The 70,712-nt window shown below is 39.7% G+C and overlaps 8 protein-coding genes across 14 annotated transcripts; 4 read left to right on the top strand and 4 right to left on the bottom strand.

Annotated features, from left to right (window-relative positions):
• Positions 1-1,195: 1,195 nt before the first annotated feature.
• Positions 1,196-5,550, bottom strand: LOC127755430 (probable protein phosphatase 2C 74). The gene is made up of 4 exons (XM_052281110.1): positions 4,900-5,550; positions 3,365-3,562; positions 1,908-2,078; positions 1,196-1,802 (listed from the first exon to the last, which is right to left on the bottom strand). The coding sequence occupies exons 1-4, from the start codon at positions 5,491-5,493 to the stop codon at positions 1,455-1,457; spliced, it is 1,311 nt and encodes a 436-aa protein (XP_052137070.1). The 5' UTR covers positions 5,494-5,550; the 3' UTR covers positions 1,196-1,454.
• A 7,475-nt stretch (positions 5,551-13,025) lies between these two features.
• On the bottom strand, positions 13,026-24,609 carry LOC127754515 (uncharacterized). Of its 5 annotated transcripts, XM_052280073.1 has the most exons (20): positions 24,338-24,609; positions 22,612-22,710; positions 22,143-22,247; positions 21,809-21,865; positions 21,618-21,688; positions 21,013-21,112; positions 20,006-20,076; positions 19,773-19,873; positions 19,588-19,691; positions 19,421-19,474; positions 19,230-19,285; positions 19,096-19,134; positions 18,836-18,980; positions 17,781-17,962; positions 17,624-17,691; positions 16,197-16,269; positions 16,046-16,107; positions 15,038-15,962; positions 13,986-14,276; positions 13,026-13,518 (listed from the first exon to the last, which is right to left on the bottom strand). In XM_052280073.1, exons 2-20 carry the CDS (start codon positions 22,687-22,689, stop codon positions 13,248-13,250), a joined length of 2,853 nt encoding a protein of 950 aa, XP_052136033.1. In that variant the 5' UTR covers positions 22,690-22,710; positions 24,338-24,609; the 3' UTR covers positions 13,026-13,247. The 5 variants fall into 5 exon arrangements, with proteins under 5 accessions (XP_052136033.1, XP_052136034.1, XP_052136037.1 ...); XM_052280074.1 differs by lacking the exon at positions 24,338-24,609 and having other exon boundaries at positions 21,618-21,698; XM_052280077.1 differs by lacking the exons at positions 22,143-22,247; positions 22,612-22,710; positions 24,338-24,609 and having other exon boundaries at positions 19,773-19,856; positions 21,013-21,107; positions 21,809-21,833.
• Positions 24,610-28,641: 4,032 nt separating this feature from the next.
• On the bottom strand, positions 28,642-30,030 carry LOC127755649 (uncharacterized). The gene has a single exon (XM_052281344.1). It carries the CDS (start codon positions 30,028-30,030, stop codon positions 28,642-28,644), a length of 1,389 nt encoding a protein of 462 aa, XP_052137304.1.
• A 1,012-nt stretch (positions 30,031-31,042) lies between these two features.
• On the bottom strand, positions 31,043-32,813 carry LOC127755648 (glutathione S-transferase T3-like). Its single transcript, XM_052281343.1, has 2 exons — positions 32,703-32,813; positions 31,043-31,843 (listed from the first exon to the last, which is right to left on the bottom strand). The coding sequence occupies exons 1-2, from the start codon at positions 32,811-32,813 to the stop codon at positions 31,043-31,045; spliced, it is 912 nt and encodes a 303-aa protein (XP_052137303.1).
• A 5,997-nt stretch (positions 32,814-38,810) lies between these two features.
• LOC127755364 (protein trichome birefringence-like 16) lies at positions 38,811-42,762 on the top strand. 3 transcript variants are annotated; one of them, XM_052281021.1, is made up of 6 exons: positions 38,811-38,937; positions 39,630-39,799; positions 40,544-40,752; positions 40,858-41,022; positions 41,204-41,399; positions 41,519-42,762. In XM_052281021.1, the coding sequence occupies exons 3-6, from the start codon at positions 40,599-40,601 to the stop codon at positions 42,345-42,347; spliced, it is 1,344 nt and encodes a 447-aa protein (XP_052136981.1). In that variant the 5' UTR covers positions 38,811-38,937; positions 39,630-39,799; positions 40,544-40,598; the 3' UTR covers positions 42,348-42,762. The 3 variants fall into 3 exon arrangements, with proteins under 3 accessions (XP_052136981.1, XP_052136980.1, XP_052136982.1); XM_052281020.1 differs by having other exon boundaries at positions 40,840-41,022; positions 41,519-42,760; XM_052281022.1 differs by lacking the exons at positions 38,811-38,937; positions 39,630-39,799 and having other exon boundaries at positions 40,615-40,752; positions 40,863-41,022; positions 41,519-42,761.
• Positions 42,763-47,993: 5,231 nt separating this feature from the next.
• On the top strand, positions 47,994-48,887 carry LOC127755647 (uncharacterized). The gene has a single exon (XM_052281342.1). The coding sequence runs from the start codon at positions 47,994-47,996 to the stop codon at positions 48,885-48,887; it is 894 nt and encodes a 297-aa protein (XP_052137302.1).
• A 4,429-nt stretch (positions 48,888-53,316) lies between these two features.
• On the top strand, positions 53,317-54,209 carry LOC127755130 (uncharacterized). The gene has a single exon (XM_052280769.1). It carries the CDS (start codon positions 53,393-53,395, stop codon positions 53,852-53,854), a length of 462 nt encoding a protein of 153 aa, XP_052136729.1. The 5' UTR covers positions 53,317-53,392; the 3' UTR covers positions 53,855-54,209.
• A 3,818-nt stretch (positions 54,210-58,027) lies between these two features.
• On the top strand, positions 58,028-58,751 carry LOC127755363 (uncharacterized). The gene has a single exon (XM_052281019.1). The coding sequence runs from the start codon at positions 58,052-58,054 to the stop codon at positions 58,586-58,588; it is 537 nt and encodes a 178-aa protein (XP_052136979.1). The 5' UTR covers positions 58,028-58,051; the 3' UTR covers positions 58,589-58,751.
• The last annotated feature ends 11,961 nt before the right edge of the window (positions 58,752-70,712 follow it).

Below are 70,712 nucleotides of genomic sequence, written 5' to 3'. Positions count from 1 at the left end.
GCCGGAGAGAGAAGGAAGAAGAGGATTGGATTTGGTCATTTGAGAATGACATATGGGGCCCACGTTGGCCCCACCATATTTTTTTGTGTAGTTGACATGTGGGACCCACCATTTTTAAATTATTTTTCCCGTGGCTGACATGTGGGCCCACGATTTTTATTATTTTTCTGAGATATAATTGTCATGTCAGCACCACATCAATGCCACGTGGGATGGAAAACTAATCAAACAAGTCATGTAGGTACCACGTCAGCCAAAACCGTCTTCAAAACCGCCGAGGGATCTCGTTTGCCCGGTTTTCGGAAGTTGGGGGATGAGTCGTATCCTTTTTGCGGTCAAGGCACGGAAATCGGACTGGGCGACAAATAGAGGGACACAAAGTGAACTTATTCCTATATTCATTGACCGGTGATCTTTGATGGATCATGTTACAAGATACCAAATGATCAATATCATGGTGGAGAACATGTTAGTGAATAAATCCAACATTAGACACTATTGATTAGCAGTAGTATTGGCGTGTAGTCCTTAAACATATACCTCTTTTTTTAAATGTACATCGCGCTTGATTTTTTTTTATACGTTTAATCATCCATCTTATCTAAACTTATTTATTTTATTGTGACTTTTTAAGCGTGACTTAATTTTTTTTATATTTACATAAAAATTTTAAATAACACAAATAATCCAACATTTATAAAAAAATAAACGATATCATATATTAAAAAACGGAGGTGGTAAATCATGGTTCTCAACCTGTATAGTGTCTTATTACTTGGAGACTTCTAAACATTATTGTAGACGACAGGTGATGAATCTCAATCGGTTGGATCCGGGCGGCGGTAGGGTCAGCGTGGGGAAAGAGCCAGTGGAAGAGTGTAAGAGTTCGAATTCGGGTTGCGCTTCAAGAGTGTGGTTTTTTGTGTGGCAGGGCTCATCTGGTAAGTGGAAATAGAGCTTAGTTTTTCTTTCTGTTTCTTTTTCTTTTTTGTTGTTAATTCCTTTATTATGAGATCTGGAATTTATAATCCAAAAATGTGGTGTCCAACTTCAAGTAAGAAATTTAGTGAAGTCTTGCGGTTGCTGGTAAGGAATTGCCTCAGTGTTCAAAGACTTCAATATACTACATCGATCGAATTTACACAAGTTAATTAATTGGATTTTGACATATCTTACATTTACAAATTGAGGGATACAGTGCTACTAGCCTCTCATTGCCAGCCCCTATATTTCATCCTACAAATATACATGCATAAATACATAGTACATGCATATACAAAAATATTACTGTCAAAAGAATTACCAAACCAAAGAGGCTGCATATCTACAGGCTTATCATGCCATCAGTGCTAATCAGCTACATATCATCTCCCATCCATCATCAGCTTAGTTAATCCATCTAATTAACTCCTAATAATTATGGTTAGTCAGTTGACAATTTTGTCGCTAATTAATCAGCAGTTCAAAAACCTCTTGAGGTCGACGACCATGACGGTGACGTCATCCCTGCTCCCCCTCCGCCGCGCCATGTCCACCAGCCGCCGGCACGAGTCCACGGAATAATGGCCGGCGGCGGCGGCGGCGGCGACGGCGTCCACCGCCTCCTGGTTGGACACCTTGTTCCAGAGGCCGTCGGAGGCGATGACGAGGAACTCGCAGCCGGCGCCGGCGAGCGGCGTCCTGCTCACCTCCGGCTCCGCCACCACCCACCGCTTCAGGCCGCCGTCGCCGAACGACCTCGTCACCGCGAGGCAGTCCTGCACGCGCCACACGCCATTGCTGCCGCAGCTCACGTACCCGCCCTGATAGAGATCGATCAAATTCAATCATAATTAAGTTTAGTTTGGTGATTGATTGATAATTTGATTTGATTTTTTTTGTGTGTTTCTTGGGGCTAGCTTAATTACCGAGGACTCGATGCGGGACCTCTCGTCGTCCCTCGCCGGCGTGTGGTCGGAGGTGAGGGCGGCGGCGGCGCCGTGGCGGCTGATGACGGCGCGGCAGTCGCCGAGGTTGGCGACGTAGAGGTCGCCGTCGATCACCAGCGCCGTCGCAGCGCATGCGCCGCCTCTTGTTCCCTGTACAACAATAATAAACGATCGAGACTTAATTAGTGCACAGCCATTTCTACTCCCTCCGGGTTAATAATACTTATAGTTTCGGACAAGGGTATGGTCTCCAAAAAACAACTTTGACCATTATTTTTCATTATAATATATATAAAATTATTAGCAAATATATGATCTTATTAAAGTACTTTTTAAGACTAATCTATACATGTAGTCACTATATTTGTAAGACAAATATTTTGAAAATGATTCATAATCAAATACCCTTATCCAAAACGACAAGTATTATCAACCCGAGACAAATTAATGAAGATTACTTCTCATCAGTTCTATTATTCATTAATTAGGATATTCTTTTTATCAGACTACATAACATTTGATTTTTTTTAACAATACAAATTATTTACATGTTCATTCTCAGCCAATAAGCACAAGGCCAATAAATTTTAAAAATAAATAAATTAAAAAGCTCGGGATTATGGGACAGATGCCTTAATTCTTCCCTATTTCCCTCCTGATGATATATCAAGCGGAATATCGAATTGAAATCACATAGATCGATTTTGAGGACGACCTTTTATTGGTCGATTCTTAAATATAAAAAGGCTTTGCGCAAATCATCATTATCATTAGTATAAATTCCTAAAGTTTCTGTCATACCACAGGAGCAAATTAAAGCTAACTTTACAGGTCTTTTTTTGATGAGTATATATATATATATATATATATATATATATATATATATATATATATATATATATATATATATATATATATATATATATATATATATGGGGAATCTGACTTTGACACCTAGGGCACGGCAAGGGAAAGAAGCAACTGAGCAGCACAGATTAGCTAGTGTCCCTTTTCGCCGTCAACATCTCGCCTTCACACTCGAACAAAACAAACGAAGATGCAAGCGTCACCATCGCCATGGCAGGGCAGCCAATGATCGATACGCGTGCAGTTCAGACTTCAGACAACAACAAACCACACGCAAATTGCCAAGCACAAAAGGCCATTTATCCTTTTAAGTTTTTTTGACGAGTTCAGAGTGAGCAGATCGAGCAAGACCCGGTAAAACGCACGATGGCTATATGCTCACCCAGGGTTCGATCTTTCATTCTCGGTGTTTGTATCGGAGGGTGCTGATATACCAAAATTTTAATTTTGGTCTAAAATACTACAAAATTCATAAAAAAAATTTAAAATTACGGTGGAAATAATATCATATCGGAATCTGCTAGGGCCGAAATTTTTCAGTTTCGGAATGTGTTGAACACTGTGCTCACCTGGCTGAGGAACTCGCTGTCGGTGGCCAGGTACGCCGCTCGGATCGCCGCCGCGACGTGGTCGGCCGCCGCCGGAGACGATGCTTTTTCTGGTAATCTTTGCTTCTCCGCGGCGGCGACGACGTTGTTGCCGAGGCGGCCGGCGACGAAGTCTACGGCGGCGCGGCCGCCGTGACCATCGTACACACCGTAGAATGCCTGATTGAAGAGAAAAAAAAGATCAGATAATAATGAGAAACAGTACTGAGACGTTACGTACGTACTTGTGCTAATTAATTACGTATACTCTCAGTGACTTGGTGTTTGTTGGCGTACGTCCATCTATCTCTAGCTGATTAACTGAGTCAACAAGCTGGGATAATTAATCTCTAGCTACTTCGGTTGGGATTCGTTTACTTTTTGTCATCTTTGTGAGTAGTAATTATTATTAGTTCGTTGAGATCTGAGAACGGTCTGAATTGTATAAAAATGTGTGGTATACGTCATGCATTCTCCTTCAGGGATTTGCATTGCATTACTAATTGTTTTAACTTGATTGAAATAAGATAAGGTTGGCTGAATTAATAAACCAACTATTTCCAGAACAAATGGTATATGCATATGCAGTTAGTATTCAAGCGAGAACTACTTTTATTTTACCGTATGTCACAATATACTGCGTCTTAAATTAGTTTTTAGATAATAGATAAAATCCACTCTTTGCTTCAATAGAAACTAAAGCCACAAACTTGCATGATTAATTGAGTGCAGAAAATGGATATAAATACCAAAAAGAAAAGGAAAATGTGTATGTCCGGCGTCTCATAATTAAATACAAGACACCCCTTTTCATCTTTTCTACGTCCAATGACATTAATTCAGCAATTTTCACATTTACATGTGGGAATATATTTATATCACAAACTAGCTTTAAATGGTGCACTTTTCATGTATTCTCAAAGAGAATCAATTCAACTTTCACTCTCAAACAATCTCAAATTCTTCTGATTTCAAGCAAATGCGTATTAAAAGTGAGTAAAGTTAAAATTCATATCCTGCCCTTACGTTAAAAAATAAAATAAAATTCATGTTGTTCCAAGCAGGGCCGGATCCAACGTGGGTGCAGGGGGGACTCGAGTCCCCCCTACACCCACAAGACCCATGGATACCCCCTGGAGCACCCCCTTCAATTTTTTCACCATGAATGATAAACTAAAGGTTCCTAAATGGCTGGAGGTTGATGAAACTGTGTAAATTGAGCCCCTCCTAATTTTTTTTTGTTCCTGGATCCGCCCCTGGTTCCAAGCCTATGGCATAGTTAAATATGCCGGCCAATTCTTCTATACTATATGTAATCTTTGTTCTAAAATGTTAAAAACATTTTAAAACTAAAATACATTTGTGAATCTTCTTTTTTTTAGATGTTGTGTGTTCTCGAGTGTCACCACTAGAAATCAAATCCAAGTAATTTATTATATTAATAATACTGTCTTTTTTTATGAAATGATCCAGCCAGACAAATCATTTGTAAGAAGCAAAAAAGATTTATTAATTACCATTTGGGAATGCCCTTCAATTTTGTGAGTGATCACACCATAGCCATCCTCCATTGCATGCCTAAGTCCTCTCCTACTCGCCACCCAAAACCCTTCTCCCTCTACCTCCATGGCCTCCTCCTCCTCCTTCTCCTTCGCCGCCTTCACCGCCGCCGCTGCCGCCATCGCCTCGTCGGCGCCAGCCACCGCCGGCACGACCAGCCTCGGCGGCCTCCACCTCGCCGCCACCGCCTTCTTCTTCATCGCCGGCGCCGCCACACTCATCATCATCGACGGATGTGCCTCCTCCTCTATCACCACGGCACCGCCGCCCTCGTCGCCGCACGCCGCCGGCGACGACGACGACAGGTCGTGATCCTTCACCGCCACCGCCGGGTGCACGTGCGCCGCCTTCCTCCGCGACGACGAGGAGAAGCCAACGACGGCGGCGCCGCCGGTGGCCGGGGACGACAGCGCGGGCAATGGGGAGCAGCAGAGCATGCACGCCATGACGACGACGGCCAGCTTACGGCGGCGAGAAGCTAAGCCGGCGGCGGCGGCGGCCAAGTAGCACTGGAGTACGACGACGATGGTGCACAAGCACAAGAACAGCATATATTGATATACAAATCGATCGCCGCCGGCGACGTACGGATCGCCGGAGAGGCCGCAGGGGAGATCAGTGTGCGTTGGAGACGATCGAGCAAGGAAGCTAGGTTAATTTATATATGCATCACATGTAGGGAATCGGGAAGGGATGACGAAGGCGAGGAGGAGGAGGAAGAAGGAGTCGTTGATGCTGACCGGTCAATGCAGTGACCAAATCATCTACAGAGATAGAAGTAATATACTCCGTATTTGTATACAAATAGATAAGTAATGAATGGTTTAAACGGAAGGTATCTTGGTTTAAACGGCGCAACCAGTATTGAGCCGAGTCCATGTAGCTTTGACAAAGTTACACGTACTGTATCACAATTAATGACACATGTAGCCATGCAGTACTAGTATTTTGTAATACTCCGGTATATTCTGGAGATAGATAGATATAATAATATAATATCTCGATTTAATTTATACCAGGCCTGCTGCATGCGTGTAAATTAATAATAACTCTGCAAGGATCATACGAACATAAAAAATAAATAAACTTTACTTCCTCGTATTACTTCACGGAAATAATAGCCTAGTTCTTTTCTCCAACTACAAACTTCAACTTTCTCGCCTTTCAAACTGTTAAACGATGCATTTTTTTTATAAAAAATTTCTATATACAAGTTGTTTAAAAATTCAAATAAATTTCTTTTTTAATTTTATAATTATTAATACTTAATTAATTATATGCTAATGACCTTTCTTATTTTGCATGCGCTAAAAATTTCAATCCAAACAAGCCAATCGAACGCAGCGTCAGCTTACATTCATTTTATCCTGCGAAGTACTTCAAACAGCTCATTTTACAACCTAAATAAATGGTTTATATTTCTCATTATGTGGAATATGTTTTAATTTCAAATTTTTAAAACCATGTTTGACAATATAAACTGTATTACAGAAATATTTACGATTTTTTTCTTGACAGTTTATTTACTGTTTTAAATCTGCTATTTAAATCAATCATAGATGCGGTGTCCAACACATATATATATGTAAACAGGAGTAATTTCAAAGAAAACTTTGAGACATAAGGTACAACACTAGCTATCATCCCATCACAAAATTCCAATGAAAAATATGACTTGTATACACAGAGGCAAAAAATGTTATTGGGATATAAATTGAACCAATTTACTAGTTAATTTAGGGCCAGAGGATAAAGTGAGCTGAAAAACATATTGGTGTCTATATAAAGTGTTTGATAGAATAGTTCGAGGGACTAAAATAGTTTTTCTTTGAAAAGATTAAATTAAAGCTTTAATACTCTTGTTTGAATTATATGATTACAGTAAGTAAAATGGTTTAATGATGTTAATTGTAGTTCCAATAGTTGATATATGTGCCATTGCTTATTGAGGGCATACATCTATAATTAAATATAGGAATTGCCGTAGCATTATATTGGGATAATATGAATAGAACAAAGTAAAATTCATAAAACTATATATATTTTGAGGAAATTATCATAAAACTACCACATTTAAGATGGTACAAAACTAGAAAATTTTGACTCGATATCATAAAATTACAAATTTAATGAATTTATGAAAAAAATAAAAATTTAGGCACAAAGTTATCACGAAACTACATTTAACGTGAAATATCGTAAACCTACAAATTTACTGAATTTATAAAAAAAAACTACAAATTTAGGCAAAAAGTTATCATGAAACTACATTTAACATGAAATATCGTAAAACTACATAATTAATGAAGTTACAAAAAAAACTACAAAATTTAGGCACAAAGTTATCACAAAACTACATTTAACGTGGAATATGGTAAAACTACAGATTTAATGAAGTTACAAAAAAAACAAATTTATGCACAAAGTTATCACGAAACATTTAGCGTGAAATATCGTAAAACTACATATTTAATGAAGTTACAAAAAAAACTACAAATTCAGGCACAAAGTTATCACAAAACTACTTAACGTGGAATATCGTAAAACTACAGATTTAATGAAGTTATTATCCCAAAACTACTAATTTAATGTTGGTTTAATAAAAAAGTAAAAATGATTATCAATCTATTAGAATGGTAGTGTTGTAGAGATTTAAACTCTACAATATATGTAGTTTTGTGATAAATTTGTTACTAAATCTAGTTTTACAATTCTCCACCCTAAATTTATATTTGTGATAAATTTGATGTCAAATATGTAGTTTCTAATACGCCACTTCAAATTTAAATTTAAATTTAAATTTGTAGTTTACGATAGTAGTTTGATCAAAGTATCTATAGTTGTACAACATTTACTTAATAAATCAAACGATAAAAGTTTGCTCCAGACTAGTTCTGCCATGCATTGAACAGGGTGCGTTTCTATTTGTTCATCTAATTAAGACCATGCATGATAACGTCTAAACTAAAGACAAGTAAAGAAACAATTGGGACGGAATTGAATCAGCTATATCCGGGAAAAGTTGCCAATCTTGGTCAGGATGGAATAGTTCAATTTGGGTTGATCAAGAAGTGGTACTAGCTAATAGCAAAGCAGCAGCAGCAGCTTGGTCGGAGCTGGACAACTTCATGAACAAGTCTCGTCAGCTCGCTACTTGTTTCGGCCTGCAGGGAATTAACTATTAACTCTGCGTTGAACTGTGTTGTATACCAGCAGCACATTGGCTATTACTTACTACGTTCCACCCTCCCAAAATTAATGAATCGTCGTTCTGGATTATTAATTTAGCGGAGATTAAGATTTATAAATAAATTATAATTAGAGTGTTGCCTATTAAATAATGTATGGTGAAGAGTTATAAGATTGTTGGGAAGGCTAGAAAAAAAATTAAATCGAAGATGATTGGTTTGATAGAATAGCGCAAAATGATAGGCTTGATTAGATAAATTTTGAATCTAAAATGATACTACCTCCATTCTAAAATATAGCTACCTGACCCGATTAGATACCGTCAATTGGTTACTAGGCAGTTATATTTTAGCACAGAGAAAGTAACTATTTTGGGATTGGGAGATTAATTAAGATCCCAATCTCGTTTGATGAAATAGACAACGCTGTCTCTTTCGGAGATTAAATTAACAGACAAGTTGAGCAGTTCATTCAGAAAACAGACAAGTTGAGCCGTGCTTTTTCTTCAATGTGGATATGTATATACTTAGGACAGAGATATGAAAGCCTTAATTCGTTAGTTGAACTAGTATAACGTAGCACACCATACACGATTTTTTTTCTCTAGAAGTAAGACCTGCCCTTAATTTTAATCTTATTTGTATAAATTATAATCTTCTTCCTAGAGTGAAGAGCCTTTTGAAATTTAGGAGTTTCTTCTGGAAGTAGTACATTGTTAATTTAAATTAAATGTTTAAGTTTGATACATAATTTGGTCTTGTAGAAACTCCTTTTTCAACATTTCACTTTGAATAAATTATATATGTCTTTATTTTTATCCAAATCTAGTCAATACATGCAGGAAAATGCCCACTTTCTAGAAAATTTAAACGGATATTCAGATTTTACGATTTAAATGGGCCGATCCAAGCACAGCCCTTAGCATAGAAAAACCTTGTCACATAACCACCCATTTCCGGTGTTTATCTACGAAAATGGTGAGGACTTTTACTTGGAAAAAAAACGTTTTGCAATTTAGCGAACATTCATTATTTATTTAACCAGTAAACATTTTCAAACCCCTTGGTTACTATCCCACCAATGCCATTTTCCTGTTAATGTGGGATGCTTTGGTATTTTCTCCTTGGTACTAATTTTTTATTGGGATGCGAGAGATCAAATTTACTTTGGGATAGATTAGGCAATAGTTTATCAGCCGGGAAAAATTCAAAATCTACACACCTTTAAAACCCTTAAGTGGTGGTGGCAGTGAATCTGCCGCCCCACTATTATTTTTGCAGTTTTTATAAATTATCCTCCTAATATTTTTTTAATATTGTGAAATAGTCCAACATATGGTTTAAACAACTGGATAATAGATAATCAAATAAGCAAACAAGTGACATTAAGATATTTAATAAATAAATATTTTTTTGCTATGATATATTATGATATTGTTTTCTTCAGTCGTAGAAAAGCTTGAGCATTTTACTAGTAATATCTAAAATTAGGAAACTCTACCAAGTCCTCCATTAGAGTTAAAATTATCATATTATAGCTATAGAAGGATATTGGTAATTAAGTAACTAAGGAAAAAGTTTGCTCTATCCTCCAAAGTTTTTCGGCTGGTCTACTTAACCCTCTCAAAGCACAAATACTGGTTTAATTTGATGATTGATATGGCTACTAATTATATTGGTGATGTCTTAAGAAATTGGGGTTTTTCTTACTTGGGAGCACTTCATCGGATTTAAGTAAAAACCAAACACAAAATAATTCAGGACAAGATTGACATAATTTGTTATACTTACTTAATACCCCCAATTCCATTCTAGAAAAACCCAAAAATTCTTCAGGGAGGAGAGAACAATATCAATATGCACACTGCAGGCAGGCAGTACCAACTACTACCAAGTAAAATCTAAACAGAGTCTGAAATGATCTTGTCAACGCCCGGCCAGCTTAATTACCTTGTCATCCATCATCGCCTACGTAATAACGTTTTTAATTCTTCAAACAACAACAATCTCGCACGCACGCATCAGATCGACGGAGACGTAGGCAGGTCAGTTTCAGTGACTGCGTGCGCATATATATATATATATAGAAAATCTGCATGCAGATAATTAGTAGATTAATTAGTTGCAGGCCAATTAATACTGTATAAATTAATGTGCAGGCGACAGTGCAGACTTGTCGTCTTACCTGCTGTGTAGAGTACAAGACCGGCCGGCGACGAAGAACAAATAATCTTTTTTTTTTTCAGGAGAACGCTGACGCCGTCTTCATCTCCCTCTTACTTCATGTGCCTCAGGAAACTTTCATCAGGATTGTGGAGTGTAGACTGTAGAGAGAAAAGTATATGATCCTTATATATATATTTCGGATTGTTTTTCCTTTTTCGACTTTATAAAAGGTATTCACGCATGTACTGATGTACTAAGTACCTACTCCCTCCGTCCCAAAAAAAAAAAAGTCAAACCCTGGGTTTCCGTGTCCAACTTTGACTGTCCATCTTATATGAAATTTTTTTATAATTTGTATTTTTATTGTTGTTAGATGACAAAACATGATTAATATTTTACGCGTGACTTATCTTTTTAATTTTTTTTCATAATTTTTTCAAATAAGAAGGACGGTCAAACGTTGGGCACGGAAACCAGGGTTTTTCTTTTTTTGGGACGGAGGGAGTATGTCCCTAAATAAGTAGGTGTAGCCATGGTATCCATCTCCAACGTTTAACCGTCCATCTTATTTGAAAATTTTATGAAAAAAACTTTTAAAAAATAGTTACACATAGAATATTGTTCATATTTTATCATCTAATAACAATAAAAATTGCTAATCATAAAAAAAATTCAAATAAAAAAAAAATCAAACGTTGGATATGGACAGTGCAAAACTGTGTTTATTTTGGGACTAAGTATCATATCGACGGGCACATATTCTCCGGGTATATGTGTCCTTAGCTTGCCCAGTAGATTTGTGACGGCAATGAATCTATGAATATTATGAAAATTCATATTGTAAATGCTCGACCGGCCGTGGCATGCGTAGTTGTGGGTATAGGGACTTAGATATTCACAGACTTAAAATTTGCTGATATGACACATTGTTTGTTTTCACTTTAATTGTATTGACGCCTTGTGCTAATAACATGTGGGACCATCTGAGTTAATAACAATATTGCGTCAGGTATGAAATAATCAAAGACCAATTTGTAAAATAGCATGCTTACCGTTTTCCGATAGATAATTATAATTTTCTATTCAAAATGATGCCAATAATCCTGTTTCATAATACTAGTTTGGTACACATGAAAAAATTATTATTATTATTTTGGTAATTAGACACTGTGCCAGTGGTTGTTACATGAGTATGGCGCTGTTTGAGGGAGCTTAAGATTCTGAGAAGCAGCTGCTTGGTAGCTAGCTTATGAAAATCTGGAAAAGTTGGGTTTCCCAACTTCTGACTTCTAGTTCATTTTCTAGATTTTACAACTACAGTTTCTCAGAATCTGGACCAAAAGCTGAATTGTTTGGGGGAGCTTCTGATTCTGGGAAAAGCTGCAGCAGTTAGAAACTCCCCAAACGGGGCCATATATGCTATTATTGCTAGAAATATAATTGTGACAAGCCAATGGTTCAATTATACTAAATATTATTGAGATACTATTTTCCTGACAAAATACTGTACCTTTTCTAATACTGAAATTGGGGGAACATCGCCCATATTTTTGCCATCTAGACAGTGAAAGATGAAGCATTAGGACGTAGTATTTGTTTTAGTTTTGATAAAGTCATTGGATGGCTGCTGGCTTTTGTCATCTTGTAACTTGGTTCTTTCTTTTATTAATTGTGCATAGGTAGCTTAATTAATTGTGCATACTCCTCACTTTTTTCAACTGCAAATTTTTTTTAGAAGTTCCAATCGATGCCATCATGAATGTGACCTCTAGTTGTGCTTACTGATCGGTTATCAAGGACAAACAAACAAAGTCAATTAAATAATCTCTGTTTGATTTGGTGAAGCTTTGATACTATTGTAGATTATGTTTTCTGCATTATCCTAGAGAATTTTTTTTTTGTACAGATCGACGTCGTCACTCCACGAGAAGAAGTATTCGACACCTATTTTTGTGAAAATATTTCAACTGGACGTCTTTGTTTCCGTCGTATGTGACTTGTTCTGCAGATATATTATTGATTTATTACTGGTTAAGCTCACTTTCACTTATGCAGAGACATGCTTGCAGATTGCACACTTAAATAATCAGAGAGTCTGAATATTTGTTTAATCGGTCGGCCATTATGTTGCGTTTTAGAAATATTTGGCTGACATCGTCAACTGGAAATAATGATCGTCAACTGGAATAATGTTGAATGCATCAAATATATCAGGCATTTGATTGAATTTTAAACAGTGAGTGTTAAAGCTCTGCTTTGGCCACTCTTAAGTTGGGCTGAGAAATGCTGTGTTGTGTATCCCATACAGGAAAAATAGTACTCCCTATGACTTAAATTTAGATATATTGCATTGAGGGAGAAAGATAATTTCTGGAAAAAATTATGTTGTGTTATCAACCATATAGACGAGTCCAAATTTAAATCGCCATAACTGAGTTGTCCGCGTAGTACCAAACATAAATTTGAGGTTACATTAGATTTTTATTAAACTCAAAACTCGCTGATTGGATGGAGAGCATCTGGTTCGAAATTATTAGTTGTAGCATTTTACTAGTGACATCGAATTCAATCATCCTATTCAAATCTATTTGTTAGTAGCGGATACAAACCAGACCATTTTCATTAGATTTAAGATTTTGTCAATAATGTTAAAGCTACTAACCAAATGAACAACGCCAGCTATTGGAGCAAAACAAAAAAAAAATCAGATGAAGAGGAAACATACGAATATTTCGCATCATCACAATATATTTTGGCCCTTTGATGAACAGAACTAGAACATGACAAGGCAACATGCACCATCATGATCAACATATATCCACGATTAATAAAGTTTTATTATCATAAACTATATACTGAAGTGTGCTGATCAACAGCAACAAATGTTCTCAACCAACAATGAAAATACGGCCAATGGACACCCAACAATAAGGAGCATATTTGCCCTTCCATCAGGACCTATACCTGTTACGAACAATCTCATAAATCACTCGAAGGAAACTCTTCGGCGATTCGTCTTCAGGTAAATGCAGCAACTTCGCAATCCGAGCATACGAGAACTGGTTCTTTGGGAAAGAGTCCTGTGGGATATCTGCAGTCTGCTTGTGGAGTTTTGGGTTTGATAGTGCCCACTGTATGGCCCATATTGCAAGAGGGCGCATGTAGCACAACGATCGGTATTCATCGTCATTGTTCCAAGCTTCAGGGGTTTGAAATGAGTACCTGAACATTCAATTTGTTGGTGTTTAAACAAGTTCATGGAAGTTGGCATTAGGATGAAATTGCACAATCATAAAGAAAAAAAACAGTAGTAGGATCATCAGTGAATAACCGCCTCCAATAACATGTTTGCTGAACTAGCTGGTAATTAGAAAATACATGCTTAAATTCATTAAGCAACTACAGTTTCAGTTATTATTTGAATCATGTAGCATCCTATCATAACTGATATCTGTCCAACATAACCTTAGAAAGCATGGCGCAACGACATAGCAAGAGTGTAAAATCTTCAAGTATCCATCCCTTTAGTTTATACGTGATTAAAAGTTGGGATGACGTCGTGATTTAGTATCAAACTTCCAATTCAAAAAGTATAAACATTTTTAGGGAAAATGTTATTAATGGCTCTAGCTCACATAGTAGTAAAACATATAGGTGTGAAAGTTCAGTTCATATATAAATATACTCACCCAAGTCCTTCTGGAGACCAGGCAGCATGATAAATCCCCTCAGCTGTTTTGAACCCCTTCTCAACCATGCCTTCTTGAATCATGGTTGCAGCAAGTGCATATGTCACACCTGGCCATATCTCCCGAGATTGCATTGCGGACATGTCCACTGTGCCATCTGGCCACATCCCATTCATTGCTCCCCTTTTACCATCCTTGAATTTCATCACATTGAAAGAATATATCTTTTCTAGTGCACTTTCCGCCTTATCCTTGTCAACAATTGGGAAGAGACCGCAAGCTTTGGCATACCTGGAAAAAGAAGTTAATTAAATGAGATTAGTATTGAAAGTGACGTGAGCAGAAGAAAATGCCACAGCAGAAACGTGAGGGCAACAACACTTGAACTTGAGCGATGGAAAAAACATAAACATGGAAGATACAGTGATCATGTCTTGTCTTGCAACTACATTACAAGTATTCTGTCACTATATGATTTTATCCTACTCAGAGCATGTCTGTTTGTTACTCCATATGTAAATAATAACCGGGGAAAAGCTTCTGTATTTGACATGACAAGAGATTTTTTTTTAGCAGCCAAAATTATAGAAGTCATTAAGCAATGATAAAAGGATCCATTTTTTATTTTGTACAACCAAATTTATACTGATACATAAAGCACAATGAATGAGCAACAAAGATGTATCCAGTATAACTTATTATTGAAAACCAACTGAGCTTTTTTTCCCCTTTTATATGATTAGATATTGACAATGTGTAAGAGTTCCAACCCACATTGTCAATAACTCATGCTATACCTAGAATCTGATAAAATATTAGTATATGGTAAATAATTGAACAGCAAAAGCTAGTTTAAGTACACAATCTATACAGGGACAAACTTAAATATATTTACTAGGAGTGGCTGTTGTACGTAAACATTAATTAGAAAGGGTTTAAAATTCTTTCCTCCCTTGCCATAAGCAAACACCTGTTAATTTGATTAGACATGACTTCAAAACTAGAAAATAATGTTAAAAAGAGGACAGAGTTAACAGATTTGTGATGTATACCATTGTCCAGCCAATTGATCTGCATGGATGGATGCACTCATTATGTTGTCGCCATCATCATAATTGAAGTAAGAACCATTCCACAACTTGCCATAAACAGACTTAGCCTTCTCATACTTGTCCCAGAAAAGTTTTTCAGACGCTTTGTCACCAACTTCGTGTGCCAAGGCTGACGCAGCTTGAAGAGCGGCCACCCAAAGTCCACCACAGTACGCACTTATACCAGCCATTGACCACACATCATAAGTCTGATCTGGAAAGTCCTCATTTTCAATCATCCCATCTTTATCCCTGTCAAATTGCTCCATATATGCCATTGCCATATAAACAGATGGCCAAACAGCACGAGCAAAGGATTTGTCACCTGTGGCAACCACATCTCTATAAACTTGCAGAACAAACTTTGGGTTCAAGTCCTTCCATCGATCTGTGTTATAGAGCGTATATGCATTAACTTTGAACCAGGGGTCATATAGCCCAAGATCATGAGGAACAGCACCAAGAACTTTTCTCGCAACCCATTTTCCATCATGTAACATCCTGAGCTTTTCAGGATCATGCATCAAAACAGCAGCAGCGAAATCTCTCTGAATGCTGAGCTGGAGTTTTGGAAACAGCATGATCAGAGAGAATGATGCATAGAAATGAACATCATATGTGTTCCACATATAATACTCAATGCCCTCAAGGTAGAGGAATTGGCCAATATTCTCTTCACCCTGAAGTAAAGTTGTTCCTATGGCAGAATTTGATTCCATAGATGCATGAATTCTCTCGAGTACTGATGCCATTTGATTAAGGATGTCGCTGGCAGTATTATTCCGTGGGATTATCCCATTGGCATCATCAGCGTCCCCATTTTGCATGTCCAGAGAAAACTTCTTTTCACCAATACCTGTCAAGCTTTGAATTGGTGGCAATCCATCTGTTGCAGTGTACATACATTAATATTCAAGAAAGCCACGTAGCCTCAATGAGAAAAAGGTTAAAAGAGTAGTGGATGAGTACCAGTCCATATAGTTCCTCCAGCATTAAGATAGTATAACTCATTGAAAAGTGTGACCGGGTACCTGTGGTATAAAGGTTCATATACTATACATCAGTATTCAGTAATCTCGGATATCAGGTGGTTTGTATATAGGAAGAGGCTAGAACATACCAGTCAGGAAACCTCTCATCTTGCAAAATAGGATTCTGCCACTCCTCAATTTGCCTTTCCCAAGAATTATGTTCTAATTTTGTAAGATAGATGAATTCAGTAACAAAAATCAACAAGAAATATGATTTAATAGAACAGTCAAAGCAGGATGGTGTCCCTTCCTCTACAATAACATCTGGCAAGATGACACTGCCAATACATTAAATACTCAAGAGACAAATTTTAAACAGCTTTGTATTATAGTACTGTTAGCTCAGTGCATATGGTGTTTTTTTTTTTAAAAAAAAATGGTTTGGTATCAGTAATGCCAATTTATTCCGGTTTGGCATTGGTAAATACCATACTGACAAACTTAATGAAAATTGCTTATGACAACACAAGCTAAGAGTTGATATGCTACATCAACATATTAACAAAAGTGTCAAAAAACACCAGCACTAAGGCAACAATCCAACAAAATAGCATTATAGCAAGCAATGCTCATTGCTCAGGTACCAAATGGCTTAGCACTAGTACCATCTAGCAGCCAGCAGCGAAGTGGCCTACAAGAAGAATGCAACCACGCATCTCATGCAGACCTGCAGCATATAGCAGCATGCCTGAGTAGGATGATCTCATCAAGATGGGTGAGCTGCCTGGTGCATTTGGAGATGGTATAGTTCAGTAATGTTGTTGGTTTACTGAATCAAATTGTCTGCCTAAAAAAGGATTTTCAGAAACCACACCGGTAACTGTCAAACTTAATGCACAACCCTATTTTTTTCTGTTGTATAACATACGTGATGAAATATGATATGAATACAACTGGAAAAAATGAGCTGCCGAACTTCAATATGATTTATTAACCAAATAATAGATACTAAACAACTTTTTTCACAGCAGCTTAAAGATATACTTAGCATAGTGCAACAACCACAAAGTGAGTCTAAAACATGTGCTAGACTGCCTGGTCAAGGCAAGGTCAGTAGGTGTCACATGTCGATGCTTGTAACTAACCTAGTATAAGCGAGATAAAGAATCAGCTCAGCTAACAGCTTCCTTGGGGCTTTGTGATCCAGCTAGTCTGGTGCATTCACAATAAAGCTTGAGGGTATGGAAACCATGATTTCATTATTAACAACAATGCCCAGTGAAAATTACTGACAAATAGTATTCTATTCTTAAATGTTGAATTCACATATTTGGATGTAAGAAAAACTAGAAACCAGCAGATATCAGTATTAGCAATTCACACCTTTTTACACAAAAAAGAGAGATTCACTTCTCAACCAGCAGCCAGTATTAATAGTTTGAACATAATCTTTTAACATTTGGATCCTGAACCATCCAGTTATGAGCAATGTTTTAGAATCATGCTGAGCGTTTATATGAAATACAGTTATTTTACTGAATATATTCAATAGTGTTAGCAATGAACTGAATTGCACCTAGAATGGCATCATGAGCAAGGCTTGCTGCTGCATCATTATCCGTGCCATGAAATTTCGTATAACGCCTGCAAAGCCAGGAGATAAATCAGTTTCAGATTGCTTTAGTCTTTTGTCCTTCTAACCATTAGTTTTTTTTTTCAGCAGCTACTCTCACCTATGGTAGGTTTTTCCACTGGAGAATTTCACTTCAGGACAAGCCCAGGCAAGTGCAAATGATACATTCTGGGTTGTCTGGGGAGGCAGCTTAACAGAAGCTGCAATAGCTGCCCCTATTGATAATCCAGGTTTTGAGCACATCGATGTTTTGGTGAGATCAAGGTTATCAAAAGATCCATTCTGCCAAAATGGAAAGGAAGTTGTTTCAGTTTCTTATTGACAGTACTGTAATATGGTGTAATTCAAATAGGGTTAATTTACAGAATATTCGAATCTTGACATATTTAATCAAAGCAATTAAGAGTCTGCGAATAAGCAAGAAGACAAAAGTGCAACAGAATTTATTTTGTACCACCTCTATTCTTCTATACTTGATGTGTTGGATTTTTCAATCTCAAATGCAATCTTGACCCTCACTTATAACATTAAGTACTCTTTACAAAAAAATATACTAACAATTGTGATATTATGAAAGTACTCTTTACAAAAAAAATTCAATATTTTCACATATCCATCTATATATTGTATATATGAGTGATCAAACTTCAGCAAATGTTAGGAAACTAAGTAAAAATTAACAGATGAAGTATTCAAAAAATGAAATTCCACTGAATTAGAACTTTTGTATGCCATTAAGTAACTTGTGAAAGTTATACAACTACTCCAAAAAGGATTCCATCTAACAATTCATTGTTTCATAGTTCCAAAAACTGCCTGCTATTTGACAGAACAATATTAAGGATCAATTTTTCTGAAAATATAAAAGATAAAATTCCATGCAAACTATTCCATACAAACATTGAAAGGAACGTTGAATATCTCCTTGAAATGCCAATGTTTCCACCTTCCAGTTTTACCAATTGCTTTTATTTTTTATTTACTAGATATTCAACAAAACGAGCAACACACAATTAAAAATGTTGTGAAAATAACTTGAAATCTTCAGACTGTCTAGTGCATGTCACTAAGATTGCTTTTCCTATATGCATGGCACAATTTGCAAGTTTGCATCCAATATCTGATGTGCAGTAACCCGTGCAAGTTTCAACAAACCTCTTTCACATAATTCCACATGTCTTTTGCTGAAAATGCATCAGAACTTCCAGATATTATAAAGTAAGGGCATTCCGAGATATGAACATCTTCTTTCTCTTGTGCAGCTATGGCAAAAGTAACTGGTGGTTGTCCATTAGCTGTTCTGCTCTCGTACATGTCATTTAGACAAATAGAAATTTGTTTAGGGCTAAGTCTAAGTTTACATCACTGAAACTCTAAGTCAAAAGGAGATAGCATGTATTTCACACAAATTTTACCTGTGATGTAACAGAATGCCATGCACACCATCCTTTTCTCTGTCGTTCATAAGGATATTAAAAGTATAAAACAGATGTTCATTGATTACAAACTGGAAAATAAGTTGAAAAAAAATATATTGATTATTTCTTACATCATAGGGGAATTGGAGTGATATCCAGTTAGTTCAGATTTCCCACCAACAGAGTTCTGGACATATTTAAACACATGTTGAGTTTGAAGGGGTTCAGAAACAGAGTAGAGTTGAAAAGGATAAATATGCACTCATGATAAAAGCTATTGGAAATTTCTACAAAGAGTGCAATATCCAAGGATGGAACTTACAGCCCATGTGAAAAGCAAAGTTACATCAGCAGCCGTATTGCCTGAGTTAGTTACCTGAAATTTTTAAATATGGTTGCTTGAGTACAGTTGAGCAATATAAATTATATAATAAATTTAAAACCTACTAAAATAGTGTATTGAAGGTATCTCATGGAAAGTAGTATTACTGTGAAAGTGAATACAGAAACTGGATAGCTGCTCTGTTGATAATTATGTGGAATAATTGGAGAAATCTGACGACACACTATGTTGACATCTGGGTCAGGTTCTCCTAATAAGCAAAATCCAACATTAGAAAAAAGAATAGTAGTCGCTTGGAAGTAAACCCTATTGTTATTTGTTACAGCAATACCATTGTATATCGTCCAGGACCTAGGGTAAAGAGCGTGGTACGTAGAGTTTTGTCCACTCATATTCCAGTCCCAGGATCCAATTCCTGAAATGTTACTTCCTCTGCATTTAAAAAGCTCTAAGGAATTTTTCATGTACGAAAGAATTGAATTGTAAAATGTTATTGCATATGATATAAGGGAAACTGTGCAACTAATGTCGAAATCAAAAGCTGAAAAACATCAATAAACTTACTTTGGCAAATCTGGTTTCCCAGGATGCAGCACTGAGGAATAGTTTCTACCATCTTTGCGGGAAATGAACGCCTATAAATTACAAAGATAAAATGTACTAAAACACTACTATCATACAGAAAGAAACATATTGATATTTCATTCTCTGCTTGATCTTAACAAATAATGCATGGCTACAGCACACAATAAAGAGTTATAGAGAGCATTTTAACACACCACTCAATACATATTCATGTAACTATTGAAGTTCTCATTTCTGGTAAATCAAACTGATCCAGGCACATGAATTACAATTTTTTTTATCAGGTACACTTGAGCAGTAAGTATCAGATGGATCAGTAGTAGCATATTCATCTTCCAAAGAGTCAAATGTCCAATCATGAATGGTTGCAAAAAACTTGCAACATGTAACATGTGGTCTATGTAGTATTGTAGTGTTCTTGTGGGTTCTTTATAATGGAGAAATATACAGTGGACGTATGCTGTATGATGAATTGGTGTTTGGTTCTGTCCATTGTGTGCTCTGTGTGAAAAATATTCAGGGGAATGGTTCCATCTCATCATTGATGTAAATTTAGCCAGGAATGAAGAAATTTGATCAAGATTTACTTGGGTATAATCCCTGGATACTGTCAATACGTTGACTGTTGCTAAATATCGATCCTGTTAATGAACAAATTAGTCTATGAAGCTGACATATGTTTCTCAAGAAAAAAGACTCAAACCCTAAAAAAGCATAGATGGATGAGGCTTCTCTAAACTGGCTCAAAATTACAGAAAGCAAGAGCTGCTCTGTTAATCAAATTCTGTCCAGCTGGTCTGGCTAGTTTGTATATGTTGGTTCTGCTTCTTATTTTGTTTCTCTTCTTCACTTTTGTTGAACATAATTTTCTTTTTTAAATTACATATTATCCAGTAGGGTCCTCATCTAAAAACATGTCATGGAATTATTGTTTTAAAAAGAAAAAGTAATTACCAAAAGGAACTGGCCTGTAATAGAAGACTTACAGAAAATTGATTTGCCAGTACAGGTCTCTCTTCACAAGTTCCCGGGAACAATTGCCAGCGTTGAAACTCGCCTTTGTAGCTCCTTCCAATACTTCCTGAACTACAGTTTTCTAATAATTAGAAGATACAGAATCCAGTGAATTGAAGCTTTATCGAACAGGACATTGTTAAATTGAGCCATGACAACCATTTAGTGAATATATCAGTTAGAAACAAAGAGAAATTTTCACCCATAATTAACAATTAGATGCTGTCATGCTGGGAAGTGTAAGTGCGAGCTTCATTTATTTGCATAACATCAACAATCAAGATGACAACTGAACTTGATCTGTATGTACTTTTGATTACTTTCTAAACAAATAAATACATCTGAGATTGAATACAACAAACTAAATTCATTGCATGATGGCAAGTAGAATTATCTTATAGTAACATCTATGATAAACAAGAGCAGAATAGAGTGGATTCTTATAATTAAGCAAGCACTTCTGTAGTGTCAAGAAGCGAGAACTATTAAAAATTATTCACTGGACACAACGAACTTGTTCGCTTTTAACACTTTTGTAGATTAGAAACACATGTTACACAGGAAGAAGAAGGTATACCCAATGCCGCCAAGTGGAACACCCTGACCAGATTTTGCAATGCGCTTCTTCATGGGATCAATCACAGCAGCCTGTATAAAACTAACAAAGAAAGCATTTACATAATATCCAGATAAATTATTAGAAAGGAACATGTGGAATTGTTAACATCCCAAATGATGATTAGCTACACAGTAAAATGTAAAACATACACGTCCTTTTGATGTTTCTTCAAGGATGTGTCGGCCAAGACGAAGACCAAGGCCAGCCTGCAATGACGAAATGAATTTTAATGCAAGGGAAAATTGTAATATGTACCTCAATGTCATTGTGCCTAGAAAATTTACAAGTATCCAACCTTCAGTAAGCCATTGAATGAATCAGTTAGAACTAAAATAACAACAGAGGAATGCATAACCAAAGAATTCGGTAGATTAAAACTAACATCATTGGTAATTTCTGAACTGCCAAACTGTATAATATAGTTCTCCCACAATGAATTTCAGCAGGAAAAAGGCTAAAATGTATATAAAGTAGAAGAATTACCAACTGGAATGTCTCTCTCCATGTAAGTCTGAAGGATGGCAAATCATAGCCAATATTGCTAAGCTTGTGTTCCCATGTCAACTCTGGGAGGTATCCAGGATCAACCTTTCCATAACAAGTCAGAATGTCCAACAAGAATTAGTAATTAAAAAAAAAAGACAAATTGTACTCACAGGACGCAATTAGTTTTCCTCTTCTGTTCCAAAAAAAGATAATCCAACCCACCAAATTAGTAATTAAGAATGCTAACTATGGTAGCTCCAACTTATAAATGAATGTGAAATGGTTAATTATCAGTTTGAAATTTTTTGGACTTCATGCTACAAATATTTGCTTGTTAATAAAAAAAAATAGCGGTAAACAGTGATTCAATACAACATTACAATTTCCGGAATAATTTATAAAATCAAGGTGGTAGGAGTTAAATCATGAAGAAGTTTCCATAAGCATCTTGGAAGAAAGAACTCACTGGATGATCATTCGACTGAGCACGTGGCCTATTTCGAGACACCCCCTTTGGTTGCTCCAGAACACCATTCTCTACCATTTTAAATCCTTTGGGCTAGCCCTGTGAACAGATTGAAATGTCCAAAGCTTTATGCTTCCTCAATTTATCTCAAAATATACATTAATAAACTGTGTAAAAAACATAGAAGCGTCAAAAAAATGGTCCAAACAACATAAAGATATTAACACCTTCTATTTCCAATTTTCCATTTACCATTCAAAACTCATATACCAGGCATAGATAGAGATATAGAAAGACACATCTAATATGGAAGTATGTTGGAACTACATGTCCAAACATAATCAAACTTATGGCATTTTCAGTGCAGTGCAGATACAATGAAAGTATATACCTCTATTCTTATGAGAGGCAGTTTCAAAACGAACTCAGCAATTCTTATGAGACCAGGTTCAGAGCTCATTAATAATGGTCAGATAATAAGTAGGACTCTCAAACATCATGTGAGAACAAGAATATTCAGCTTACAATGTAGAGTTTTGCATGGTTGACTTTGATTCTCACAAATCACTATCACGTATTATGAAATGTCAAATTGAACAGAAAATGTTTCTCTTACTAAATTCTAGATGACATGACTGCAAACAGAGTTAGAGCAGCAGTGATAAGAAATATTGTATATTGGATAAGAAGATAGTGATGAGACTATCATGGTTAATTATGAATAGCAACATGCAAATTTGTTAGTGGCGAGAGAACTAAAGATAGGGTGCTATATCAATAATTCTATTAGAAAATCTTGTCCAAGATGACAAGTCAAGGTTTCATCCCTTGCAACAAGCGATCGATCTAACAAGTTTATAGGTAAAATCTGAATGGCTTGATTAACAAATAAGTTATCAAACAACAAAATACAAGCCAGAAAACTCAAGCAACTGAAGTATCAAATTTGACACGGCGTTGTGCAGTTCATTGATGAGCCAAACGGCCAATGCCGGAGAAATCCTATTATACAACAGTAACTAACCCCGAGAAATTTCAGAAATCAAACTTGGCCTGAAGAAACCAATCCAGGGGTCAACCGAGTCAATCTTGCGCACTGAAGAGGAAATCATAATCAACAACACATGAACACAGATGGATCGAACAAGTAGCACGCAGCAACCGAGCCCTCAATTAACTGGATGGGAGATAATCCAAGAAAGAGCTGAATTCGATTGCTCACAGCCATCAACCACAGCAAAGAAGACGAACTCAACTCACAAGAAAGAACGATCCAGGACAGCAATCTGGGCCGGGTTCCCTTAGCAAGAGAAGAATCAACCGATCAAGTTCACAACTCCTCAGATGGATCTCCACACTATCTGATCAACTATTTCGAGAAGACCATTTCCTCCACGATTTCAGGAAGCCTCCGATTGGATCATCATATACCAGAATGAGCACAACATCACAAAATAATTTATTTATTTAAAAAAAACTGGACTTTCGTATCAGCAGCATACACGAAATTCACGCAGACGAGTCCATCTCGTTTTCAACCCAAAAAGATAAAAAAAAAAAAGAGAAAGGATTTTTGTCTGGCGTAATTCAACACAATCCGCCCCCTGCGCTACAGTGCCAATGGAGCAGACGCCCTCGCCATCGCCGCCATCGTGGAGTCTAACTCTATCTCGGATACAAGCGAGATCGAAGAGCGTGGGAAACTCGAAACCAAACCACGGCATACCGGAGAGAGTGAGCCGGAGTGGAGAGGCGGGACTCCGAGAAGGCCGGCGCAGGCGCAACCCGCCGCCGCGGGCGGATGTGTGGTGGGGGAGGCGGCGGTCGATCTCCCGACTCCGCGAAGCTCGCGAGCGTGGGGGGGAGATGGAGGGAATGGGAGTGGAGGAGATTGTAGTGGTGGTGGGAGGAGGAGGACGAAGACGAAGACGAAGAAGACGCGGAAAGTTCAGAAGTTCAGAAAAGTTCAGAGATTCCGCTTTCGCTGTGTCTCATTCCATGTCGCTCTGGGGGGTCTGACCTGTGTGTGTGAGCTATGGCCGGTCGTCGGAAATGACCATTTTGCCCATGTATTATTGAGTTTTACTTTTTTGGATGCTTATTATTGGAGTCATCGATTCCTCCCCTACAGGGGACAAACAGGCTGTTTTTGGCTTAGATTAATTGAGAATAAGAACATGGATGTACATAAGGATATGCTCAAAATCAATCATTTATATTATTCTAGTTTGTACTCCCTCCATCCCACAATATAAGGGATTTTCAGTTTTTGCTTGTAATGTTTAACCACTCGTCTTATTCAAATTTTTTTTACAAATATAAAAAACGAAAAGTTGTGCTTAAAGTACTGTAGATAATAAAGTAAGTCACAAATAAAATAATTAATAATTTCAAATTTTTTTTAATAAGACGAGTGATCAAACGTTGTAAACAAAAACTCAAAATCCCTTATATTATGGGACAGAAGGAGTAGGAGGTATCGCCTCTATTTTTGCTATAAGAGTTTGGGCCTGTTCATTTTGATGTCATTTTCAACTGTACCTTTTTTTGTAAGTTGTCAAAAGAATGTCTACGTTAAGTTTGTTGTCAAATTTGGTTAATAAAAAAACTCCTACCAAAATTTTGGCAAAATTTTGGTATTGCCAAAACTTGATAAGATTTATTTTGGCTACAAACTAAACAGACCCTTTGTTTTTTTTTATCGACAAGAGATAATGTTGTACATGATAATGGGCAAAACGTATAAACCATACAAATTTCCACTCTAGTTTTAAGATCCCCATTTTCTTACAAACCCACCCGTCGAACTTCCTCCAAAAGCTGAGTTCGTTTGTAAGAGCAAGTTGAGCTACCTACAAGATATAAATTAAACCCATGTTAGATTTAATATGTATAATAGGTTAGCTATCAGGTTGTCTCTCTCGTTTACTCGTTTTTCTGCATGCACGCATGCTTTTCAATCGGTTAAATGATGTATTTTTCCAAATAATATTAATTCAAAATTTAAGTTTTTAGCTAATGTTTAATTAATTATATGCTAATCCAATGCTCCCTTTTAGGTAATGTGTGGGAGAGGTTCCCAACCCCATAATCAAACACAGCCTAACAATCTAACACGTCCATATATGTCCTCTTCTAACTTGTGATGATGGCATGAGTATTTATGATATCTCGATAAAAATTTAGGACTTTTCCGCTCATTTTCCCTTGATCATGAACATAGTCATAATTATTACCGGCAAAATTGTATAACCACCCTAATTACCGCTCTTGTTTCGAGATTTTACAATCATAACACATTTTATTATAAAAACTCATCCACCCAATATATGTGAGTAGTTGATTCGGCCGTGGATCATATCAATCAGTTTGGGCTCGTCTAGCGTGGCTACAAGGTCAACAGGAGAGGACTGAACGAAGGCGACTGGTGGCTCGATGATCAGCAAAGAATAAGAAATGGGCTGAAACAGCTATTCATGTGCACGTATGTACGAATTCCACGTGGATGGTGCACCATACGTGTGCTTCAACATGAGTACAGCAGTGTCAATGACATCACAGGAACACTTTACTTCATGGACACCTTAGGGCATTAGCAATGCGTCACAAATTTTGCTGGGCCTCAGATGCCATGTAGACTTAGGAACAGTTGAGGTCACATAGTCCACAATGCAATGTAGCCTAAAAATCAAAGTATACAAAATGGCAAGACACAGCTGCAGGCTTTTCGGCCCACAGTGCGTGACCCAGACGAATGAGTGGCCTCGTAGCCCAGTTTTTTGCAGTGACGTGAATTTACCTTCATACCCCCGCCTGATGCGTTCGTCTCCTCCAAATCGCCTAACCGAGTTGCTCATGTAACCCTTGCACTCCCGCTTCGCCGCCAACTGAGTCGCCTCCATCCCTCTTCCCTTGATTCCTCCTCTTCCCGGCGTCCTGCTCGCTATCTCCCGTGCGACGGCGCGTGTGAGGGTGCTGATGAAGCTCCGATGAAGCATCGCCGTGTTCCCCAATGGAGGCGCAGGAGGTTGTCCGGGTGCCGGCTCCACCGCCGGCTGCTCCAGAGACTCCGCCGGCAGCAGGACCACGGGCGGCGGCATCGCCTCCGCTGGCAGCAGACCTACTAGCGGAGCCAGCGCCGGCCATGGCTCCCGCGCCTCCGCTGGCAGCAGCAGCACTGGCGGATCCACTGCCGGCCGCTCCAGCGCCACCATGTGCAGCAGCAGCTATGGCGGCTCCACCGTCGGTTGCTCCAGCGCCTCTACCGGCGTGCAGCAACACTGGCGACGACAGCCCATCCGCCGGCAGCTGCAGCAAGAGCGACTGAGGTTAGTGGTTGGTGAATATTAGTACTAGTTTTGGATGCAATTTGTAACCCTCCACATCTACAATTTAGGTGTTGATTTTTGAGATGGTTGGCAGTATTGTGAATAATTGATGTGCCATGGAATGAATGTAGTGCTATGAGAAATGTCTTTATCAAAGTAGTGAAAAAAATTACTAAGCCAATGTCGGGGAATTTAGGAAATTGGTGTATATTTCTGCAGTAGGTACTTATGCCATTAAACTATCAGACATGTACAAACTATCTGTTGTATGTTGATATTATGGTGTGATGTTCATGATTAATATCGAAAGTTTGCCTACTCCAAATTTTATTAGCGGAGTTAGAACGTACAATTATTCATTTTGGGATTACTGTTATGATTTCCATATGGTGGTTCCCTTTTGGATCCTGTGATCTGGTGGATTGATCAATTAAAGGATTAATTCCAAGCCTGCAATTGCATCTTCTAACTGTGAATATTCAAAACTTCAAAACTAGCTGTTTGTGCTAAAAAAAATGTGAATATTCTGAGAACTGACAGTCCATATTTGTGCTTGACATCCTTGTACTTTGCTTAGTGACAAAGCATAGGTAAACTCTAAATTCCAGTTATCTGAGCACTTTTTGGCACAAATGTGTTCTCAGAATGCTTGTATTTTTAATACTTGCAGCCCATATGCATGTATGTTTTTCAGTGCAAGCACATATGCTACATTTCTCATCAGTATTGTATATGACTGCAGGAGCAAACAACCTGAGATGTTTATGATTCACTAACTTCAGTGCCATGTTTTTTTTTGGTTCGCAGCAGTTGGAGTACCATGTGCCACTGCAACCTGATGACGAGTTGGATGATGGTGGTTAAATAATACACATAAATAGCTAGGTAGGACTAATGGTAGGTTAGTGAAGGGTTGATGTGCTTTTGGATGGACCATAGCAAGTACTTTTGGATGCTTGGGCTACCTCCACGGTTAGTAGTAGTAGTAGTTAGTTTGGATGATGGGATGGTTAATGTATGTATGTTGGTGGCTGTTGGATGCATGACCAAATGTTAAACCTTTCAAACTTATGTCTGTGTAATCTGAATTTGGTCAATCCTATTAATCGTGTGTAATATGAAATTGGAGACAGTCTTTTAATCTGGAAAATATGAAATTGGAGACAGTCTTTTTATCTGGAATGCTTTGGTAATTGCATTTGCAATCTGAGCACATGTTTGTGGTCCCTTATTTTTATGTTAAGTGGGCTGTGCTAATGGAATCTGAAAAGATAATGAACTCAATCTTTTATTTACAAGGCAATGCCAACATTTTTATTTATGGATACAGTGGCAATGCCTATGAGAGCTAACATGTTAGCTTCATGGATACAGTTTGCTTGTAAAAAGAAAATAAACTCAACTACTACTGTAACATGGATACAGTTAACTCTAAGTCTACAATTGCATGGATACAGTACCTTTGTACTAAGCAAATAAAGTATAAGTCTACGATAGCATATGACATACTCAGTCTACGATAGCATATTAATTACTCTAAGTCTACGATAGCATGTTACTTCCTAGATACAGGGGTTTGTAAGCAAATGCTTGATACAAACGACTTTTGTAAAGGAATATGGGATACAATGGACTCCTTAACCTAAGATGTCATAGTAGTTGGTGAAAGGAATCCTTAGTGGCAGTACGTATCCAGCACGGTCTAGTGAGGACCATACCTTTCCCAAATGTGCTCAATCAAATCTTGTTTTAGATGATTGTGCATTCCTCTATTGTGGATAGCTAAATCACGCTCTATCAGTACAGCCATTGGTACAGGTGTTCCGATGGTATGCTCCGGGGGCTCAATCTCATAGTCATCCTCAAACTCATGTACATTCAATGGGCCTAGGTGTCCTTCGTCCTCCACAATCATATTATGCATTATGATGCATGCCGTCATTATGTTGGAGATTTCTGCTTGCTTCCACAAATTTGTTGGAGTTGCCACCACCTTGAAACGTGCTTTCAATATACCAAATGCACATTCAACATCCTTTCTCGCAGATTCTTGACGTTGTGCATATAGTTTGTCCTTCTCTAACTGTGGATGCTTGATCGATTTGACAAGAGTTGCCCATTCAGGATATATTCCATCGGCGAGATAGTAACCAAGGTTATATTCATGTCCATTGACTGTGAACTGCACCCTGGTTGATGTACCCATGAGTATATTAGTGAAAATATTGGATTGGTTCAGAACATTAATGTCATTGTTGGATCCTGCCGCACCAAAGAAACAATGCCATATCCACCGATCACGAGATGCCACCGCCTCAAGGATGATTGTTGCTGTACCGTAATCACCCCGTGTGTACATTCCTTTCCATCCATTCGGGCAATTTTTCCACTTCCAGTGCATACAGTCGATGCTCCCCAGCATTCCTGGAAACCCACGTTCCTCGTGCATTTGGAGAATACGCTGAACATCATCAACTGTGGGCTTCCTCAAGTATTCTGGTCCAAATATTTCGATTACCCCTCGACAGAACCTGTCGAGTGATTCATATGCAGTGGTACCACCAATTCGACAGTACTCATCCGTTTCATCCGCACATGCACTGTATGCTAACATCCGCATGACAGCTGTGCACTTCTGAAGGGGTGAGACACCATGGCGACCGAGTGCATCAACCCTATGGGTGAAGTAAGTATCCCATTCACTTAGCGCATTCATAATCCGAAGAAACAGTGGCTTGTTCATGCGATAACGTCTGCGAAATTGTTGCTGAGTAAAAACTGGGTTATCGGAGAAGTAATCATTCCAGATCATGGCATGATGGGCTTCACGATCTCGCATAATATATCTTCGGGTTGAACGGGGTGCACTCGATGTTGAAGGTAGAAACAATGACTGTAGGTTGGAAGCAACTTGAGATACCACATTATTGTAGTGTGCCTGCTGAGCCAAAAAATCGTCCATTGTGTATAGGTCGGCCGGATCAACATAACCAGACTCAACATCGTCCTCAGGAGGTTCATATGACATTGTGAAGCCAACCGGATCAACATAGCCAGACTCATCATCGTCCTCAGGAGATTCATATGACATTGTGAAGCCAACGATGTTTGTTTCATATATAAGGGCACTGTCAAAACAAAAATTCTTTTAACATGATAAAATTTCATATGGAAAGGATATGATGATTCACGGATAAAAATAGGAGCAGTGACATATTCGTTTATTTAATATAACATGCAAATGTTAAATATTCAAATATAAATAAATAAAACACATTCAATTTTATATAATTAACTTGTGGATTACAAATGAGTCGTACACGATGGTATCCCATATGAAATCAGAACACAGAAGTTCAGTACACAGCAATGAAGATAAAAAACAGATCAAATATGCACTGATACCTTCAACCCAAACATCAAGTCACGGGATATCCAGCCAATTCCACAACCACAACCACAACCAAGAACATCCACACAGCTGCAACCAACTAATAGTTGCCTTTTATATACCCAAGGTTTACGGTCCACTGGGAAGTGACAAATGTCCATAATCCAAAGCATCGAGCACAAGACAAATTTAGCACTACATATTACAAGGTCTGAATACTAGAAAAGTCTATTACATAACATAAGTTATGCATTAATAGAGAATTAATAGGAGCACATCAACACCAATCTATAGTTTCTACTTGTATGGAACAGTCATCCAAATCCACAATCTATATATTCCTTCCCGCTGTACTACACAGCCCTGCTGCACATGTATGCCACCAAAAAAAAAGACCACCGTGCCATCACATCCTCCTCCTGCTATGCAACCAACTATGCCACCAACAAAAGCAGTCCACCTTGCCATGACAATATACATATTGCCATGCAACCAAGTATCCCACCAAAAAAAGAAAACCCTCCTGTCCGACACATATCTCCATGTATGTAGTAGCTATCCCACCAAAAAACAGGGTGCCCATCTTGCCTTATGCAAGATCAAAAAACAGTTAAGGGTTGACGTGCTATGTCCTGCAAGAAATAATCAATATGTCAAAGAAATAACAATGCATGATCAAATAACAATGCAAGAACATTACCGGGCAGCATGCTTAGTCCACATGGGGGCTCTCCCCACCACCCCAAAGCTGAGCAGACAGTTGTGTTACTGCCTTCATATGAGCCTCCTTAGCCCATGGCTCCATCAGAGATGTATCCACCTGCAACAGCTGAGTGAACATCTCCATACCCTTGCTCCTTTGATCAATGAGCTTGGACCGCCTATTCTCTTGGGCAGCTAGGAGGTTCAGGTTGGCAGCCTCCACTCTCTGATCGGAAAGCTTCTGTTGGAACTCTTTCATAGCCTCTACATCCCCTTTCTGAGATACATTAGCGTCAACAAGGGACTTGAGATGTTGGCTGACCTCCATAGTTGCTTGGGCCACCTCTAGAGTCAGCCCCATTGCTTTCTTTGCCCTCTTAACTCCCATAGGCCTCTGCTGTGGCGTTGGGGCAGCATTCATGTTGAGATCAGGGGTGAACTTTCTTGCACCATTGCCATAGCTCTTGGCATGCACATTCCACTTGGGTGAGTCACACACAGCCCTCCACCAATGGACAAACTTGAAATGCTTCCCATTTGACCGGCTGATATAAAGCTGCAAGGCTTCCTCCATGAGTTGTTCGTCGCTTCGACCACTCACTTTGTTATCCCTCAACTGAATGTAGCACCCATTGAACAAAGCCACTTTTCTCGATGTCTTGTGCCAATGTGACTTCAGGCAGGCGGCATCCCTCTGCTTGTCAGGTCGTGTTGTCTGGTTATAAACCTCCGTGACCTTTGTCCAATAAGTTTCACCCTTCCTGTTCACCCCCTCTACAGGATCAGTAGAGTTCTCTAGCCACGCCGAGACCTGTGAAACATGCAAATAGTAAATCTGTTATTGACAGCCTGCATCCCACATCAACTGTACAACCTTAGTTTTTTTCCAAAAAAATAAATCCTGAGCGTCATATGGCCTAATGCAGAACTGATATAAATTTTGACAGCCAGCGTCAAACATTACTTCACTTAAGCATTATCCAACATTAAAATATGATCTTAGGACCATCTACGTCATACTAATATTTTTACTCCTACTAATGCTCGATTCTAATCAGTCAACACAAGATTTTTGGACCAGATTTCACCCCTAGCTGCAACTGTTAATCTGAAATTGGGACCAAAACATACCATACAAAGTGTGGGAACAACTCATAACAGCCCACTGCAAAAGTTTTTGACACAAAGATTTGCCAAAGCTAATCTACATCAGACTAAAAGTACTTATTATATTCTGCTCACTTACAAATGAACTACGTACTCATACATTACTTGCAGAATCCATAATCAACCTTTGACTACCATCACCCAAAAACAGCTTATAAAATTCACTACACAATGTTACCTTAAATTAATGGTTTTTGCAGTACAAACTTAAGAAAATTAGGACAGCTACCATACTCTTTTCGTACAGTCCAATATATAACAATTATGCACAATCCTAAATCTCCTCAGTCCTCACCTCCCAAAACAGCCATCACATATACACCATAATTTTCAGTGCATTATTTGTTTCATGTCACCTCTAAATCTAGAGTTCACTTCTCTACTATCAATTAGCACAACATTCAACTAACTATGACCGAATTGCATTTCTGGAAAAAAAAATTCACAAATTGACACTAGTATACTGTGATTGAACAAATGCAAAAAAGATGAAGAGAACATACCAGCCTTATGTCTTCTTCATGTGTGTAGTACCTCCTCTTTGGATCAGCAGCAACAGTTGGGGAGGCCGTGACACGGCGCCGCCGTGCAGACGGCCTCGTTGACGTTGCCATCCCACCAATTGTGCTTGGGGCTGGGGGAGATGTGGTGTTTTCGGCCGGCGCTGGTGTGGTGGTTGGGGCCAGTGCTGGTGTGGTGGTTGGGGCCGACGGAGGTGGACCTGGAGGTGCCGGCGGCTGCGAGCAGAAGGGGGGAAACACTGCCTGCTGGAAGGGGAACCCGGGATGTGTCGGGAACGGAGATGGCTGGCTGGAAGCTTGAGATAAACCCGCCGCCAGGTTCGGATCTTGCAAAAAACGAATGAAAGAAGCTGCCATGGCCGGATCCATCTCCACCTAGGGTTTGAACCACACTTATGAGTGGGGGAAAAAAATCAAAACATCAGAGTTTGGTTTTCTGGGGTTAGGGTTTGACATGAGGCCTACCTCCGTCCACAGCGACGGCGACGGGCGCGGTGCTCCTACTCCCGGCGTCGGTCCACGGGCGACGGCGACGGGCGCGGCGCTCCTTCTCCCGGCGTTGCAGCAAGGGCGACGACGACGGCGTGAAGAGGCAAAGCGCGGGAGAGGAAAATAAAGTTGCGGCACACGCGCGGGAGGGAAGGGCGAGCGCGGGAGGAGAATATACGCGCGCGCGCGAGGGCGATTTGGGGACATTGCCAGAGAAATCGCCGCGGGAGGAACGGCGCGGCGAAGCCACGCCTCAGCAATGCGCCGCGCCCTCGTTTCCCCACGCCGCGCCGTCTCGATAGCGCCGAAGAACGGGTGACCAATTTGGGTCACACGCGCTTGCGATTTGTGGGCCCATGCTACGACGTGGCGGCGATATTGGGCTGAATGCCTACGTGGATCGCCCGGGCCGAATGCCAGCGGGGTGCAATGTGAATGCCCTTAGGGCACCATCCACGTGAGCAAAAGTGATGACCTAGCTAGAGATATACCTCACACAGTGTAAATAGCTCCATCTTATTTTGTAAATTAGTATCTGTCAGTCAGTCACATTTTACATTTAAACCCTTAGATTATTTTTATTCGCATATAAGTCCAATATTTGCAGTATCCCCTAGAAATCATAAACATATATAAACATCAACCCCTTCTTTTCTCACCATATCTCCCCAATCTCTCCAGCTCCTCCTCTCCCTCCGGCGGTCTCTTCCCCGGTGTCGCCTCTCTCTCCCCACGCCTCCCCTCCCTGGCGGCGCCGCCTCTCCCCGGCCCGACCCTCTCTCCCCAGCGCCGGATCGAGCAGTGGCGGTGGCGGATTGACTGGCGCGTTAGCGGATCGAGGCGGCGGCTAGGATCCACGCGGCGACGGCCGGGACCGATGCACCATATCCCGTCATTCTCCGATGCGCCGCTGCGCTTCTTCTCCCCTACCAACTGGCCTCGAGCTCGCCGGATCCGCACGGCAGCAACGACCTCAACCTTCACTGTGATGGCAATGGCGCGAGAGCTTGAGTTGATGGCGAGCTGGAGCGACGGCATAGGACGACACAGCTAACCCACGCGCATCCCCGTGGCGCCAAAGTGGTGCCTCTGACAAGGGTGCGCATACCTCCTGCAGCATTCGCGCACCCCTGCAGAGACGCGGCTCCTTCCGACGTGGCGCGAATTTTCGCTTTGGGAGGTGTGAGACCACGCTCCAGGGTGGAGCGTTGAGCATGCCCTTACTAGCCAAATTTTCTTTTTCTTTTAAATTACAGGTGTATTTGATTGTAAGCTACAGTTTGCCATGTCTAAGGTTAGACAAATTTGATAGGTGTTTGGTTGTAGTCATAGTTATGGCAAGATTTCCTTCTAACAAATTGGATCCCATATGTCAATGATTAAAAAAAAAGTGTTGCAAGATTCTCTTAGACTTAGTAAGTTGTCGCTAAGAATTTGATCACCTCACCTTGGTGACCTGTGGCAATTTTTATTGACAAGTAATGGCGAAGTGTGGGTCTTTTTCCAATCAAAATGTATGGTTACATAAATGACACGTGTCAATAAGAAATCAAAATAACCTTCTTTCGTGATCAACAAGTCACCAGCACTACAAAAGAAGTCAATATGAAATCAAAAGAAGTCACCAGAACTACAAAAGATAGAGGATAGCACAACATACAAATAAATATTCCAGCTCTCAAGAAGGATATTGCTGACATAGTAGACAGCAAAGCAGTACACCTTCTAGTGACCATAACAGCTAAGCTAAGCTAGACACACAGACGAGAAGGAAAAGAACAACAAAAATCAGAATCGAGATAGCGATCGATATACCGATCGGCGACTAACTTACCTTCGATTTGTTTGTTTTTCTTTCCTCCCCAAGTTCTGTTGTTCCATCATGCCATCTCTCTACTCCTATGAAAGTTGATCGTCCATCCTCTCCTTCCCCTCTCTCCCTTTCACACAACAAAAGAAAATTTTTATAAGACCTCTAGTGATAATAATGTTTCAGCTCATTTCGTCCATTGCTCTGCACTCCTTTCATTGATTTTTTATAAGACGCAGCCTGATTCGGTTTGGTCTAATAAACTCTTCCGTTTCAGGTTATAAGACTTTCTAGCATTGCCCATATTTATATAGGTGTTAAACCTAGACACAATTACTAGAAAGTCTTATGACCTGAAACGGAGGTAGTAACTTTTAATTTGCCCTACAATCTATTTTTATGGTACCAAATCCTGGTCATATGAAAAGTACCTATGAACATAAATCCAGTGTTATCATGTTTATAGTATTTTGGACCAACATATATGAAAAAAAAAACTTAGAGGCGTTTTGTATCGTAAGATTTACCCCACCAAGATTGTGGACTATGGATGCCTTCACCTTTCAACGAGATTTCAGTAGAGACAAATTATAGATAGATAGTAGACACTTTCACCTCTAAACGAGAACCGAGGTAATTAATATGGCAGAGCAAAATTCCACCCTAGAACTGCTCTTTAAGGATGCGGGCAACGAGCTATGTTTGCCACGTCACATGGACATACTCACGAGTTTATACAATCTTTTATAATCCCTCTGTATTTTAATGTATAACATCGTTGACTTTTTAATCAATATTTGACCACTCGTCTTATTCAAAATTTTTATATAAATATAAAAATACTTATGTCATGCTTAGAGAATATTTGATGATAAATCAAATCACAATAAAATAAATTATAATTACATAAATTTTTTGAATAAGACGAAAGGTCAAACGTTTGTTAAAAAGTCAACGGCATCATACATTAAAATACGAAAGGAGTATAATGGATAGAAATCAACCTGATCTCTACATTTACGAGTAGATATATTCTTCTAATTTTTCAGGACCCTATTTCTTTTTCTTGATTCCCATGAAGGCTTTGATGCATTGCTTCCTAGGTTAATCTTTTAGTCTTGATCACTTTTTGAGAAATTATGTGTTTTCCATTAACAACTAATTTATTCTAATCAATCGTAGTCAAGGACGAATTTATGTTCTACTAAATGCCATTGCACTTTTTTTTTCTTTTTTCTTTTTGTCATTGCCAATAGCCTCAACCTATGAAAAAAAATACATTTTTACATATAGAATGGACATAACACTTTGAAGATGAGATACAGTACTAGGGGTAAATGGACAATTTGACAAGGTAACCCAGTACAATTGACAGGAGGCTCACACCGATGGTAAAAAGGAAAGGAAAGAAAAAGATACTTATGCAATGGCATTTCATATAACTTACATTTGACATTAGCGATTCTCAGAATCAATCCTTTGCAAGTGAAATTAAGTAGAATTTCTCACTTTCCTATATGCTCTTGTTGAACAACTAACATTAGGACAGTCACTTGCTTACTGTTTTTTTTCCTTGACAATTCTATTCCTATCCTTAATCTAACCAAAATTGTTTAAATTATCAAGAAAAATCCATGCCATGTCCATGGAGAACTGCATATACATGGATTATACTACATATACATTCTAAATAATGAGAGAAAGTTTACCAGTATAAAGGAGGATACAGATTTTCCCAACAACAATTTGGCTAGCCAAATCTGAACAACATTAACAACAAGCTTGAGGTGCAGTGAGGCTGAGAAGAACCTTCAACTGAAGGAGGCCACAAAACCATATACGTGGAACTTACCTTACAAAATGACAGTCAATCACCATTTTTCTTTAGCATTAAATGAGAAGGCAATATGGATCCCCGCAGATCTTAGGCTTGAGGACATCAACGATGGGAGCACCGATATCCATGACGCCTGTGACCACCACACACTTTTCTGGAGAGCGATTTCGCTACAACCCTCCCTCACCTTTGTGCCTCGGGATGAACTTTCCGGGTAAAAACTTATTTCTAGATGTCCAGAATAGCAACGACAAGTTGTGAAGCTCCCACACCTCAATAGCCCCATTCGAGCCGTGTTATCATTCCAAATTGATCTATATATTTCATATATACACAAAGACTAAAAAAAAACTAATAACTCTTTCATACTATATTTACTCTAGCAACAAACTCAATGCATGCACCATCCTTCTAGCCAATAGCAAATCAAGATATTGCATGTAGGTTATAAATACTTTTGTGCATAGATGCATGCATCAATGTCCATTACTCTAATGCACAAATAACGAATAGACTTAATGAATGAACACAGATATACAGATATATAGATCATTTAGGAATAACCTAAAAAAAACTATATGTATATCAATTTGGAGTGGAGGGAGTATTATCTATTTAATTATGAGAAATATATTAGTCCAAATTAACATATATGTAGAAAATAAAAAACAATATGAAAGAATTACGGAAATACGTACTAATATCGTTATCATATATAATACAATGAAAAAAGAAGACCATAGTCAAATGCTTTATTATTGAGCAAAAATGATGGTATTATTTTTATCATCTTTTAGAGGAATCTATCTAACCATAGTTAATCAGCCCGTATTAGTAGAAGTATGTATCGTCGTGCATCAACATATCATATATCATGAGATTATTAGTTATAGCTAAGTACACCGGTGTAATCATACTTAGCATATCACAAGACTATCAGGTAATGGACAATTATCTTTAATTGTGCTAGAGAAAAAAAAACTTCCTTCGTCCCATAAAAAACCAACCTAGAACTAGATGTGACACATCCTAGTAAAACGAATCTAGACATACATATGTTCAGAATTTATTGTACTACAATATGCCACACCAGTTCTACATTCTTTTTTTTTTTGAACAAAAGGAGTAAATTACAATCCATACTATATATTCTTAAAAATTCTTACAAGTTTTCATATAACGTTATCCTTTAACCATTTTCATTTACACAATAGCTAACTTTACATTTTAATTTGGAGCACCATATTCTATCCATCTCCAAGTCCAGTGACTCAGTAATCCCTTTGCACATTAACTCTCTCTCTCCATTTTCTTTTTCCATCCGACAGTTGGATAACCGATAGATCTAGCAAGAAAGAGCTTGGATATAGCGCCTTCGCTCTTCGTCGGGTAAGCTCCTACCTTCCAAAGTCCCTGCAAGCCCGACATCTCTGACCTCAATGGTAACCATAACAACAATAGTGCGCATCACGATAGGGGAGAAGAAAAAGACTTGTCGGTTACTAGAGGTTAAGGCTGCGCATGTAAAGGTAAAGGGGAGGAACGATGGTGGCTCATAGAGAAAGAGCGGTGATGGCGGTGGGTAGAGTGGCAGTTAGCGGTTGCTGGTAGTATGAGGAATTTGTTGTTGACACAATCGTTTAAATTTTTCCTAAGTATTGATGATACATGGGTCACCAGTTATATAAAGAAATAGCACTAGCTAGTTTTAAAATACTACCTTGTTCTAAAATAAGTGTCAAAACTTTTGACCGTCCGTCTTTAAAAAGTTTATGAAAAAATTAAAATAAATTAGTCACACGTAAAATATTATTCATGTTTTATCAACTAATAACAATAAGACAAAAAGTTAAACGTTAGACGTGAACTTACCGATCTACACTTATTTTGGGACTAGGGGAGTAGGAAATAAAAATACTGAGATAAGGGCGGAGTAGTCGAGTATCGCGTTAAAAGAAAGAGAAACCTCTCGTTGTCTCCTCCGCTCCTCGCCTCCTTGCGCCGCCGCCAAGACGAGTCGCGGCTGAACAGGGGGAGGGCCGGGCGGCGATCTCCATCGCAGCGGAGGGGAGGGGATCCTGGTGCGTCCTCTTTCTGATTCATCTCTCTCTCTCTCTCTCTCTCTCTCTCTCTCTCTCTCTCTCCCACCCCACCGGGACTGGAATTTGCGGGATTGCGTTCGTGAACCCTACTAGCTTCTCTTCTAGATCTTCTCCTCCTCCTCCTTAATTTGATAGCCTTAAACCTCTCTTAAATAATTCAAGTAATAACAGTTTGTTTGTTTGTTCACCCAAAAGTTTGGGGGTTCAACTGAACTGAACCCCCATGTCCCAAGTTGGATCCGCCCCTGGCCTATAATAAGATGTGGCGCTGTAACAATGCAACTAGCTGTAGGGTGACAGTAGGATAGTTCCATATCAACTTAGTGTGTGCTTATATGGTTAATCGTCCACTTATTGCCATCACATTTCTTATATAGTGTAAATCAAGTTTGATGTTAATTGGAAATTGCAATTTTTTGGGCCAGGGGACCCCATACCCCTGTCATTATACTTGATACATGTCTAGAACAGCTTGAATTTGACAGCTAAGTAAGTACTCTTGAGTTGTATCCATAATTCACCCTAAAAGAATTGTATATATTGATTGTTGTGATATTTATCCCCTTAGATATATGCACTGAGAATATATATACATTATTGACCTTGATTGCTAACTCTTGAGAATGTATTACGGCATATATAACAAGAGAGTTTTTTTTACCTTCTTGAAGGTGGTTCAACTATTGTATAGCAGTATGTTGGATTGTTGATGTTCAGAATTTTGATATCCTAGCACGATTCCCCCTCTCGCCGCCTCTTGCCCAAGGAGAACGTCGACCACGCCGTGGTCCAGGCTCTCAGCATCGGTGCCACTATTATCTGCCTAACGCTACACGTCCAGGTATGGAACTACCCCTCCCCATACTCCTTCCCCATGCTAACCCTGCCTGATCCCCAATCTCTCGATGGCAAAAGAAATCAGTGCCCAATCTGATTCACGCCTGCCTAAACTTGGCTGCGCTGCTATACAATGGTGTTAATTTGTTGTTTCGAATAAATCTCACATTTATACTGAATAAACATTTTGAAGGCCGAGAGATACTAACTGATCTATGATGTTCAAGGAAACATCGATTCACCATTAGTATGGGCATACTGTGGACTTCGTAATTTACCATACTTATTGAATTTTGCAGATTAGTGATGGCAATCCTAATTTCATCCTATTTGCTTGGTACACATAGAGGAGCTTAGTAGGATTATTTACTGGAGTAGAATTTCTTCTCTTTTTTTTGTTTATATTAATGCTAATTGTGTATCTCAATTGTGTGTAAAAAAATATATAAGAAAGCCTAAAATTTCAATACACATGTAGCAACTGAGTTGGTAATCTATCAATTGCAGAAAAGATAAAAAGGACTAAAGTTGGCCATGTAGTCTTGGCCCAAGGATTAACTAAGCCCCTACATCTGTATTAAAATTCTATGTTTTTTTCTTTTTATTACTTTACATAACTCACAGTTTAAATCCTTTGCAATATATTGTACAGTGCGTATTATTAGGAACAGTAGCACTTGTCTAATTTTGCATGTTTTCTTGTATGAAAACATCAACTGTCTTATAACTTCTCATGGATGGTTCCTAGGGTCATACTGGATTTCAAGAGAAGAAAAAAGGTTGTTCAAGAACATAAAAAAGGGATGAGACTAGGAAGCATAAATGGACTGCGGTGCAAGCAGCTTAAACTTGTCATTCTTGCTTTTTTCATGATGTTTCTTCTCTGGAAATGGGAGAGAGGAACATACTACACTACTGAAATCCTCCGGCCAGATTCATTGATTTTGGCTCATCCAGGTCATTTTACGCATACTGAAATATTTTGACTCCATCCTTTTCATGTTACACCTATATTTATTCTCATTTTGTTCCAAATTTTTGTAGCTAACTCAAAGTTTGTAGATCAGCATACATCATCCGAAGAAGACTTTCCGAATGCAGATACATTGACACAATCAGTAGTTAAAGTAGAACAGCAAGTAAGTGATGCACCACCACCGATGTCCATAGCAAGTGATTCTGCTGATGTTGCGGATGAAAGGGAACCACCGCCTTCTGGGAAGAAAGGTATTGTTCATCTTCTGTAACTGCAGGAGGAGCCATTTCTTCTCCGAGCATGCTAGATCTAATATGCTTGCATTCTAGTTGAGAAGATCTTTTTCTTGCCAATGTCCTTTTACATAAGATAGTGCGGGTTGTTTAGTCCTTCGTGTTATGTTCACCTAATGTACAATTTATTACCTTACAGATTGTAACTACGGAAATGGAAAATGGGTTTCTGACAACAACAGACCGCTATACTCCGGTTTCGGCTGTAAACAATGGCTTTCTGAGAGCTGGGCCTGCAGACTAACCCAGCGCACAGATTTTGCTTATGAAAAATTTAGATGGCAACCTGAAGGTTGTGAGATGCCAGAATTTGAGGCCTCACAGTTCTTGACGAGGTATGTGGCCGTTGCTTATCCATGAATTAGGATTATATATACTGCACTCACTGGCTTGACACTGGCTTGATATAATTGTCTGAATCATTTAGGTGAATTCTAATTTTGACATATTTCAGAATGCAGGATAAAACCATTGCTTATGTGGGTGATTCTTTAGGGAGGCAAATGTTTCAATCAATGATGTGTATGGTCACTGGTGGAAAGGAGAGACTAGATGTGGAAGACGTTGGTGCAGAGTATGGTTTTTTCTTAGCTCCGGGTGCAAAAAGACCAGATGGCTGGGCCTACCGATTCCCAAGAACTAATACAACCATTTTATACCATTGGTCGTCGACACTCTGTGATTTGGAGCCTCTGGATCCATCAGATCCAGCCACCAGTTATGCCATGCACCTTGATCGTCCACCTGCTTTTCTGAAGAATAACCTTCACAGGCTCCATGTTCTGGTTCTTAACACTGGCCACCACTGGAACCGAGGGAAGCTAAGGGCAAACAAGTGGGAAATGTATCTTGGGGGAGCACCAAACACTAACAGGAATACTGCTGTCATCTGGAAGGCCAAAAATATCACCATCCACACTGTTATTAAGTGGTTGGATACCCAACTTCCTCACCACCCACAACTGAAGGTGTTCTACAGGTCAATATCTCCTCGGCATTTCTTCAATGGAGATTGGAACACCGGGGGTCGCTGTGATAATACAAGTCCTTTGGCCAAGGGAAGTGGCATTTCCCAAAATCATTCCGATGACGCCGATGCCGAGGGAGCCGTGATGGGAACAAGGGTGAAGCTTTTGGATATAACTGCACTATCACGATTGAGAGATGAAGGGCATATATCGCGGTACAGTATCAAAGCCACGCAGGGAGTTCAAGATTGCTTGCACTGGTGCCTTCCTGGACTACCAGATACATGGAATGAGATCCTTGCAGCCCAGTTGTAGCTAAGTCTCTAGTTGAATGAGAAGAGCTAATGGTCAGAACCAACTTAGCTTGAGTTGTTATATACGGCGATTGCTAGTCTTCACAACAGAGCTTTTGTGCTGCTGCGAGAGGAACAGCAAAGCAGCAGTGGATTCTTTAGGAAGCTTTCGTTCCTGTAGCTAATGAGCTTCTTGTAATGTAGTAACCACCTTTTGTATTTTCTTACTGTGTATGGCCATTGAATTGATTGGCAGTAACGGAGTAGTCTTATAGATAAGTTATTTACGCTCTTGGAAATGCGTTTTGTGATTAACATTCTGCGATGAGCACTCATGTTTTGTTTCTCTAGCAGTATTATACTAATACACTAGGTGATACCTCGCACTTTGCTACGAAATTTATTGATGAATATATGTTAAATATTATAGAAATGATGAATATTGAAATATTGTGAAAATGACGTGGAAGATATTTGACATACTTCTATTTGAGCTTTATAATATTATATTATAGGTTATGTGTCATGCTTGTATGAGATTTAAAGAATAATACTTGTGAGCAGGGTTAATCCTATCGGTTAGGCCGATTTGATTGGACCTCACTGAAATGCCAAAATTTCGGTCTGAAATTTCCGTAATTTTGAAAAAAAAATAGTTGAATTTGAACAAATATTACCAAAATTCATGAAAAAATTGAAAAATTGAAAATTTTTTAGCTGAAGTAATATCGTATCGGAAGGGACCGAAATAACCGAAATTTCCAACCTTGGTTGTGAGTGGGTGATGATGTGGTATATTTGCATGTTGAGTTTTAGCTTCTAATTGGGTAATAACTATGTAGTTCTATAGATATGTTCTCATGTCACTAGCACGGGATAGGTCATCTCAATCGGACGGACAGCCTCATCACTGTCGGGTAGGGCTACCGTCACTAAGCCTATCACCGATGAGTAGACTACTCATCGGTGACGGGCCTTAAATTCATCTCAATCGGGCCGTGTTTGTCGCCCGTCACCGATGACACTCATCCGTGACGGGCTTAAGTGCTGGGCCCGACAAAGATTGTAGAGATAATCTCAATTGGGCCTAAACGTACCCGTCACAGATGAGTCTCATCGATATATGTAAATCGGTTATGTATGTACGAGTGATCAACGACGGTGTTTATTTCAGTCCAATTGAGATGACTTCCTTGTGACGGCCCGCAAAAGCCAAGCTCATATGAGAGGATGTGTACTAATGTGTAGTTTCCTCTTAGACTAAGTTTAGTATAGCCAACTACTAGCTCCAAATCATCTATAGTCAATCTAATAGCTCATTTATATAATATACAATAGTTACCTATAAGAATATAGTACACTATTAATATATGATCCCACCCCTCATACACAATTAGAGTCCGTGCTATTGTAGCTCACTTTCTTTCTCTATATTCTCTTCTGTTCTCCACATGTATTTACAGCTAACTTATAGCCGTACTCGCTCTTATTGAATCAGTGAACATTCCTCGTATTAGAGCCAATAACATGTAGCTCCCGCTAAATAATATGCCCTCTCTTAATATATAATGTTGTTGATTATTTGGTGTACCGTTTGGCTATTTGTCTTATTCCAAAGTTTATATAATTTTTTCGTTGTGACTCATTATCATTAAAGAACTCTAACCTTGTCTTACTCAAAATCTTCCACGCCGCCGCTCCTCGTCGGGACACCGCTTGACGCGGAAGGTATGTGACACATTGGGTTGCCACCGCCGCGGAGCTTCCTTACTTCCACCTGCCGTGGGAGAGAGAGAGAGAGTGGGATAGAGAAGGAAGGGAGAGAGAGTGAGGGGAGTATGACATGTAGGCCTCACTTTATTTTTTACTTTCTCCGTTTCATAATGTAAAACTTTCTAGCATTGCTCATATTCATTTAGATGTTAATGAATCTAGACATCTGCATGTGTTTAAATTCATTAACATCTATATGTATATGACTAATGCTAGAAAGTCTTACATTGTGAAACAAAGGGAGTATTTCCTTTGACGATTGTGATGCTATGTCAGCAAATACCACTATCAATATTGCTTTGGGAGTTAAATTGTACCGGTTTTAATAGTTGGAGGGTCAATATATATATATATATATATATATATATATATATATATATATATATATATATATATATATATATATATATATATATATATATATATATATATATATATATAGGACACTCATATAGGGCACCATGGTGCCCGGGCACCATGGTATCAAATGCACAAAATCACTCAAATTTTTCAAATTTTTTAAATTGTGAGTATATACCTAGTTATAATAATTTGATTCATACCTATACCTATCAACAAAACAACTCAAATTTAACTTTATTTCACAATCCATAATTACATACCTAACTAATTATATGTATGGATGCTATATACCTAGAATCAAAATCTAACAAAAACAAGTTCAAATTCAATTCAAACTTGCTTTGAACTAATTAGTAAAGTAGTTAATGTTAATCCCTAAGTAATTAAAAAAGTTTCATACTCATTTGAATTGGGTATATAGTAAATTTCAACAATGGTACCCGGGCACCATGGAGCACCAAACAAATTTTATATATATATATATATATATATATATATATATATATATATATATATAAATATAAAATATTGCGGTTGAGAGTACGTACGAATCAGAACCACTAGTAGGGAGTCCAAGTGGACTTATTCCTTTAGTCAATAGCCGGTCCTGCTCGTGAAGCCCAATATAAATTCATCATACGGGGAGAAATTTAAACTTTGCAAATTAGTTTGAGATTAGTTGGAAACTTAACGTTTAACAAAACCACGCCAAGAAAGCATGAAATCGAACCACTCCAAAAGAGACTCTCCCTTTAGCAATAAGGTATTTATATTTTTCCATGTATATAAAAAGTTTGAATCATTATAAATATATTCATGTCTGGTGCATATATGTAAGGAATGGATACAAATAAACTAAAATGATCTGGCGTACGTATATATCATTCTCTTTTTCTTTTTTTTTTAACCTAAAATCCATCACAATACAAGTATACGACTCCAGAGTATATTGCTTGTCATATATGCATGTGGAATTGTGGATACTCTCTTATGTAATAATTAATTTCAAATAGTAATTAACTACAATTACCATGTTGTATCTGTTAACTTCCATACATAATTGATTATAATTAAGGTGCCCTCTCTCTCTTTGATTTTGTACTCTAGAATGATTATCTGCGGCTCTAAATTACCTTATAATTCATGACACCATGAAGCTATATATATACACATACACATTATTAGGTTAACTTGTACTTGTAAGAAATACAATTAGCCAGCCATTAGCCATTCTTTCTTCGATTCCATTTTTCCATATTAATCAAGCTCCAAGCCATGGCCAGCATCAACCACCATCTCCTCCTCGCCGCCGCCGCCACCGCCACGGCCTCCCGTGTCACCGTCACCAGCTTAGCGAACACGACGTCGTCGTCGGTGGCTGCCCTCGGCAGCAGTGGCATCATCGCCGGCGGCCGAGCGGCGAACGCGTCGGCGAACACGACGGCGGCGGCGGAGCCGACGGTGTACGAGATGCTGGGGAAGTACGGGTTCCCGCCGGGATCCTGCCGGCGGGCGCGCAGGGGTACACGCTGGACGCCGGCGACGGGTCGTTCCAGGTGACCCTCCCCGGCGACTGCGTCGTCGACGTCCAGGGGTACAAGCTCCGGTACCGGAGCAACATCTACGGCAACGTGCGCGCCGGCTCCATCGACGGCCTCGACGGCGTCAGCGTCAAGATCGCCATCGTCTGGGTCGGCATCCACGACGTCGAGGCCGACGGCGGCGACGTCACGTTCCACGCCGGCGCCATCTCCAAGTCGTCGCCCGCCGACGGATTCCAGACCAGCCCCAGCTGCCAGTGATCGCCGACGTCGGCGACGGCGGCGCGGCGGCGGTGTCGGCGGCGGCGGCTTCACCAGCTAGCTCGTGATGCATATTGCAATTCAGTGTTGCTCTGGATGCTAGCTCGCTGCTTAATTATATATTAAAGTTTACTAGTAGTTTATTACTGCTGTTAGGTTTTTTGAAATAGTTTAGCTGGAAGCCTGGAACTAATTAAGCAATTTACAGGTTAATTTGAATGCCATCGATTGATTCTGTGATGTTCTGTTATTCTTGTGATTGCAAGTTTGAATTATTACACTATATATGTCATCCCACCTACAAAACTATCGTGTTCAACTGTTCAGATGTGCAGTAACTAAAAAACAAATATACTTGAAGAAAAATGAAAATGTAGAATCGCCTGCGGCCAGCGTTGTGAAATTTCAAACGAAATTTTCAAACAAAAAATGAATTTAATCAACAAAATTACAGAAATTTGACCAACGGGCCACGGGCCTCACATCCTCAGCTTTGGATCGCATTAAAGTCCATCCAATCCAATGCAGAGGATGAGAGGCCCGTGGCCATAGATGTACCTAGAAAGTTGGCCACCATCGCCGGCGATTGTTATGCAATTAACGTATACTCCCTTCGTCTCAAAATATAAGCCCTATTTTTTTCACTGTTTTCAATGATATATTTTGATTATTAATTTATTTCATGTTATGTTTTGAATGAATAGAAATTAGCATCATATGAAAATACTTCAAAATATGAATATATAGTGATAGAGATATGGTTAATATTATTATTGGTCAAAAAGCTACCGATTTGATATATAGTGTAAAAAAAAGAGGGAAAACTCGCTTAAATTATGGACCCTACCTCAGATCTCAAACATGAAATAGATGTGGGCTTATTATTTTTTATTTGTGCCAATCAGAATTTAAACTTGAGACATATGGTTCAACGTACTACCGTATTGAATTGCATGTTCCCACTATAAAAAACGAACATACAGATGACAGATCAATACTATAAGTACCGAAAATGGTATAACCGTCACCTATATTACTTTTCCGGCCCACGTGCTTGCCCGCGGGAGAGACATTACCACAAACCGGCACATTTCTCCTCAAATAGGTGCCGGTTTTTTAAATAGAACTGGCACAGATTTACCCTGTTAGAGAAAGGTGCTGGTTTTGAACTTAAAATCCAGCACCTTTCATTTCCGTCTCATCGGAGTAGTTGACGTGGGGCCCACAATAGAACTGGTAGCTTTGAGGCAGTCAGAGAAAGGTACTGGTTGAACTAAAGAACCAACACCTTTGAGCCCTCCATCCCTGGAAGTAACTGTTGGAGGGCCCACTAAGTACAAAAGTTTAAGGTAATGTAATGAGCAAAGAATAGGAAATTTACTTGTATACTACAACATTTCTTAAGTACCACTAACACATACACATGATGCATCATCTCAATTTCATGGCAAAGAGATCGTTGCTCGCAGAAAGTTAGTGGGGGTGAAAACTCTCTTTGCCGAGCGCCTTGGAGCAACTGGATAAATAACAACGGCGGCGCTTCCTTTGGGCTGGCACGGGGGACATCACGGGTGGAAAATGTAAAGTAATTAAACTGGGTAAGGACGTGCATGCCAACCAGATAGGGAGGCCTCAGCATACTGAGCTTGGAGAAATTCACAAGGGCATTTCGGCTGCGCTGGCTATGGCATGAATGGAAAGAGCCGAGCAAGCCTTGGGTGGGCCTCGAGATGCCTTCTGATGAAATTGACAAGACCCTCTTCGCAGCGGCAACAAATCTACCGATCAGCAATGGAAACACAGCTCGCTTCTGGGACTCGCCTTGGGCTGATGGACGTAGGCCAAAAGACGCCATGCCACTTGCCTACGCAATCTCTAAGAGAAAAGGAAAATCCTTACGCCAGGGAAAGGAGAACGACTCATGGGTTGGAGACCTGGACCTAGAAGCGATCCCGCCAATCACGCTTGAGCTCATTGATCAGCTTGTGGCCTTGTGGATTGCGGCCCGCAACGTGCATCTGAGTGACGAACAGCCCGATCAGATCGGTTGGAAGTTCACCAGTGACAGACACTACTCGGCATCCTCAGCTTATCAAGCGCAATGTTTTGGGGGTTCCAGCACAACCTTCGACTCGCTGATCTGGAAGGTCTGGGCACCTGGGAAATGCAAGCTTCATGCTTGGCTTATTATCCAAAACAGAGTGTGGACCTTTGACAGACTCACGACCAGGGGCTGGCAGAATAACATATGCTGTCCTTTTTGCAAAAGAGATGATGAAACGGCTCTACACCTTGTTGCTGAATGTCGATACTCAAAAAGGATATGGACCTCTATAGCCAGCTGGGTGGGTAGCCAACTTCTCGAACCCGGCCACTGGGCAGCTACTCAGTCGGTCCTGGAATGGTTGGAAAATCTGGCAAACATGGCAGAGGTGCCTAAGAAGGGACTGCGCACCCTCATCCTCCTCGTCGTGTGGGAAATTTGGAAGGAAAGGAACCAACGGATCTTCGAGCACAAGGAGTCCACAACTACATACCCGCTTGCCAAAATCAAAGAAGAGGCTAGGCTTTGGATGCTAGTGGGCGCTAAGAGGCTGCGAGAGCTCCTACCGCTTCTTGTATAGTGTATAGCTATATTAAATTTTTCCTTTTTTATCACTAGGGGTTGTATTTTTCTCCCTCTATATTCAATGAAAAGGCACAGTCTCGTGCTGTTTTCCCTTAAAAAAAACTCTCTTTGCCCAATAGAGCAGTCTTGCACTGTGCCCGGAGAGGGAAGGAAAACACTGGAACGATCACGTACGATAGATACCTCCTCCAATGAGAGGTATATACCTCTTAAGTATATATATAACTTCAAGAGATATACACTAGGTATATACCTATTGAATCTTATTTTACTATAAAGTTAAAACCCACTAACTTCTAAAACTCAACATGTAAGTGTGCCACATCATTACCCACCAGCAATAATTATTATCTGGATTATTTTAAATCAAATACAGGTATGCAACATCATTATTCACTAGAAATTAGTATCTAGAGTATTTTAAATATCATACAAACATGACATATCATTTACAATTTTGTTATATTTTTAGAACTCAACATGCAAACAATGTTAAATCATTATAGATCCCCACATTATTTTCACATTATTTAAACATAATGTATAACATATATTTATTCATATATTCCGCAACAAAGCGTGGGGTATCAACTAGTAGTATATATACCTATACCTCGGAAAAACCAAAAAAAAAGTGAGGAACATAGGCAAGGATGAGTTTCCAGTCCTATTCAAACCTGCAAGATTAGTTTTAGTACATCTATTTATGGAGAGAGATATTTTAAGTATGAGGAGGTATATGAGGATGGGAGAAAACCTCATATACATACCATTGAATATTTTGGATGGAGTTTATCTAACCATGTAAGGACATGCATAAAGGTAATTAGTATACTGGAACATGATATGCTGTGTGTGTGTAAGAGAGAGAGAGAGAGAGAGAGAAGATTTAACTCTTTCCCTTAGCGATGGAGGAATCAAAAGACAACACACAATAATAAAGATCATACATTGGAAAATCAATCCCTGATTACCAATTATTCACGGTGGATGGCGACCTGTAACCTTAACAATGCCGTCAAAAGTAGTCGATGGTCAAGATATAGTGGATATAGTGACAGTGGGTGGGGGAATTTGATGAACAAGGGCTCAGGGTGACGGATAGTCGGAAGAATGAGGGGTGATGCTAATATATGAGGGTGGTGTGGGCTTAGGGATACACAGATGTGCTTGGAGATCAAACATTGGAGGTGTTGGGTTTTGACCAATGGCTTGGTTTTTCGGAGTCATCACTGAAAATCATTGAATGGAGGAGGCTTTCGAGGCTCCATTATGGATAGGAGGTGGGTAAAAAGGGGAAAAACAAATTAAACAAGGGATGAGAGAGATGGGGGCGAGGTAGGGTTGGGGGTGAGGGGGGGGGGGGGAGGGATAAAAATTCGATAGATAAATTAATTCTTGGAGAACCATCTTCTATTGTAACTATTGTACATGAATTCAGGTTGCGTGGACAACTGTACTTATGCAATGCAACATCGGGTTAACTATTGAATATGCCCTATAACGTGGCACGGTTTGGGTTTCAGTTTCGTGCTGATGTGCTGGCTACTAGTGGTACAGTAACAAATTACTCAAATTACTGATGTGCATGGTTTCCAATTGAAAATGCCAAAGGGAACTCACTTTGCGGTTAACTCTACGAGAGTAATGCATTAATAGAGTCAACTTGGGAAAGAATCCAATCATAATAGATATAACACAATATTGCTCTACCTGGAAGGAATTTGTCTAACCCATACAACAACATGTATGAAGGTAATTATGGTATACTATACTAGTCCATAAAGATTATGGTACTACAGTCGATAGAACGGCCAGATTTAACGGGTGGTCCCAGACCACCCAAAAATTATTTGGCCCAAGGCTCAGGTAGTTATACTTGTAATCTCTACTATAATAAAAATTGAAGATGTTTTTGTCAGTACTTTGATACGTCATCCGTGTATAAGTTGGTTTTTAAGTTCGTTCGCTTTTAGAAATACATATCCGTATTTGAGTCAGGTTTTAAATTCATTCGTTTTTAGAAATATAATAGGGGTCGTATAAGAAATCTCTTTTTTAAAAAATAACACGCTAACTTGAGATGATCAAACTCATAATTGCAATTCATGATTTTATAGAAAATATATATCCAAACGAATTCTCATATTGAATTTTACCTTAACTGAACTGTATAACAATAATAAGACTTAATTAAACTGTACAGCAATAATAAGATTAAAATAACATTCACCCATTGCAATGCACGAGTATTTTTTCTAGTAAAAAGAAAAAAAAGAAAGAAAAGAAAGAAAGAGGCGAAGTCGAAGCGATGGTCGTTGCGTCTATCCCCTTCGCGTCTCTCCGCAACGAACTCCGTGCGTGTGTGGGCGCCTGCCATCTTGCTTGCACGCCTGCTGCGTCCACACGTACGCTGCGTCTCTCCGGCCGGCCTTTGGCTTGGCTAGGGTACGAGGGCACTAGGTCAGGGCAGCATCAGCGACACTGCAGGATGCAGATGCGGCGGCTGCCGCCCGGTGGCAGGGTGCGGCGACTGGCTTTCCGACGTACGTGTGGGCGCAACAGCTAGCTAGCTAGCGTGCAAGCAAGATGCAAGGGATTGGTGTAGCCGTATTGGCAGGTGACTAATGACTAAGCAATCAGATCGTTTAATGATAAATATATATAGTAACATCAGATTTACATAATTAATATTTTAAAAATATTTGTTATTAATATATAGTCAAAATTAAAAAAAGTAAGTTTGACTTCGTACTATTCTAAAAATGTTTATATTTTAGGACGGAGGAAGTAATCTTCTTTAAATATTTTTAGTCGTATAGTATATATTGGCATAGTTAAATTTATGGTGTTTTATAAATTTTTCTATAAGTCGGACCGTATGTACCCTAAAATCTAGATACACCAAGTGGCCAGAGTTAGTAGATCTGGTGACTAATGGTATTGGGGGCAACGGCCGCCAGGCCACTAAACATCAATGGAGATTGCATGGGTTAATTACAAGGCTTTGAAGTCATTTAAGGATATCGTCGAGCTAGGAGGTTTTGAGGCTAAGGAAACAAAAATATAGGAGGCATGGTTGAAAAAATTTGGAAAAGGAAAAGAAAAGGGAGGAGAGACGCGCGAGGAAGTGGGGGGGGGGGTAGAAATTCGATGGATACACTTATAAACATTTCTTGTTTCAACTGTTGTATACAATATTTGTCAAAAATGATGATTTGTCCACATGGATAACCCACGTGTGCGGAGTGGGCTTAGGTGGTGTTTGGATCCAGGGACTAAATTTTAGTCCATGTCATATCGGATGTTTGAACACTAATTGGATGTATTAAAACGTTGACTAATAATAAAACTAATTGCATAAATGAGAGCTGATTCACGAGATAAATTTTTTAAGCCTAATTAAACCATAATTAGCATATATTTACTGTAGCATCACATAAGCTAATTATGGATTAATTAGGCTCAATAGATTCGTCTCACGAATTATCCCAGGGTTTGTTATTAGTCTACGTTTATTATTTCTAATTTGTGTCCAAACATCCGATTTGGATCCAAACAGAGCCTTAACTACTCAACATGTCCTTTATAGTGGTACAGTTTCTCGCTCATGTTGCAGCTAACCCAATATCAGTGTTTGCAATTTCGGTCCATAATTTTTGATGGAGAACACGGTAGAGAAAACCCCCAGTAAAGAATTATATTAAAAGAGGATAAATACAAAGAAGAATTACAACAGGTTTAACCAGGAGGATATAGGAGAGATCTCTCATCTAAATTTAAACGGTAAATTAAGAAGGAGAGGGAGGTCATTCTTGAAATTCCCCCCGCATGACGCTATTTTGCCCAACTTCCAACTTTTTATTTTTTTTAGTTTGGTCAAAAATTGTTCAATTTGTTTAAAAAAATGTTCCTAAAAAATTGTAGATTCCGGCGCGCCTGGCACAAATATGCAAAACAAATTGCAAACTATAACCCCTACCAGGGTTCACAATTTCGGATCATTTCGGTTCTATCGGACCCCCGATATGATATTATTTCGGCCGAAATTTTTATTTTTTTCATTTTTTCCATCAATTTAGTAATATTTTGTTCAAATTGGATCAAATTTTATTTTAAAATTCATATAATTTCGGACGGTACTATTTCGGCCACCACCGATACAAAGATAAAACCCTGACCCCTACTATACATTAGCAAATTATACCGTAGGAGTATCACATTTCAATTCAGGTAGTATATCCAGTAACAAATGCATGCCTCATCTGTCTTGTACTTATCTTTAGCTTATCTCTGATGATTGCAATATATTTATTGTATATGTATCTTTAGAAGCTGATTCATCCTGCAATTACCATACTCCAAATTCAAAATATACTCACCATTTATCATTTGGATATATCTATAAAAGGGCATAAATATAGTATATCACCACTCACCTACACATCTTGGTCATACACTTCACTCGGTAGTATACTCCAAGCTAAGCTTAGCACAAACATGGCGAAACTCATCTTCCTCCTCGCAATGGTGGCATTTGCATCCACCCTCCTCGTATCCATCGCCGGCGCAGCCGACAACTCGACCTCGCCGTCGTCGCCGTCGGCCGACCCGACGGCGTACGACATGCTGCAGAGGTTCGGGTTCCCCGTCGGCATCCTCCCGCAGGGCGTGCAGGGGTACAAGCTCGGCGACGACGGGTCCTCCTTCGAGGTGTACCTCGCCGGCGACTGCGAGTTCCGGGCGGCGAAGAAGTACGTGCTCCACTACAGCAGCCGCGTCGCCGGCCAGATCGCCGCCGGCTCCATCACCTCCCTGGAGGGGGTGAAGGTGAAGGAGGCGTTCGCGTGGTTCCGCATCTCGGATGTCGACGTCGACGGCGACCAGATCAAGCTCCACGTCGGCCTCTACACCGCCACCGTCGCCGCCGACCAGCTCGCCGTCAGCCCCCAGTGCAACTGACGGCCGCCGGCGATCGATTGATTCATCATTTCTCTTAATTAATTTGTTGCAGTGTTGTTTATTTGATGTGTTCAAGTAAGAGTAATCAATTACGTCATTTTGTTACTGTCACGGGAGGTACTGCGAGATACCAACGAGATTAATTCACGATACATACGTCGTGGTACCTCCTTAAGGATTGTCAGAAGAAGATTGTAATGGGTTATGTTGAGAGCTGCGATAATTTGAGAGAGATGATGGAAATGGGTGGTGATGTTTTATAAGAACTTTAATACATGGGGAGAGAAAATTTTGTGTGCATGGATAAAATGTTTTTTTTTATTTTTTGGTTGTCTAGTAACAGTACACAGAAGAAGAGCGTTCATGTCGACGGATGGCATTTTTGTTTACTCATAAATGGTTGCATAAAGATTAGCCTCATATATTCGTGGAATGCAAAAATAGCAAAACCATCAACAACTTCTGTAATTAGAAGAGATCTATATATATGTGTATTTAATATGGTTTGCATATATCCATATAGGGAATTCCGTGGGCATAAAAATTAGTCTATATTGAATACTTGAAATGCTGCTTGCTTTCTCTATTTTATTAGAGTGCCACGTGGCAATATGAGAGTGTTTTGAGGGAGCCACGTGGCAGCTTGAGAGCGTTTATAGGGAGTTTTATAGACTTTTAGTATATAATAGATAGATAGATAGATAGATATATATGGTTTACATATATCCATAGGGAATTCAGTGGGCAAAAAAAATAGTCTATATTGAATACTTGAAATGCTGCATGCTTTCATTTAGAAATAAAATGCCAAAAGATCCTACAGAATCGATATTATACTATATTTGCGACCGGATTGATTATTGGGCCATTTTGCACAAGGAGAAGCGAACGCAAAGATGACTACTATAGGGATCGCAACTGCTAAAGCAAGTGGCATGTGAAGTGTTCGGAGAGAAACTTGGATGGAACTTCAATGGCAGAAGGTTACAATGAAGAGTCATTGCTTCGTAGAAGAGGACCCATGGCTGTATGATAAAACTAGGCGAAATTTGCTACAAGACATTTAAATTATGTGGTCTTTAGTGGTGGACATCGCAAAAGTTTGGTTCAATCAGTGTGGTTATGATTTTCCTTTAGCATTAGTTGGTCGAGGTGGTTTGGTGTTTAGCATGTGTTGTTTAGCCAGATGGTGGGGTGGGAGCATCTGCGCGAGCTAAAGAAAAAAGGTTTGATATACAGCTATTAGTTTAGATCTTGCAGAGGTGTGAGGTGATGCTCTGTAATGTTCCCCGCTGCATTTCTAGTACTCCCTTTGTTCCAAAGTATAGTAAGTTTTAGCTACGAATCTAGATAAAAGTTATTATATTTTATGTATGGAGTAACAGAAATGGGAGAGGAATGTCAGAGCAGATGGTGTAATGCTGAGTATTCAGCTTGCAGCTAGCTGCACTCAGCATGTTTCTGCTATTTTGTCATGGATGTGAGCGCCACTGAAAATAGTCCGGAGGCACCAGAATTCAGTTGAGCGTTTCATCCGTTTCTTTTCAGTTCCTTGACCGAATAAGAGGAAAAAGAAAGCCAAGACGTTGCTGAAAGTTTGCAGCACAAACCCTGTCGCTTGCTCTGTCCGTTTTCTTCAGTTTCGTCAGACACTGTAGCAGTTCTACAACCTGTTCAGGTTAGCAGCGATTCACTGAGCGACAGTACGAGAATTTCTGACAAGAAATCGTTCTCTTTCTTTCCAAAAAAAATAAAAAAATGAGTGTCTTCTGATTTCGGCAGGAGACATAAATCTCCTCCTAAGGGCTGAGTTCGAACCTTATGTTCTCCTCATGGAAAATGAGGTGATCTATTAGCGCATTAATAATTAGGTATTAGGTAAAAATATTTAAAAATAATTAATATAATTTTTAAAGAAACTTTCCCATAATTTGTTTTACCAAAAAAACGTATTGTTTAGTAGTTTGGAAAGTGTGCATGCGAAAATGAGAGGGTAAAAAGTTTGGGAAATGGGAGGAAAGAACAAAATCGCTGCTAATGGGCTGAGAACTATATAGGCCATTAGTTGCAGGCCTTCGATAAATCGACATTCCTAACAAGCATACACCTTAAGTTACTTATATGAAATTGCTAATTAGTGCGTACACGCCATCGGCGCAAGTCGCGCGTGTTTCTGGTCCATGCGTTGCACGCGGCCCATGCCCACACGTAGCCCATCTCTTCCTTTGTTTTTCTTTTTTTGCAATTTTCTTTTTCTTTTTAGATTTTCTCAGATTTTTCATTGTTTTTTCCGCATTTTTTTTTAATTTTCAACGCATGTGTTTTCAAATCTTTGATTTCAAAGTTTTCAAATTTTGATTTGAAAACTTTCAAATCTTTGATTTCAAAGTTTTCAAATCTTTTAAATTGAAAGTTTTCAAATTTTGACTTGAAAATTTTTCAATCGGAATTAAAAGTTTCAAATCTCAAGTTGAAAGTTTTTAAATCTAGAGTCGAAAGTTTTTAAATTTGGGTTGAAAGTTTTCAAATCTAGATTGAGAGTTTTAAATCCGAGACGAAAGTTTTCTAAATCTGAGTTAAAAGTTTTATGTATGTATTATTATTTAAAAAACTTATACTAACAATTATTATTAGCGCTAATTAACGGTCATCAACACTAATCAGCGTTATTTGAGGAGAAGAGGCCGAGAGGGGGGCGTGCGCGGCTGCGCCAGTTATGCAGCTAGCGCACACGCGCCCATTAGGAATCTCCTTACTTATATCTCATACTCTCAATAATTCTCGAGGAAAGTTTTGAAAAGAACAATGAGTAACTTCCGGTGAAAATTTAAGATCACGTTGTGAAGAGACATAATTGAAAGCAGTATATTAATTAATTGGTGATAGAGACTCTTTTTGGTTGAAAACAACACGTTCATCCATCTTTGATGCAAATACTCTCTCCATTTCTAAATATTTGACGCCGTTGACTTTTTAAACATGTTTGACCATTCATCTTATTCAAAAAATTTAAGTAATTATTAATTCTTTTCCTATAACTTGATTCATTGTTAAATATACTTTTATCTATACGTATAGTTTTACATATTTCACAAAAGTTTTTGAATAAGACGAACGGTTAAACATGCTTAAAAAGTCAACAGCGCCAAATATTTAGGGGCGGAGGGAGTAATAGTTTATGAGGTCCAGTGAAATAGTTAGTTTACAATTATAAGTTAGTTTGTAATTAATTATATGTAAGTTATAACGTAAATACATCGTGATTGTACCATATTTTCATATGTACAAATTTCTTAGTTAAAATTTAACGACAAAATATATAGGTAGTCCCAATAATATTTACAAACATTGGTTTGATTCTCCACCGTGGTGAAATTTGTACTGTCACATGTTGTTTCAAAATTTTGTACTGTCACATGTCTATGTTCGTTACTTGGAGGTTAGGAACCCATCTCCCTGCACGAAAAACGGAGCAGTTTATTAGCACGTGATTAATTAAATATTAGCTATTTTTTTAAAAAAAGATTAATTTAATTTTTTAAAGCAAATTTCGTATATAAATTTTTTTAAAAAACATACCGTTTAACCATTTGAAAAACGTGCGCGCGGAAAATGAAGTAGTGGTCTTGGAAACTAGAATGAAGTTCCCAACACACCCAAGGTATGGCAGAGTGTGATAGAGTGCTGATTTTTTTGCAAGTTTTATTGCTACTCCCTCCATCGTAAGATATAAGGGACAACTAATTTTTCCTCATGTCTCGTAATATAAGGTGTGTATGTATACATATGTTAACTAGCATCTCTCAATCCTTTAAATTTGATTTGCTTTAAATCATATTGCTTGTATGTGTGGATCTGATCTAATTGAAGAGGTGATTAATTTTTTTTCTTGGTCTTTGCATTATGAGTAGTTGAGCACTTAAGCCTTATATTTTCGGATAGAAGGAGTAGGGAACAAACCAAACGAGCCTAAATTAAGTCAAGGTGTAATTTTTTTTCTTCCCACAGCCAATTCACTAATTTGACACGCTCGAAGAATTCCAATAGTCCAATCAACCCTTAAAAAAATTCTTAGACAGCCTATCACTAGGGGTTGCAAACACGCCAAAGAGATTAGCTCACTTATCCTAATTAACACTCCATTAAACATTTAAACCCAACACATTTCTTCACCCAGCTAAGACAAACAAAGCAACAATGGCCAAGAAGCTCCTCGCCGCGGCCGCCGCCCTCCTCCTCCTCCTCGCCGCCGCCGCGCCGGCGCTCGCGTCGTCGTCGTCGTCGCCGGGGAGCACAAACCTCACGGCGACGCCGACGGCGTACGAGATGGTGGAGCGGTACGGCTTCCCGCGCGGCATCCTCCCGGAGGGCGTGGAGTCGTACGTGCTCCGCCCCGACGGCTCCTTCGAGGTGCGCCTCTCCGGCGACGGCAACGGCGGCGGAGACTGCGAGTTCCGCGTGGGCGACGGCGGCGCGTACCTGCTCCGGTACGGGCGGCGCGTGGCCGGGGTGGCGATGGAAGGCTCGATCCGGTCGCTGGAGGGGGTGAGCGTGAAGGTGCTGTTCGCGTGGCTCGGCATCGGCCGCGTCGACCGCGCCGGCGACGACCTCCGGTTCTTCGTCGGCCCTATCTCCGCCGCCTTCCCGCTCGCCAACTTCGCCGACTGCCCGCGCTGCCGCTGCGGCTTCGACTGCGACACCGCCGCCGCCGCCGACGTGATCGCCGCTTCTTGATCGAACGTGTTCTTGGCGTTCCTCGACGTGTGCTCAGCTGATGCAAGCTCGAATGCTTCATGCCACTGAGAATCTGTACAAATTATGTGCTCTTTGATCCATTAATAATACAGATTGGGGAATGGATTTGATCGATCATGGATGGATTAATCTATGCCTTTCCGAGATCAATATGAAAAATTGCAAAACCAGCATCCTCATGGTTAACTAGAATTACTTGGTACTGACGTACTGAAAAATATAAACCACCATAAAAAAAATCACCAAATGAATTTGTACTGACGTACTGATCATTTTAGTTTGGGAGAATAGCTGATTTGGGAGTAGTAGTTTGATGAGTCATCGACGCATTTGCTTCACTTCCGTCCCTGAAGTTCTAATTCGTGCAATCAAGCATTCCAAATTTACTTTCAAAAAAAAAAAAACCCAAGCATTTCAGATATGTCCTATGGTCCAAAATGCATTTTAGCAGACATTACGCAGCACCAATGTTACCATGAGCCAAAACTTAGCTATGCAATTTAAAAAAATGTTTTGTGAGGGAGAATCTTTGGTAAATGATACTGATGGGTGGAGGAATATGCTGGTAGTGTGGATGAGATAGTTGGATCTTGCAGCAAGACAAAGATTTGTTTAGGGAAAGAAAGGATTCCTCTGGCCTGGTTGATGTGCTTCAGACAGTGTGGCAATGCCACTCCGGTCAACTGTCTGTCCCCCATTGGCCTGAACTCTGAACTGAACCAGCTTCTTCAAACTGTCTGGTCTACTGTTTGCCTTCAGCTTATATAAGCCATTGCCAGAATTTAAAATTTTTAAACTTAATTGTGCAGTTGATTTGGTGATTTTTTTTATGGTGGATTATTTTTCAGCATTAGCTTTTAAATCGCTAATAATATGTATATAAAAGTTGGGCTGAGAGTTTTTTTTTTTTTGGCTGAAAAGGCATTATGGTTTATAGTCAGCATGTGCCAAACGATGGTGCAATGAATATCAATCCTAATGCACATATATTGCCTAGTATCCATAATGCATTTGTAATTCATACTGGAATTAACGAATCAGGAAAGGAAGCTGCAGAGATTAATGTGAAAAACTGCATGTATGGATCCAAAATAAAGAGTTGACATTGGACTTAATCCTCACTAATGGGCTGGTTCAGTTGTCCTACTTGTGTGGATTAGGCTTTCCAAAGGTAGGCTTGGCCCATAAGAGGATTGTGCAAAATGATGCTGTTATGGTCCTCTGTCTCTCTCTCTGTTTCTTTGTTCAACAAGGTTCACAGAGTCGTCACTCGAAATTTGTAGTCCAACAGGTAAAAAAGATAGGAATACTTCTTTCAAAGATGTTTGGATCAAGAGGGCCGTTTTGGAAGGAACAAAATCCATAAGCCGTGGAAGCTGTAATTTTTCTTTGCAAATAAAGTGCACCGGTTTTGATTGAAAAACGTTGTACAAATAACTGGAATTTGCAAAACTGCAATGTTGTCAAAACTATCGTTTTGCAATATATCTTGAGAAATTTTATGGTTTAAGTGCTCCAGGGGTTTTGATTCATTTGTTTTCTTACTTAAATATATTGCATTACAAAATTAAAAGGGGTAAATTATCTTTCTGTGTTATAATTGGGTGGTGTCAATTCTATAAATTCTAAGCATACAGTGAAATAACACTTGGCACCGACAGCCACGGAGCCACCGCGAGTCCACGCATGCCACCGCCAACCACCTCAACGTGATGACTCATCGGTAGTTAGACACTAAAGCACAAAATCTATATCTATAACTAATATAAATATTCGTATTTTTCCGATCGTCACAACTAATTTTCGTTCGTTTTTTGTCCATACACAATCCGATTCGGTTAGCAATAGCCATGGAAAAAATTGCAAAAAAAATAAAAATAAAAATATCGGCGGCCGCCGCACCTCCCCTCCCCCCGATCAGCGGAGGGGAGGGCGTCGCCGGCCCTCCCTCCGCGGCCACACAGAGAGAAAGGGGGAGAAGTGGAAGTGGAGAGAGGGGGGGGGGGGGTGTTGGGAGGGCGTCACGCTGGGGGGAGGGCGCCGCCGCCGCTCGCCGTGGGGGAAGGGCAGCGTCGCCGCTGCCGCTCGCCGTGGGAAAGGCGGCGCCGCCGCCACACCCCGCCGCACCTCGCGCCGTGCTGGCGAGAAGGGAGGGACGACGCCGGTGGTGGAAGAGACGGCACCAGTGGCAGGGGAGTCGGCCGGCTGGGGGGAGGGGGAGAGGCGGCATCGGGGGCGAGGGAGGAAGAGGCGGTGTCGGGGCGGGGAAGGAGGAGGCGGCCGGCTCGGCTCGGCTAGGGGGGAGGGTGAGGGGGAGGGTTAGAGTTAGGGTTTTCATCAATTTTAAACTAATCTGAGCTATCTATCAAAACGAACGGCTGAGATCGATCGAGAGTTTGGGCCGCACCACTTAGGCTGCATATGGGCCGGCGGTCCACTAAGTGAGAGGAGGAGTATGGGGATATTAAGTAGACTTTGGTCTCTTGCGAGCTTAAGAAGAAAATGGGCTGAAAAAGACCCATAGAGAAAAAAGGATTTTTATTTAGATTTTTATTTTAATAAATGCTGAAATGATATTTGTATTATCAAAATTGGCAATTATGCTATGTAAATTTCAAGAAAATTTCAATGAGTGTAATTAATATAGAAAATTTAATATAAGTTAAATCCAACCATAACATTTTATTTCTTACACTTAATTTACTTATAAATTAATTTAATTATATACCTACCTACTTAAAAAATACCCAAATATTTCAGAAAATTTGTATTTCATTTAATTAGAATTTAATATGTTTTAATTCAATTTTATCTGTTTTTTCTTTTCGTTGCAACGCAAGACCACTTTTGCTATAATTTAAAAGAGAGTAACTAATATTGCAGAAAATTTTATATTTCATTAAATTACAATTCATTTTCTTCATATAAATAGTTCAAATCAAATTTCAGTCACCATATCATTACCCGGTGCAACGCACGGACATTTTGCTAGTACCTAATTAAAAAATACACAAGGCTTCCGGAATTTTTTTCGTCCGTTTCGTTTTTTCGCTATTTTCTTATTTTTCCGCTTTTTTTTATCGCCGTTTATTTTTTTTGTCGCCCTTTTTCTTTTTTTCCGTCGCCTTTTTTTTGGTTTTTTTTTCATCCCCTTTTTACAACTTCCCCCCTTTTTATTTGTAACCCTTTTTTCCGGGGTATTTTCACCCTTTTTTACACCATTTTTTTCAGTTTTACGCGGATCTGTCTTCCCACGTATTTTCCCCTCTAATTGATTGCATAAATCGATTCCCCCTCCAATTTTCCCCTTGTCTTCGCTTGTAATTTGGCTTTAATTCACTGGATTAATCTCCATTTAACAGTCACCCCGTTTTTATCCTGAGTTTTGCTGATTGCTCTGGTTTTGCTAAAAACAGAAAGAGTAGATCGAGTGGATAAAGGCCCCCAACCAATTTTGGAGAATTAGGTTCAACCGAATTTGATGGGAGGATCGCTTTACGGGCACGAGACTTTCTTCGGAGGAGGTTGAAGAGGGCAGTGGGTTGAACGAGCTGGGCCTACAGCTATACTTGTAGGTTGAGAGGAGGTTGAAGAGGGCAGTGGGCTGTACGAGTTGGGCCTACGGCTCCACTATAGGTTGAGCCAAGGCAGACCAAGCGAAGGGAGGTAACGGACTAAGCTAGGACTGAAAAGGAATGAATAAATGGTCTTTCGATCTAAAACCAAGGAAAAGAAGTATAATGTATAGGGATTCAAAAATGTTTTTACCCGTTGCAACGCACGGGTATTTTTCTAGTTACTAAATTATCATTATTAATTTTATGATATATTCCTAAAATGGTATTGTTATACTGGCAGTATATGCTACCAGCATATTGTACCATAAAATTTCTCATTTTGAGAACTTTTTGTCCTATAGAACCACAGTGATAGTTTGACGGTTTTATCGTAGAATTGTGCTTGTGAAAAATTGGGGGTGTATGGACAGTAAATTTTAATAATAATGTTGAGGGTAACATAGAGCTAAGTACACCTAAATGTAAAATGCAAACTGTCTGAATGTTGACAGTGCATGATAGATACTATAAAATCAAGACTTCTGAAGCTATCTAAGTGGGGAGAAGACAGATTTGGGCATGATCACCAGAGACAATCACAGAGCTTACAGGTTCATGAAGCATAGTCTAATCTTTTATTTTATTTTATTTTTTTTCCCTCTGTTGTGAGGCCTGAAGTCTAATTATTCATGCAACATTTTGTTGTGTGCGGATATAGAGTCCAAATTTCGATCCATTATCTAAAAATCATCAACTTCTTGACGACAAGATTCATGGAGAAAATTCACAAAAGTTTCATTTTCAGCACAGAGCACTGCATTTTCCAATTGTTTTGCAACGTGTAATGCGGATCAGTACGTGCTTCGAATTTGAGATTTGAGATCAAACACTGAGATGCAAAAATTTCTCTCAAAGTGCATATGTACATTGAATCCTATCTCCATTTTCTTTTTTGCCTCTAATCCTTCAGAATTTAAGCAGCTGATGCCCTCTTGCGGCCTGAGACCACTCCAGGAGAACCATCCTGACGCCGATGAGCTCCCTGTGGAGCTCGCCGACCTTCTCGTCCAGGACGAACACCTTCTCCTCCAGCTCGTCGCACCGCCTCCTCGCGGCGGCGACCACGGCGGCGGCGTCCGGGCACGGCCGCCCCGCCGCCACGGCGCGCTGCACGGCCCTGCAGGCGGCCGCGGCGGCGTCGAGCTCCGCCATGCACGGCACGCCCTCCTTCCGCCGCCGCTCGTACTCCTCCTTGACCTGCCTCTGCACCTCCTGGAGCGCGCACTCCCACGGCGCGCCGGCCGGCGGCGCGACGCCGACGGACACAACGCGGCGCGGCCGGAACGCGAGCGCCGCGCCGAGGGCCCCGATGGCGAGCAGCGCCGCGGCGCGTGCGCCGGCCAGCGCCTCATCGGCCTGCGCGTCGCCGTGTCTCTGCTGCTGCTGCTGCTGCTTGGCGTGCGTCAGCGCCCTCTCGCCGAGCTTGCGGAGGTTGGAGCCGCACTTGGCGAGCTCCGCGCCGCACCGCCGCTCCACGGCCTCGCACTCCGCGAACGCGGCCGCCGCGCGGCGTCGCGCGGTCACCGCCGCCGCGCCATCGCCGAGCCAGTGCAGCGCGACGCGCATCGACGAGACGTACCCCCGGATCATCTCCAGCCTGTACCTGAGCCCGGCGCACGCGTCGAGCAGCTCCGCGGCGTCCTCGACGCACTCGTCGATGCTCTTCCGGTCGATGCCAACCCCGGCGCCAGCGCCCGCGCCCGCCGACGCGGACGACACGAGCCGCCTCTGCGCGGCGGAGGCGAGGGCGAGGGCGCGGGCGAGCCAGGCGGCGCCGGCGCAGCACGGCGCGGCGAGCGGCGCGCCGGCGCCGGCGCGGAGCTCGTCGAGCTCGGCGGCGAGCCAGCGGTCGTAGGCGGAGCGCACGGGCGGCCACGGCGCCACCGCCGGCGACGGCGCGAGGCGCGTGGACAGGCGCGTCGAGAGCGACCGGAGGAGCGTGGATGGCTTCTTCATGGCGTCTATGTGTGTTCGATCGATTTCTTTGTGTTCTTGGGAGAAAATGGAGAAGCTTTGAGAGATGTTTGGTGTAAGTTGTGTAGTGAGGAGGGTGTTTGGTGGTTTATATACCATTGGCTGTGTGCTTTTTCACAGGTTTATTAGATGTGTGCTGCTAGTGCTGGGAATGATTGGAATGCAGTGTGGTTCTGTGCTAGGTGAACACATAGATGAGAGATTGGAACTATTGATAAGAGTAATGTTGTGCACACTCGGCATTTTGCAATAGTATGGGTTGGAATAGCTTCTTTGATTTTTGGGTGGAAAACATGTTGGGGATATGATGGCATTGTAAGAATGACGATGTGGTCACGAATAATAGGTGGTGGCCTTATTTAGTTGGGGAAAATTTATTAAGCCAAAAATGTTTACTGAAAATTTATTAGGAAATTGCGAGATGAATTTATTAAGTCTAATTAATCCGCCATTAGCAAATGTTTACTATAGCATCACATTATTAAATCATGGCGCAATTAGACTTAAAAGATTCATCTCGCAATTTACACGCAATCTGTGTAATTGGTTTTTTTGCCTATATTTAATACTCTATGTATGTGTCCAAACATTCGATGTGACAGCGTGAAAATTTTTGTTTCGCTAAATAAAAAAGGGCCTAAGGCTAGTAGATTTGGGTGGTTGTCCAGGTTCACTGGTTCACTGGTTCAATGGGGTGCCAGTGTGGTTAGGCGATATTACCGGTTTTTGACATAGGTCAGTAGTGCTTAGCATTGGGTTTTGCCTAGGTGCTAAAGAAAATCTTATATTTGTTCTGTAAATGCTAATGTAATTTATTTATAGACTCCGTGAAACCAACTAACGGAGACAAAAACAACATATTTCAATATTTTCTATATTTAAACTTTTTGATGCATTGCAAGTTCCCGTATATTTTGTAGTAGCATAGATATTTTGCTTGACCCTTCCATACAAGCATTAGAATTCAGATTATCAGCATGTTATAATCGCAAGATATCTGGCTTGTTTATTAATGTTCAACAATATCCAACCACACACATTTTCATACCAACAGTTACAATTAAATCCCGTGGTGTAAATGGGTAAACCGTGAACCCATCTATAGATCAAAATAAGTTGGTTCGCAGCTTATATTAATATAAAAGTAGGTTTCATGGGTTAGCCACTTACACCCTTAATCAAATCCTACGGCACAGAATTTTCAAAATAACATCCTAACAAAAACAAGTCCCATTAGCCGCATGCGCAACATCATATTGCCAACTAAAGCTATTTCCACCATCAGTGCCATACACGCACATATCTTTCCAACTCAAATTAATGGTGGCATGTATGTGCATCTACCAATTCTCACCCTTAAACCTTGGGATCTGAGCTGAAATCCTACTCTTTCACTGCTCCTACCCTATGGAGTCCTTGAGCACCAAATAATTGGGTTGAGAGAAGAGATTCCTGTGTGTATGTGGAGGGCATGCATTGCAGAAATGCAGAGGTGTTCATCCAGTACAGGCTGTGGCCATATAAAAACTGGCCCCTGTTCATCCCTGTTGTTGCAATGAGAGACCACCACGGATGCACGGCTAGGATTAGACCAATCATGCCTGGCCTCTGCCCACATGATTAGACACCCCCTAAAACCAAAGATCAGCCATCATCCATGGCTCATCACCAGCTGTGCTGGCACCAGGGTTAGTTATTTTAATTATCTGAATTCTGGTTAGTTATTTTAATCTGCAAGCATGATCCGGGTGTGTATGTGTTAAATAGGAGATCATGGACTGTTGCTGCCTGAATAAAGGAAGATCTGAGACTGATGAGTTATATTGTGTGGTTTTTTTTATGAGGCTCTCTGAGCTCTTGTGGATAGGAGCATAGCCAGCAGCCAAGGGTAGCTAATGTTTGGCAGAAATGCTGTGGTTTTTCTGTAAAATAGGTTGCTCCAAATGATAGGCACAACCAGATGGTCCCTGTTCTTTGGTCACTTTTTCTTTGGTATTTGTGTTTGTGTGTGAATTGTATATGTGATAGCCAAACAAATGGTCTGGAAAGTTCTACACTTTGGTAATATATATATGGTGAGGATGATCATACATTGGTGTGTTGAGATTTGGGAAATCTGTTGACATACGGGATGCAGTTTTACAGGACACTTGTTCGCGTGTGTAGGAAGAAGTGTTTTCATCACTGTCCTAAAGTAATATATGAATAGGTTAGTTGATCTTTGCTTGTTCAAGCAAGAAATAGGTAAGCCACACATTATTGGTGTTTGGTTTTGCTTCAAGTTTTGATAATGATATATTTGTAAGATGGCAAGATCGTATTATTAGATTGTGAAATATCTACAAATTAAGGAATCAGATCAATATCCCCTCTAGTAAAGATTAAAATTGTAGAGAAGTTCTATGCAGTGAAAATGCATTAGGGCCATCCATCCACCATCTTATCGGAAACACACGGTCAAGATCGGGTTCTACGCTAATGGTGGAGTCACGAGCGCATAAATATGTCTATAAATATACCTATGTGCATTCTTAGTTGGTGCAGAGGTTGGAAGTTATAATCTCTTTATATATAAAAAAAGGCCAAGCTGTACAGTAAAATGTGCTACGCTACCGTGGCCCAACCTACCGTACACAAAGTGCTTCTTGCATATATACTAGATTACTGCAGGACATTATAGCTGAAGACTCAAATGTTCAGATGCCGAAATTAATTATAAGTTGTGGAGACAATGAAAAAGGAAGACAGTGTATAAACATCTTAGTACAACGAATCTGAACATGAGCATGTCCAGATTCGTTGTACTAAGATGTGTCACATTCCACCAAAATCTCTTATATTTAGGGACGGAGGGAGTACATATTTAAAACGATAAAGTCCATTTATGGCCTTTCAAACTCTTGTTGGAGTAAAATTATGCCGAACTTAAATCCATGGTGTTTCTCACTCTCATCTTTTAAAATCAAATAGAAAATACCACAAACTTGTTAACGCCAAAATTTGGTAAGCCCCGAAGTCATCAACGGCCTAGAGTCAATATCGACTTCAAAGTCCTGGAATCGACCGATGAGAATTATTATTCGCTAACATTGAATTCTTAATGGATTCGGTTAAGGAAATTAATCAATTAAAGGAAGCTTATCGAGAAGATGCCTAGTTCGAGGAGGATGTAGCGGCAATCTATCTATTAATTAGGCAGAGTTAGTTAGTTTCCTTTTAATTTTAGGAAAGTGTGTTTAGTGTATGATTAGGATTTATGTTTTACCTTTTATCTTTAGGAAAGTTTGTGCCGTGTCCAACTAGGACACTTATCAGCCTATGGGTTTAAATATGTACACCCAGGGTTCCTGTAATTTATCTCCACAGATAAATACAATCTACTTTCGGCGCATTGCCACCCTTTTACTTTCAGCGAGTTCATGTTTCGAGTTGGGATGCATCAGCTTCGATCTCCGACAAAGGGTAAGGCATGTCATGACGGCTTGTATCGGCGGAAAAGGCTTACATTGTTTCGACACTCTAATCTAGCTTATGCATCTGCCTATTTGTCATATATCTTAGTTAATCTAAGTCGATGATTCAATTTACCTGTATCGGCCAGATCTTTTCTAGGGTTTTACTGGTATCAGCTAAATTGTTTCATCCATCTGGATTAGCTAAGTTATCTACCACTCTAAAAGTTAGTTAAAGGCTTGATTGTTTAGACTTTATGCTTCTTTTCATACTTAGTGCTACATAAATTGGATTTAACCTACTAAGTCATGATCAGAATCATAAGAACTAACCTGCCTTTGATTGTCAACAAAGGTTTCATCGGAGTTTCAGCCGATGAGTTATCTGGACATTATATTGGCTTACAAGGATTACATACAAGTTGGTTTTAGCCGATTGCAACAAAGGTTTCATTGATCATCTAATCGTTTGGATTTAATGACATCAGATCTCCAGTCGATGTATATTTTGACCATCGGATCAACACTTATTCTATCATATCATTATTAGCCGATTGGTTTTTATTGGATATATTATTATTTTATTACATTATCATCAGGTGATTAATTGTCTTTATACCATTATTTACTCAAGTGTCAGAATCTACATTGGACATATAGTCGATTGCTCAAAACCCTATCGACATCGGCTGGTATCGACATCGGCTAGCGTTGCTATATTAGCTTGTCAGCCGATCGGCTCTTTGATCTTTAATTTATATATCTTGTCAATTGCAGGTTTAAATTGACTGGCATGCCCGCATCTCATCAATTTTAGGATCTGCACTAGAACTAAGTAGATCTCCTAGAACTTCTTGTTGTTTTTCACGTCAACAAAAACCATGTTTTGTAGTGGTTTTGATTGGTATAACGGTGAAAACTCACCAAAACTGTAGGTTTGTTTTTGTTAATAACAGAATGGATTGTATATATTAGCACCCCTACATAGCTGGCCTCTGTAGGGCTTCTTCACGGTTAATCCCACGAGAGAGGGATTAACATGTGTGGAATAATTTCTCTTCAAACTCTTCTCAATCCTCTTGGGAGGAATTAACCAAACAAAGCTGTACAGCTCTATAATCATAATCTACCACAGCCAAATGGAGCCCTCTAGCATTTTTTTAAGGAAAAGCACAATCAATCTTTAGGTGGGATATAATCATATTCTACCACAATGCCAAATGGAGCCTTCCTTGCATAATGTTTTTCCACTTTGTGGATCACAAATGGTTAAACATGTTATCAAGGGAAACCATATTATTTTGGACATCAGCCCATTATCCAAAAATAATTGCATGTACTAATTTTATTCAAATAATTTATTTATAAAACCATAATATCTACTACCTTAAAGTTGGAGTCATCATCCCTCCCCTCCTCCCAAACGTGCAGCACTTTGCTATGTGTGAGTAACTACCGGATCCCATGTTTTATCCCTAATTATCCTCCTAGCCCATCTCCAATTATATGGGCATGGCCCGTTACAATGTACTTTCTCCATTTCACAATGTAAGATTTTTTAGCATTGCCCATATTGATTTAGATGCTAATGAATCTAAATATATGTATGTGTTTAGATTCATTAACATTTATATGTATGTGGGTAATGCTAGAAAGTCTTACATTGTAAAACGGAGTGAGTACGGTCATAACCACCGAGCTAATAATTTATCTTTAAACCACCCACCCAGTTAATCTCAAATTATATGAACCCGGCCCGTTACAAAGCAAAGGTATATTACTAGTGTTATGAAAAAGGGAACATAATTTGTGTGTTCTCATGATTGGAGCGGTTAATATGCATGTTTGGAATATTTACTTTTCATCTAGATAATTTATTTTCATGGTATAAATTCATTTTTTTAATCTTTGTTCCCCTTCTCTCAAACAAAGCACAATGCATGGGGGACACGACACCATGATCAAATCTAGTCTACCTAGCTAGACAACCCTAATCAACGCGATTAGGTTCTAATAACTTAACCACTTCTCCATGCATTGCATCCCATTCCAATAACACCTACTAACGAAGAATCTAACACCTGCATACTACACTTGCCCTAGAAAGGGTGGTTTTCTTCACCAAGATTAGTACACAGCCTTTTCATCATCCATGTGCCTGATTATACCACAGAAGTCATGGTGGCATGCAAGGTGGCGACCGCTAGATTCTTGGGTTGCTCCTTGGTCTCCTGGTGCAACTGCAGCAAAAACCCAACCACCTTTCTTTAGATCTCACCTTGCTAGATTGATCAGCAAAGGTAGATGTGAGATCGTTGAACCCAACTGATGATTTTAATTGTGACCATATTTTCTTTTATTTTTTCTTTTTGTTGAAATGGCGCCAACAATTTGAGTGGGAGGTGAGGTGAACACGTATTCCAGTGAGAATCACACCATTTCAGAAAATGATCAGACTGGAATTTCTCCTCTGTCTGATCAATCTTCAGAAGGGGCCAACTGAAAGGATTTGTGACATGATGCCCTCATTAACTTTTAGCAGCAGCAACTGTGGTCATCTGACTGGAACTAATTGATTTGACTAATTCAAGTCCCAATGCTGCTCTGTCAAGATGTATCCCCAAGCTAGTGGCTTGCGATAAATCTGTCAATCAAAATTAGTTATGGTTTTGCATGGCAAGTTGTGGATGTTTTTTTAGATAATATATAAGTTGTGCATGCGTGAAATGAATTGTGTGAATTATGAGTGTATTGTACTCTTCTATTAGTAAGATCGACTCAACATCTTGCATTATTCAATAAGGTACTCATTATATATTGTTCAAAGAAATAATGGGATTTTAAATAAAGGTGGCTATTTTGGGGGTACATTATAGGGACCATGCCCCAATGCAAGGTTGTGTGTATATATTTGATTATGTCAATCTCCACACATATGGGCAAATGGTCGAGAAAATAAATATAAACCTCACATCTTAGTTATCTTATAAATTAAATATATATTAAATAGTTGTGGTTTGTCCCATGTCCAGGACTCCAGGTTGGCCCTAATTAAGAAAC

Source organism: Oryza glaberrima, chromosome 11, assembly GCF_000147395.1.
Source record: "Oryza glaberrima chromosome 11, OglaRS2, whole genome shotgun sequence".
Lineage (NCBI taxonomy): Eukaryota > Viridiplantae > Streptophyta > Magnoliopsida > Poales > Poaceae > Oryza > Oryza glaberrima.
This window is presented reverse-complemented; position numbering and strand designations above follow the sequence as displayed.

Excerpts from the sequence above, each read along its gene's own strand:
- LOC127755430 (XM_052281110.1), bottom strand. The coding sequence starts at position 5,493 with ATGCTGTTCTTGTGCTTGTGCACCATCGTCGTCGTACTCCAGTGCTAC. Across the intron at positions 2,079-3,364 it reads ACAGCGAGTTCCTCAGCCAG|GGAACAAGAGGCGGCGCATG; the intron begins GTGAGCACAGTG and ends ATTGTTGTACAG. Across the intron at positions 1,803-1,907 it reads GGTCCCGCATCGAGTCCTCG|GGCGGGTACGTGAGCTGCGG; the intron begins GTAATTAAGCTA and ends GATCTCTATCAG.
- LOC127754515 (XM_052280073.1), bottom strand. The coding sequence starts at position 22,689 with ATGGTAGAGAATGGTGTTCTGGAGCAACCAAAGGGGGTGTCTCGAAAT. Across the intron at positions 19,692-19,772 it reads GTCCTGGACGATATACAATG|GAGAACCTGACCCAGATGTC; the intron begins GTATTGCTGTAA and ends TTTGCTTATTAG. Across the intron at positions 15,963-16,045 it reads TGGAGGAACTATATGGACTG|ATGGATTGCCACCAATTCAA; the intron begins GTACTCATCCAC and ends ACACTGCAACAG.
- LOC127755649 (XM_052281344.1), bottom strand. The coding sequence starts at position 30,030 with ATGTCATATGAATCTCCTGAGGACGATGATGAGTCTGGCTATGTTGAT.
- LOC127755648 (XM_052281343.1), bottom strand. The coding sequence starts at position 32,813 with ATGGCAACGTCAACGAGGCCGTCTGCACGGCGGCGCCGTGTCACGGCC. Across the intron at positions 31,844-32,702 it reads ATGAAGAAGACATAAGGCTG|GTCTCGGCGTGGCTAGAGAA; the intron begins GTATGTTCTCTT and ends CATGTTTCACAG.
- LOC127755364 (XM_052281020.1), top strand. The coding sequence starts at position 40,599 with ATGAGACTAGGAAGCATAAATGGACTGCGGTGCAAGCAGCTTAAACTT. Across the intron at positions 40,753-40,839 it reads ATTGATTTTGGCTCATCCAG|CTAACTCAAAGTTTGTAGAT; the intron begins GTCATTTTACGC and ends AAATTTTTGTAG. Across the intron at positions 41,400-41,518 it reads GCCTCACAGTTCTTGACGAG|AATGCAGGATAAAACCATTG; the intron begins GTATGTGGCCGT and ends GACATATTTCAG.
- LOC127755647 (XM_052281342.1), top strand. The coding sequence starts at position 47,994 with ATGCCTTCTGATGAAATTGACAAGACCCTCTTCGCAGCGGCAACAAAT.
- LOC127755130 (XM_052280769.1), top strand. The coding sequence starts at position 53,393 with ATGGCGAAACTCATCTTCCTCCTCGCAATGGTGGCATTTGCATCCACC.
- LOC127755363 (XM_052281019.1), top strand. The coding sequence starts at position 58,052 with ATGGCCAAGAAGCTCCTCGCCGCGGCCGCCGCCCTCCTCCTCCTCCTC.